This window comes from Nerophis ophidion, linkage group LG02 (genome assembly GCF_033978795.1).
Source record: "Nerophis ophidion isolate RoL-2023_Sa linkage group LG02, RoL_Noph_v1.0, whole genome shotgun sequence".
NCBI classification, from domain to species: Eukaryota; Metazoa; Chordata; class Actinopteri; order Syngnathiformes; family Syngnathidae; genus Nerophis; species Nerophis ophidion.
In genome coordinates this window covers 30,923,615-30,995,703 of record NC_084612.1, presented here as the reverse complement: position 1 = coordinate 30,995,703, position 72,089 = coordinate 30,923,615, and the positions used below count along the sequence as shown (strand labels likewise).

The window sequence follows — 72,089 nt, the reverse complement described above, 5'->3', positions numbered from 1 at the left end:
TGGACAAGCGACACATCTTCAGTAGTGTGCCCTTGCATCATTGGGTGTTTCGGCCCTCAAACACTATACACCCTCCACAAAGGTGGCCCGCCGAAGGATGATCAGTCCTCAGCTTGTGTCCCGTCCTCAACTTTTCCCGAAATTCACCCTGTTACAATGCTGTTTTTGGGGCCCAAACGGGGTCCTTCCGCTTGAGCCAAATCCACTGGCTGCTTCTTTCTGCTGCCTCTGAATTAAAACATATACTGTAAATTTATCTGGTTGGCTTATGCAACTTCCGGTCAATAAAGTTTGATTCAAAGTACACACTTCTCAAAGATATATTAACTGCCCTGACCACATGATGGCGACAAATACACATGTAACAATGTTAAATAAATGACAAGCCTGACACACTGTAACAACAGGAGTTTACATATTTTAGTTGTAACAGAACAGTGACTGTCAACAACTTGCAATCTGATTGGCTATCCCAATCGTCTCTCAACTCTGTGTTCTCAAATTCATCCGCTAACGGTCCCGATGAGCATCCAATCACTGGACACGTAACTGTCACGTTCAACGTGAGGCCAGCTCGAAAGCCTTACTGACAACAACTCATGATCTGATTGGCCATCGCAACTGTCTATCAACTGTATGTCCCTCTTCACTTACTGTGCACGGACGCCTGCATTGATGATTCTGAAGGCGTCTGGCAGATTTGGTAAGGCATAATAATAATGATAATAATAATGATGGATTAGATTTATATCGCGCTTTTCTATTAGATACTCAAAGAGCTCACAGAGAAGTGGGAACCCATCATTCATTCACACCTGGTGGTGGTAAGCTACATCTGTAGCCACACCTGCCCTGGGGTAGACTGACGGAAGCGTGGCTGCCAGTTTGCACCTACGGCCCCTCCGACCACCACCAATCATTCATTCACCAGTGTGAGCGGCACCGGGGGCAAGGGTGAAGTGTCCTGCCCAAGGACACAACGGCAGCGATTTGGATGTTAATAGGTGGGAAGCGAACCTGCAACCCTCAGGTTACTGACACGGCCGCTCTACCCACTACGCGATAGCAACATAAACGAGATGAATTCTGTTTGGATACAAACTAAAACTAGAAACAACAGCACTGGAAGAAGCAATATATATCACGAAGAGAATATGAATAATTCTAAATATTTTGGGAACGTAAATTTAAAAAAATTGTTATCTTTAATTATGATCATGATTTCTGGTTATGTAAGGCCAACAGAAAAGGCCTCGCTGGCCCTGACCACTGACACATTTAATACCTTTTTTTATGTTCTTAGCCCTTCCTTGAAAAGTACCTGAAGCTGCAGGACACATGTGGCGTCCACAACCTGCACGCTGTACCGGGGATGCTTGGCGGCTTCACTGGCGCCATCGTGGCAGCTGCCGCTACTGAAGCTGTGTACAGCGAAGAGGGGTGAGCACTAATGAGAATCCTCATTTCAATTTTGGAGTGATTGGACCGCTCCGGGGTCAAGTGATGTTGTGAGGCTAAAACATGTGTCTCAATGGTTTCCCCCTGCAGTCTGAGGGAAACGTTTGACTTTGAAGGAGAGTTTGAAAACAGATCTGTGGGCACGCAGGGAGGCTTTCAGGCTGCTGGTACTTGTGTGTCCATTGCCTTTGGACTCGTTGGAGGAGCAATTGTTGGTGAGTCTGGACTGTAGATGCATATTAAGGCCTGTTGGCATAATAAATAAATAAATGGGTTATAAATTGTAAATTGTGTCCATTTTTAAGACAGCAGCAATTTGGAGATACAACTTTTGCTCAATGTGGATTTCTGTGCTACACATTCTACAAAAATATCCATGAAAAAATAAATGCAAAAATAAAAACTTTTGAGAGGGAAGATGGAAAAGTAAATGGATGGTGTTCATATATTGGCATATATATTACCACATGTTTACACACTTTTAATTTTCCTGAGGGAACTCTCCTGAAGCAATCAATAAAGTACTATCTATCTACATTGTAAACATTTACCAGGATTTCACAACATTTAACTGTATTTTTTTTCACAGTGAAATACTGTAATTTTAATTTATTGTCCCAAATTGTTGTAAAAATTACACTATCCTTGTACTTCACAGCAATTAACTGTTATTTAACAGTAAAAAAAACCCTGTAATCATAGTGCTAATACTAATATATGTGTATTATATATATATATATATATATATATATATATATATATATATATATATATATATATATATATATATATATATATATATACATATATATGTATATATGTATATATATATATATGTATATATATATATATATATATATATATACATATATATGTATATATGTATATATATATATATATATATATATTTATATATATACTGTAATTCATTGCTCTACCAACATTCTTGTTATTCTGATTCAAACTACCAAATTATTTGGTTGATTTATTATCAGCTTCATAGCCTGCTTGGTGGAAATGTATTATTTATCTTCAATTTAGGTTTTACGTGATGGAAAAACATAATACATGGGCATTGAAACAAATGGAACCACTGCATGTTGAGATACATTGACAGAAATTGCATGAAATATAAATAAATATGAGGTAAATTGTGAGGAATGTTTTGTATTTTTCTAGGCCTGATTCTTCGGATCCCCATCTGGGGCGACCCCGCCGATGACAACTGCTTCGATGATGAAGTGTACTGGGAGGTGAGTGCGCTACATCGTCGCTAGATGTCGCTGTTTCTCCGTCAGACTTTCTGAGGTGTGCTTTTCGTGCTCCCTTGCAGGTTCCTGAGGAAGATGAAGAGGAAGGCATCCCTCCTGTGCTGGAGTACAACAATCACATGGTTAACAAGCATCAAGACCTGTAAAGTCACTTTTAACAATTGTCAGCTACTTTAAAACATTGTAATTCTACTCTCAAATTATTGTTTCAATTGTTTTGGCAGATCTGAGTCCAACTTCTCGGTGGAGCAGAACTAGTCACACAGAGGACCATGGACTTAACTGAGCAATGAACAAACAAAAATAACAGTCAAAAGGATTGAGGTGTATAACTGCTTCAAATTCTGATGAAGAAAACCAAACTAATGTGAGACATTTATTTTGGCCTTCAAATCATAACATGTCAGTTTTTTAACATGTGTGGAATGCAGGCTGGTTATGAACTGTTTAATGTGTTGCAAACACATCTTCTATCATTGAAGATGGCCTGAAAGAAGCTTAAAATATTTTGTGTTTGGTCTTTTTGATATTGAGTATTGTCCATACAATTATTTGTTAATAACATGATGTGCACTTTTGAGTTGTAGCTGTTATTCCTTTAAAATAAAGTGAAGGTGTTTGTATATATGAGTCATATTGTACATTGCTTAATATGCCTCACTTGTGACGATGACACATATCTGCTCTTTGTAATATTGTTGATGTTTTATGTGTCCAATCACATGTAAATACTGCTGTAATTAAAATATGTCATGTTACTTCAATGTGTGCTTTTTATGGATCATGAGTTATGTTATGTTATGCTCATGCATAACAAATTAACAAATAAACAGGAAATATATAATATTTTTATAATCTATACGTCTATACTATATGTCAACAACTAAAAGCACATTTACCATCACATCATGTAATTCCTCTAAACACCTTAAGCTCCATATAAAGTTTTATAAAAATAGTGTTTGTTATCAGCAGCAATTCCTCTTATGTATACAATAAAGTTTGAAGGTATTAACTGTTGGGTTCAATTGACATCTGATTTACATAAAATAAATTAAATTAAGATGAATTCCAACATATTTGACACTCATACTTTCATAGTACTTTAATAGCGTGGAGCATGCGTTTTATAAATTGTACAGCAAAGCTGTGTATTGAAGTGTGTTCTGAAATAATTTTGAAGAATTTGAATGTGGTGTTTTGTAATTTATGCATTGTATCTTTGGGGATGTTCTGAATTGTAGGCCTATTTGCACAAGCACTTTATATCCATACAGGGTTTTGAGAGGAGATGTGTTGATAAGTTAGGTCACACATGTGATGTCGTTTTTGTTGCTGTTGTTTTATAAGTCATCCTTTTATTGTTTTTCATACAGGAATTGGGTCTTTTTTCATGATAGATATTGTCCAATTATAGGGGAACTGTACTTTTGTTTGGATTATCTCTATTTTTCACAATCATTATGGATGACAAGGAGACAGAGGTATTTGTTTTAATGCATACCAACTCGTAAATAAAAGTCCACTTACAATGGAGTCACAAGGAGGTCCTCTAATAATGACAATACATTTTACTTATAAGGCGCTTTTCTGGGCACTCAAGGACACCGTACAAAATCAAAACAATAAAATCAATTGGATAAAAACAACAACAACAACAACAAAGATCGATAAGATTTACAATGAATAAGCAGTCAGGAATAGGTCCAGTGTTTTGAATCTTGATTTGAAGAAGGATATTGAGTCTTGGTAACGAAGGTCTGATGGTAATGAGTTCCAAAGATGAGGGGCAGAGTGGCTGAAAGCTCGGGCACCCATGGTCGACAGTTTAAATAAGGGGACAGTGAGTTGGATGGATGAAGAGGATCTTAGGGAACGTGAGGGCGTGGCGACATGGAGCAGGTCAGAGAGATATGACGGAGAGAGGTTATGGATGGCTTTGAAAGTGAGGAGAATTATTTTAAAGCGGATACGATGTTTGATGGGTAGCCAGTGGAGTTGCTGCAGAACAGGGGTGATGTGCTGAATTGAAGGGGTTCTGGTGATTATCCGGGCTGCAGAGTTCTGGAGAAGCTGAAGTTTGTTAAGTGACTTGTGAGGGAGACCAAACTGGAGAGAGTTGCAATAGTCCAGGTGAGAGGTGACAAGGCTATGGACTAGTATGGCAGCAGTATGTGGGGTAAGGGATGGGCGAAGACGATTAATGTTTCATAGATGAAAGTAAGAAGACCGGGTAATGTCGTTTATGTGGGTTTGAAAGGAGAGTGTGCTGTCGTGGATGACACCCAGACTCTTGACTTGGGAGGAGGGTGACGGACAAGCTGTTGGTTTTGGCGAGAATGGTTTTTGTACCTACAAGTAAGATTTAGGTTGTATTACTATTGAGTTGAATGAAATTGGATGAAAAGCACTGCCTGAGTTCACTGAGGAAGTCTGTAAGGGAGTAAGGAGGAAGAGAAGCAGTTGGTTTGGTTGAGATCCGCATAACATTAAAAATTTATTTTAAATTTACGGAAAATATGGCCAAGGGGAAGAATGTAAATGTTAAAAAGCAGGGGACCTCCTCCCATAAAACCCTCTAAATATCCATTCAAAAAGCGGCAACAATACTCCAATTACATTTCTTGACCTGATATTAACCAAGTATTGGTGATATTGTTATTATAAGCGTTAATGCAGACAAACCATTTTTAGCTGCGGCGTTATCACAGAGAGCTAACTAGCTATGTGGACATGGTGAGCTGCTTTCTTGCCTCGGAGCTCGGGAAAGTTTATTCGAGATCATAAATAATGTCTCTCACGCAGGAAGTAGAAGGATGAGGAACATGATCCGACAAGTTGGTACATTTTGGCTTCCAGTTTGAGTTAATGAGGAAACCAGTCATATGATCCGGGATGTGGTGTTAGGAACCACAGATCTCTTCCTTATCAACAACAATGCTAATCCAACAGGTTTTTTACTTTTACTTCAGTATTTTTGTGAAGAATAAACACTACTTTTACTGCGTTACATTGAGTTTCATTCGGATCGTTACATTTATTTATATCATAGTTATTTTTGTTGTTGGCTTGCAAAAACTAACTCATTTGTCAACAAGCCTTCTTCCGGCGGACACTGTCACATGACACTATTTCGCCAATCGTGTCCCAGTTGGGTCACATGTTTATGCATGGGTCGTTCTCTCAGGATGCAGACGGAAACTCCGGAGGCAACATGCAGGTAAGGGAAACGATTTATTCCTCATAAATCAAACAGGATGCGAAAATACAAGAGACAAAAAAAAGAGACAAGTGCCGATCGCACGGGGAGCTACGGCAAAAAATTAGCACGGGAATCATGAGCAAAGAAGAAGAAATTCATCAGACGTAACTTGTTGCATACAGCAAATAGGGAAGCCAGACTGAGTGTGGCGTACAACGGGAATATGTAGCTCTCTGATTAGTGCCCAGGAGCAGGTGAGCTCCCGAACACTAATCAGAGGCAGGTGAAAACAATTTGTAGTCATGGCAACTAAAACACAAACCCAGGGGTGCTCAAAAACAGGAACTGAGGGAGAGCAAAACTAAACAAAACATGATCCGGGCAACGGATCATGACAAATACAACGTAAGCTTTAGTGACGTTTGACTTCATTCTACCAATCAAACGGAGCCTGGCATTTTACCGCTCTCGAAAAACCACGACTGTGGTGTGATAAAATAGAGAACTACTCGGAATGCTAAAGACTTTTTAATTACATGACTCGACGCCAGCATATCCCAGCTGTTTGAAATAACTGGTAAGCAGAAACCTCCTAAAACAGTTGACTGAAAAAACAATCTTTTTGTATGTCTCTGATGATCCTAATAACAACAAGTGTCATTTAAATACAATAAAACATTACTGACAACACCAAATAGCAGTTGAAATGTGTACTTATCAGTTAGATCGAGCTTGAGTTACTAGCGCTAGCTTATTAGCATGTACTGTCACGGTACTCTTACTTGAGTACAGTTTTTGGGTACTCTACCCACCTCCGATGCCGACCGACGGGACATTAACATAAATCCGTTTACATGAAGATTCAATCATAATCTTCACAAAGGTTTAAAAAAAAAGTTGCTGCAGCTTATTCACTATCTCGAAGGTTGTGTCCATGGACAAATTTGCTTACAACCAGATGAGAGATGCTTGAATTTTAATAAATAATTTACCTTTAGCAAGTTTGAGACGACACAGAAGCAACCGCCAGCTCAGTGTTTCTACAACAACAGTGTAAACTAGCATTAGCTCACTGCTATCAATGCGCTACTAAATCAGGCCGTCTGAATCAGCACTTATTATAATAGCACACATATTTGGTTCATTTTGAGGTCACAACATTTAAATGAATATTGTTGGCGGTTTCTGGACGTTTTTTTAGAGGGTGTAATGTGCGCAATAAAGGACCCTCTTAGCTATTTATTTACAAACTGAAATGCATTGAAAAAAGCCACACGTGTGTTCTTGTTTTACATAAGAATTGTGAATGATAAACAACACATCTCTTTCCAATTTTTGCGTTTTTCCAGCATAACCGATCTGATAATACGGCCAGAGGGTGGAAGCGTTACTAAAGTGACGTAGAATCTACGGAAAATGCCAAAGATATTTTGAGTGGAAAATTAAAAATGGCTGACTGAATTGGTGAAATTATGTGATGTTCCGACAGCATTTTCACATACTTTGTAGATAGTAAATACACAATGGATATGGTTTATTCGATACAATGAAACACGATCAAGCATATAAAGTCAACTCATTTTTCCACTCTACTGGTAATTTAAGTACTAAAGGAAATTAACTAATCTGGTGCACCCATTGATTGGTGCATTGATTCCTTGTGAATAAACATGATAATTGATCATAAACATGATCAATCATTATCTTAATTCACTATATATATATATATATATATATATATATATATATATATATATATATATATATATATATATGCTGTATTAAGAATATCTGGCCTTAGATTTTCTTTACAAAGGAGGTAGCAAAAGTCGTATACATTTACATGACATTGAAATTCCTTGAATTTTTTCATTTCTATATTGCACAGTATATACTGTATAGGTAACATGATATCACTGCGATGAGGTGGCGACTTGTCCAGGGTGTACTCCGCCTTCCGCCCGATTGTAGCTGAGAAAGGCACCAGCGTCCCCCGCGACCTCAAAGAGAATAAGCGCTAGAAAATGGATGGATGGATGGATAACATGATATCATGTAACACAGGAGGCTTTTTCCAGAAGACTTAAAGTGAGGCGCAACACCTTGGTGAAAATAGCAAAAAACATTATTTTTCAATTCTGATACTAATCCTGCTACGATAACTATATCCATTTTAAGGCAAAATGAATACAATTTATGTTCTGACGTTAAGAAAGTGAACAGTATGGGTTAGCAGAAAACGCCACAAAATATGCCCGAGATTAGCATTTTTTGGTAACCTGACTCTCGCCAGATCCTTGTAGTTTGCTGAGCTACTTAACTTTTTGGGGCCATAAAAGAGGACCCAAACGTAAACTGCTAAACTGTTCATTGTATAATCGCAGCAAATTACCGGCTAATAATTGCATCACTTTTACAGTAACATCTACAATAATTTACTGGGAAATATCTTGACAGCAAATTACTGTAACTGAAGAGCTATGATTGTATGGTTAATTACAATAAAGTTACAACCAAATGCTGTAACTTCACAATTGTAATTTAATAGTTAATAACTCTCTTGATCTAACAGCATGCTGCCACCTACTGTACAAGAGTATGCCGCGTAGTCTACGGGACACCTTAAGAAACAAATCAGTTTGAATTTATAGTCATTTGTCGTGATAATTCAGACAACTATGATTACTGTGTTTCACCATGATATAACAGGTAATTGCTGTTAAATATGTGGATATTTATTTTTTACAGTCATATGTTGTAATGTACCAGAACAAATACTGTTAAATGCTATGAAATCCTGGTACAATTTTGCATTGTATTATATTCTCTAGTTCAGTGGTTCTCAACCTTTTTTCAGTGATGTACCCCCTGGGAACATGTTTTTAATTCAAGTACCCCCTAAAGCATTTTTGGTTGAAAAAAAGAGATAAATAAGTAAAATACAGCACTTTGTGATCAGTTTCTGATTTATTAAATTGTGTAACAGTCTAAAATATTGCTCATTTGTAGTGGTCTTTCTTGAACTATTTGGAAAAAGATATAAAAATAACTTAACACTTGTTGAATATTAAACAAGTGATTAAATTATAAATAAAGATTTCTACACATAGAAGTAATCATCAACTTAAAGTGCCCTCTTTGGGGATTGTAATAGAGATCCATCTGGATTCAGGAACTTTACATTTCTTCACAAAAAAATAAATCGTTAACACCAATATTTATGGAACATGTCCACAAATTTTTTTTAGCTTTCAACACTAAATATTGCATTGTTGTATTTCTTTTTCACAGTTTATGAACTTACATTCACATTTTGTTGAAGTATTATTCAATAAATATATTTATAAAGGATTTTTGAATTGTTGCTATTTTTCAAAAATCTCACATACCCTTTGGCATACCTTCAAGTACCCCCAGGGGTCCGCGTACCCCCATTTGAGAACCACTGCTCTAGTTCACGTACTGAACTTTTTAAAAACCTTGATTTGACATATAGTCTATTGAAAATAACGACAAAAAAACTTGAAAAGTTAAACACAGACTGAAATGAAAAAAATAAAACGTATTTTAAACTTCGAAATAGATTCATACATCTTAAGACAGCATTGTAAAAAAAAATGTTGAATGAACACAAACAGCCAATGTCCTATCTGCATGTTCGAACTGGCATGAAGAAAACACAAGCGTTCAATCAATCTATCAATGTTTATTTATATTGCCCCAAATCACAAATGTCTCAAAGGACTGCACAAAGCATTACGATTACGACATCTTCGGAAGAACCCACAAAAGGGCAAGGAAAACTCACACCCAGTGGGCAGGGAGAATTCACATCCAGTGGGACGCCAGTGACAATGCTGACTATGAGAAACCTTGGAGAGGACCTCAGATGTGGGCAACCCTCCCCCTCCCCCCCTCTAGGGGACCGAAAGCAATGGATGTCGAGCGGGTCCAACATGATACTGTGAAAGTTCAATCCATAGTGGCTCCAACACAGCCGCGAGAGTTCAGTTCAAAGCGGATCCAAGACAGCAGCGAGAGTCCCGTCCACAGGAAACCATCCCAAGCGGAGGCGGATCAGCAGCGTAGAGATGTCCCCAACCGATACACAGGCCAGCGGTCCATCCTGGGTCCCGACGAGCGGTCCATCCTGGGTCTCGACTCTGGACAGCCAGTACTTCATCCATGGTCATCGGACCGGACCCCCTCCACAAGGGAGGGGGGGACATAGGAGAAAAAAGAAAAGAAGCGGCAGATCAACTGGTCTAAAAAGGAGGTCTAGTCAAAGGCTAGAGTATACAGATGAGTTTTAAGGTGAGACATAAATGCTTCTACTGAGGTAGCATCTCAAACTGTTACTGGGAGGGCATTCCAGAGTACTGGAGCCCGAACGGAAAACGCTCTATAGCCCGCAGACTTTTTTTGGGCTCCAGGAATCACTAATAAGCCGGAGTCTTTTGAACGCAGATTTCTTGCCGGGACATATGGTACAATACAATCGGCAAGATAGGATGGAGCTAGGCCGTGTAGTATTTTATATGTAAGTAGTAAAACCTTAAAGTCACATCTTAAGTGCACAGGAAGCCAGTGCAGGTGAGCCAGTACAGGCGTAATATGATCAAACTTTCTTGTTCTTGTCAAAAGTCTAGCAGCCGCATTTTGTACCAACTGTAATCTTTTAATGCTAGACATGGGGAGACCCGAAAATAATACGTTACAGTAATCGAGACGAGACGTAACAAACGCATGGATAATGATCTCGGCGTCTTTAGTGGACAAAATGGAGCGAATTTTAGCGATATTACGGAGATGAAAGAAGGCTGTTTTAGTAACGCTTTTAATGTGTGACTCAAAGGAGAGAGTTGGGTCAAATACCCAGATTTTTTACCGAGTCACCTTGTTTTATTATTTGGTTGTCAAATGTTGAAGTTGTATTATTAAATAGAGGTCGGTGTCTAGCAGGACCGATAATCAGCATTTCCGTTTTTTTGGCGTTAAGTTGCAAAAAATTAGCGGACATCCATTGTTTAATTTCATTAAGACACGCTTCCAACTGACTACAGTCCGGCGTGTTGGTCAGCTTTAGGGGCATGTAGAGTTGGGTGTCATCAGCATAGCAGTGAAAGCTAATACCGTATTTGCGTATGATGTCACCCAGCGGCAGCATGTAGATGCTGAAGAGTACAGGGCCAAGGACCGAACCCTGGGGAACTCCACAAGTTACCTTAACATAGTCCGAGGTCATACTGTATTGGGAGACGCACTGCACCCTGTCAGTAAGATAAGAGTTAAACCAAGACAGGGCTAAATCTGACATACCAATTCGTGTTTTGATACGCTCTAATAAAATATCATGATCGACGGTATCGAAAGCAGCGCTAAGATCGAGGAGCAGCAACATAGATGACGCATCAGAATCCATCGTTAGCATTAGATCATTAGTCAATTTTGCGAGGGCTGTCTCAGTAGAGTGATTTGCCCTGAAACCGGATTGAAAGGTTTCACATAGATTGTTAAACGCTAAGTGTTCATTTAGCTGCTCTGCGACAATTTTTTCGAGGATTTTCGAAATAAAGGGAAGGTGAGACACCGGTCGGTAGTTTACCATGAGGTCAGGATCGAGGTTAGGTCTTTTAAGGAGAGGATGAATAACCGCTTTTTTGAATGCTAGGGGAACAGTGCCCGAGGAAAGTTATAAGTTTATCATATTTAGCACTGATGGACCTAATAATACAAAAAGCTCCTTGATAAGTTTCCCAGGAAGAGGGTCAAGTAAACATGTTGTTTGTTTTATTCCATTTACACGTTGTAACAATTCTTCTAATGTTATTTCATCAAAACGAGAGAAACTATTTTGGATATTTGCAGTATCCACCGTGTGTCCTATCTGCATGTTCGAACTGGCATGAAGAAAACACAAGCCTTGGGAGTCTAATCTCTAAAGTATATCTCAAAAGTCCAAAAAATAATGCAGGGTGTGACGTAATGATGGAATTGTGTGTGATAAGTAAATTCAAGAATAAAAGGACAGTCAGCACGAGACTGCAAAAACAGACAAACAAGCAACATAGAGCATCAATGTGACAAACATGAAACTGCTGACCAGCCAGGAACCATTAAGTTTCTAATGCGACACTAATCCGATCTATCAAACAAGAACGAACAGGTCCAGAAGTAATATGCTCCTACAGGTCATCTGGTCTCCTAATGCTGCCTCCATTGTGATGATAACGAGGTGTGGACGGGTCAGTCAGCGGGTTCATTGCCTGACCAATGGAGTGTGACTTAATGAACTCTTAACACGCATGGTGGACATATGCTGTGTGTCACATAAAGACCTAAGGAGGTCAAACAAGTTAACTCTCAGGATACTTGTTCAAAGGTCAGGGGTCAAACATTTTACGCTTGTTTACTTTATTTTGTGTCCGCAGTGCGGCCCTAGTTTGCATAATAGTTGCCTACATTAGATTGCTTTTAGCATATTTACTGCACAAAATGTATCAAATTCACACCCCAGTATTCTCCAGTTTTTGTCTATTTCTTTATTGGAAAAAGTTAATTTGCTGACGCATGATTATGTTTAAAATCTAATCTGCACCAAAAAAGCTGCCTTTAGAAACAATGATTCTGTAAAAATCAGGATGTCAAAATTAACAGGTTAACTCATATGATTAATCACACAAAATGAACGCATTAATCATGCACACACTTAGAATAATCATGCAATTTATTTCTAACTTACATTGTCTTTTATCCTACCCACTATACTCTGAGTGATCAGATCAATGCACATGTCAGTACAAAAATGAGTGAGGAGACTCAGTAACGTGCAGTGAACTAAACACCAGGTGAGGCATAAATACTTTTTTTATTCTTTTTTTTTTAACTTAAATTCATATGTGCAGCTCTAGGTTGCACATTAGAGTAACGGGAAAAAAAATGAATTATTTGCTTTCATAAAAACGTTATCATAATGATACTATTGTATGATAAATGGCTCCAAAAACTATTTGATAAAGATGTTATGAAATACTTTTTGGTCCCATTTGCTTTCAAAAAATAAATCAAGTATTGTGAGTGTATATTACCATTCTGTGTTTGTATCTGAAGCAGCAATAGCTATCCTCCATGAAAAAATACAATGTATGATCGCATTCATTTTGTCTTAAAGTCCAGTTTAGAGAAGTATTTAATCTTGGATACAGTATATGATCCTCCATATTGGCAGCAACATTCATTTAATTTAATTTAATTCCAAAAAATTCAACAGTATTTTTGCATCTGACAAAAAACACCAACAAAAGATGGCTTACTCTAATAAAAATGCCATTTTTTAAATAAATACAGTTAAAAAAAAACAAGAAAAGAAAAAAATGCTGGCTTCCGCTGGATAGACCTGTGTCTGCTAGCTTGAGCGCCCCCACTTCTCCCAGTGTGGCGAGCCAGAATACCGCTGAGGCATTGAACTGTAAATTGACAATATATTGCCCCCTACCTTGAGGCAGAGGTACATGCTGCCTCATGGCCTGCCTTTTCCACGTGGCAACAAGCATGCGCCCCCTCGCACGCACACGCCCAATACACACTGTGTGTAGCCAAGGAGGCACCACCTGTGTCTGCCTCATTTCTTGTCTGTTGCATTGTTTTTGATCAGGAAACATGGACTTTCCGCGATTTTGACCATTCAAATGATCAAAATATACAGGAACCACACCAAAATCACATAAAAAGCATAAACCAAAAGAGAAATATTAAAACTTATTTTATTTTATTACTTCGTTTTTGGAACATCTCATGGTTAAGCCACATGGTGGCAGGTGAGGCACTGCCTCACTTTCCTCCCCTGACAGCACGTCACTGCTCTGACTTGTGTCCTTGCTGGCAAATTTCATTCCAAAATACAGCCTGAAAGAAATGTCAATACAAACTCCTACCGAATTTTGCAAATAAATGACATGCATTCAAGTTAAATGTTTAAAAATGTTCCTGGATGACATTCTGACGATAAAATGCATCTGTGTACAAATATTGGGGTTTGACAATAAAATTGCATTCGTGTCCAAATGTTGGGGTCTTTTTCTAACTTAATTTAAATTATTCAAGTGAGTAAATTTATGTTATTATTATCTGTGATTGATCTGATTTTTAAAAAGGTTTGAAGATTTAAAAACACCTGTAAAAATAGGTTCATTACTGTGGGGAAAGTGGTGTAGAACTGTGACTAATTCTGATTTATTAACATAATAATTAATCAAAAGGGAGAATACATTTTGTAGTGGCTAAATAATAGGAACCAACATACTGGAAACATGTATGTCTACAGGTGTACAGTAATCCCTTGTTTACCACAGTTAATTGCGATAAAGGAATCCCCAGTATTGGAAATTATTGGAATCATTAATTATAAATCCAATATTTTCATATCGAGAACATAAAAAACGCGTTTCTTACATTCTAAATATGTTTTTCAACATTGAGACATGAAAAAAAAAAAACGAAATAACACTCTTTAGTCACCTTTACACTCTTTTGAACCAATCCATACCGGCCCGAGAGTTCAGTTCAAAACACTTGTGAGGCTAACATTTTTGCAGGTGATTCCTGAAAACATTACATTGCTGTCATATAAATGATCTTTGACTGTACATTTTTTGAGGTAGGTTCTTAAAAACAGCAGAGCCCTCCTGTTGGGTAAACTATAAAAAAAATGGCAGCTCAGGCGGCAGAATTTTACAGTTAAAACAACAGATCTTCAGATATTTTTACACCGAGGTTATCAGGATTTTACAAAGTAAGACTAAAAATAGAGGTCCCCCAGGTCCATATCTTTCTTGAAATGTGGCCCCCAAAACAATTTAGTTGAATAGCCCTGCAATATAATAATGCTGTCTGAAGCTGAGCCAATCAGTGACCAAGATACTGAACAGCATGGTCAGATTGGTGTGTTAATAACTACTGTAGCATTGATGTTTTTATTTCATTTTGATGCTTGACAATTCTTAAGTTATTAAAATGTTGTAGAATATGCAAACAAATTCATAAAAAAATCTGCAAAGTGGAAAAACTGCAATATTTAAAGGCCTACTGAAACCCACTATTACCGACCACGCAGTCTGATAGTTTGAATATTAACATTGCAACACATGCCAATACGGCCGGTTTAGTTTACTAAATTACAATTTTAAATTTCCCGCGGAGTTTCTTGTTGAAAACGTCGCGGAATGATGACCCGTGCGTGTGACGTCTCAGGTTGCAGGGGACATATTAGCACAGCACCGTTTGTGGCCAAAAGTCGTCTCTTTTCATCGTGCAATTAAACAGTATTCTGGACATCTGTGTTGCTGAATCTTTTGCAATTTGTTCAATTATATTGGAGAAGTCAAAGTAGAAATATGGAGTGGGAAGCTTTAGCCTTTAGCCACACAAACACACGGTGTTATTCCCGGAGGTGAAGCTTTACTATGGATCAGAGCGGTCAAGCGAACATGGTTCCCGACCACTTGTCAACCGGCAGGTTTGGGTGAGAAAATTGTGGTAAAACGTCGCCTCTTACCGGAGATCAGCTGAGCTTGCGCCGACCATGCAGCTGCCGTCGACTTCCCTCAGAGACTGGCGTCAAGACACCAGTGGACACACCCCTCCAACTATCAGGTACTATTTAATCTCACTAAAACACTAGCAACACAATAGAAAGATAAGGGATTTCCTAGAATTATCCTAGTAAATGTGTCTAAAAAAATCTGAATCCGTCTCAATGCAATCGCCTTTTTTTTTTTTTTTTTACTTTATTTTATTAAATTTTTTTTCTAGTCCTTCGCTATCAATATCCTCATCCACGAATCTTTCATCCTCGCTCAAATTAATGGGGAAATTGTCTTTTCTCGGTCCGAATAGCTCTTGCTGCTGGAGGCTCCCATTATAATGTGAGGATGTGAGGAGCCCTCACCCTTGTGACGTCATCATCTGTGACTTCCGGTAAAAGCAAGGCTTTTTTATTAGCGACCAAAAGTTGCGAACTTTATCGTCGATGTTCTCTACTAAATCCTTACAGCAAAAATATGGCAATATCGCGAAATGATCAAGTATGACACATAGAATGGACCTGCTATCCCCGTTTAAATAAGAAAATCTCATTTCAGTAGGCCTTTAAAACATGATGTGGCGAGGTATGACCGTACCTATTTGTGTGTACAGTTAGAGTACAATGGAGCTGGGAACGCTACTTTGACTAAAAAGTTATGCATCCTAGCATCTTTACAACTTTTTGAGTTTCATGGCGTTTGCTCTGTGCGAGTAAAGAAGCGAGAAACGTTCCTCCTCTGTGGTTTTTGGAGAGAGAGAGGACCTCTTGAGAATCATATGAGCCTGCCGAGAGTGTTTGTGAAACCACTTGGTTTGCTATTGTCCTCATGGGACCCGTCTGCTCTGAAAGGCTGCAGAAGCCCTGTAATCAGATTAAAGGCTGCTTGGGAGGGTAGGAGGGGGGACGTGGAGGAATAGCAAAGGAGGCCGTGGAAGTTCTCTGACCGGTACCTGCCATTGAAGTGCATAAGAGAAGCTAAATAACACAGCGGGTGGGGGGCTGGCGAAGAGGCGGGAGACAAGCTGGAGGGACAAATTGGCCTGTTGTTGCAGACGGATAATGGAACAATGAGGGAGGGGATGATAATCAGTGAGTATAGATTTGGGGAGAAAAGGTGCAGCGGGGAGAGGAGGAGAGTAGTGAACTCCAAAGGCTGTGGCTTCATCCCATCCTGCCCTGGCAATTATATCACCTTTGTGAGCTGATTGGAGCAGGATGCATTGTCCATTGGGGCTGACGTTAATACCAGGATGTCCTCAATGAAAACTCCGTCCAGATATTAGTGATTAGCAATATACTTCACGGACAACACTAAATATGTTCTTTGTAAATTCACAGACAATTTTTGGCTAATAATTGTATTAAATTCACAGTAACATTTACAGTACTGTATTATTTTGGACTATAAGAGCATCATAAGGCGCATTAAAAGGGTAATATTATGATTCTGTTTTCCTACATTTAAACCACTTCCTTGTGGTCTACATCAGTGGTCCCCAACCTTTTTGTATCCGCGGACCGGTCAACGCTTAATAATTTGTGTACATTGTGTTTATGTTTATTTAATAAAAAAAATAAAAATAAAGAATATATTTTATTTTAATTTTTTTGAATAAAAATTAATAAAAAAATTCTTCTGCGGCCCGGTGGTTGGGGACCAATGGTCTACATGACATGCAATGGTGGTTCTTTGGTCATAATGTTGCATAGATTATGTTTTATTTTAAGCCGCTTTCAGACAATCTTTTCAGGATGCGCTGTTTTGTGGGCGGTCTTATTCACGTGCCTCCACTTTGACTGCGTCTTCTCCCTGTCATTTATCTTGTACCGTTTTAGTGCTTCCATAGCGAGTCTACTGACAGATTAAGTCCTAACTCTTGGCTACTTTGTATTAGAAATGGCAACAGCGGAGGATAAATGCCCAACACCAAGTGGATAGAGAAAAATAAATAAGCTTATTGACTCCCACAATGGCGGATGCCCACAATTTTGAGACTTATACAGATCCCAAATACACAACAGCAGGAACCAACAGGTAAGAAACGTTGGTTTTGCATAATAATGCGAAACAAAACACCAGATAATATTTCTCCTAATACAAACCCCGTTTCCATATTAATTGGGAAATTGTGTCATATGTAAATATAAAAAGAATACAATGATTTGCAAATCCTTTTCAACCCATATTCAATTGAATGCACAACAAAGACCAGATATTTGATGTTCAAAATCATACACTTTTTTTTTTTTTTGCAAATAATAATTAATTTAGAATTTCATGGCTGCAACATGTACCAAAGTAGTTGGGAAAGGGCATGTTCACCACTGTGTTACATCACCTTTTCTTTTAACCGCACTCAATAAGCATTTGGGAACTGAGGAAACTAATTGTTGAAGTTTTTAAAAGTGGGATTCTTTCCCATTCTTGTTTTAGATAGAGCTTCAGTCGTTCAACACTCCGGGGTCTCCGCTGTCGTATTTTACGCACTCTTTTTTTATGAAGCCACGCTGTTGTAACACGTGCTGAATGTGGCTTGGCATTGTTTTGCTGAAATAAGCAGGGGCATCCATGAAAAAACAGCGCTTAGATGACAGCATATGTTGTTCCAAAACCTGTATGTACCTTTCAGCAGTAATGGTGCCTTCACAGATGTTTAAGTTACCCATGGCTTGGGCACTAATGCACCCCCATACCATCACAGATGCTGGTTTTTGAACTTTGCGTCGATAACAGTCTGGATGGTTCGCTTCCCCTTTGGTCCGGATGACACAATGTCAAATATTTCCAAAAACAATCTGAAATCTGGACTCGTCAGATCACAGAACACTTTTCCACCTTGCATCAGTCCATCTTAGATGGTCTTGGGCCCAGAAAAGCCGGCAGCGTTTCTGAATGTTGTTGATAAATTGCTTTCGCCTTGCATAGTAGAGATTTAACTTGCACTTACAGATGTAGCGACCAACTGTATTTAGTAACAGTGGTTTTCTAAAGTGTCCCTGAGCCCATGTGGTGATATCCTATAAAGATTGATGTCGGTTGTTGATACAGTGTCGTCTGAGGGATCGAAAGTCACGGTCATTCAATGTTGGTTTCCGGCCATGCCGCTTACGTGGAGTGTTTTTTTCAGATTCTCTGAACCTTTTGAAGATATTATGGACCAAAGATGTTGAAATCCCAAAATTTCTTCCAAATGCACTTTGAGAAACGTTGTTCTTAAACTGTTTGACTATTTGCTCACGCCGTTGTGGACAAAGGGGTGTACCTCGCCCCATCCTTTCTTGTGAAAGACTGAGCATTTTTTGGGAAGCTGTTTTTATACCCAATCATGGCACCCACCTGTTCCCAATTAGCCTGCACACCTGTGGGATGTTCCAAATAAGTGTTTGATGAGCTTTCCTTTAACTTTATCAGTATTTATTGCCACCTTTCCCAAAATCTTTGTCACGTGTTGCTGGCATCAAATTTAAAAGTTAATGATTATTTGCAAAATAAAAAAATGTTAATCAGTTTGAACATCAAATATGTTGTCTTTGTAGCATATTCAACTGAATATGGGTTGATAATGATTTGCAAATCATTGTATTCCGTTTATATTTACATCCAACACAATTTCCCAACTCATATAGAAACAGGGTTTGTAAGTACCATTGTGACGTCCTAATACGCACACAATAATAAGCACAGTACGTCTGACTACGGTAGCCATAATGCTCCAACAATTCATTAGCAGTGCGGCTTCATAGCTTACCAAAGTCGCACTAAAACATTTTGACATATTTTTGAGCACCATGTGTCACGACGTAGACTGTGGAGCGTTTTTTTTTCCCGTGTTGCAAAGCGACTGGACCGGACATGGCGTGGAGGTAATGACATCTTTTATTATTAACTTGAAAATATTAGAAAAACAAAGGGTATAAACAAAAGGCGCTCTCAGCGGAGGTACAAAACTTTGCTATGAAAACAAAAACTATTACTTTAATGTAAACTATAGACATAAAACAAAACTGGCAAACTATGGAATGAATAACGAAAACTTACTTGGAACGAGGAAAGAGCATGGATCATCAGCATGGATAACAAGGCTGTGTAGAGGGTGTTGTCGCTAGGCTAACTGCCTGACAACTACTGGCTTAAAAAGTGACGTGGTGATTGACAACAAGTGCATGAGTCCAAGTGAATCAGGTGCATGACATGAGGACAGGTGAAAACTAATGGATTGTCATGGAAACAAAACAATGGAGTAAAAAAACAGGGACTAATGGAGTCTTAAAGTAACAAAACACAACTAAACAAAACATGATCACAAAGACATGACACCGTGAGTAGTGTACTATCTCATCAATTAAACATCAAGGTTTTGGTTTTGCTTGCTTATTGGTACTTGGTAGCATTATTTATTGAACAGGCATAAACTGCAGTCCATTCACATCTCCTATATGTGACTGCCATCTATTGGTAACACTTATTATTACACCATGTTCCTTCAGGATTTTAAGTGTGTCTTATAATCCGAAAAATACATCAATTTACCGTAACTGCTAGGGATGTATATCGTTAAGATTTTATTGGTACGATACCCTTATCGATATTCCTTATCAGTATTATTTATTGGTACTTTTTTTGGTACAATATGTAATTTGTGGAAATAGAGACGTAAAACATTAATTTGAAGTAGCATTTATATTAACACAATTAAAACATAACCATAACCGTAACACTTACAACATGATGTATTGTAACATCTCAGAGATGTGAAGTCTTTTATCAACAGCTGTTTGTTAAAGTATTAAAGAAGTGAAGTATGCATAGTGCAAGGTGAAATGTAGTTATGTCATCTTCTTGTAAAGACCACACAGATCCATCACTGTGTTTCTGTTCATTACAATTACACTGAGCTGCAAATAATATTTATATATGGCAATCATGTGCACAGTATATACCTTTTACAATCATGATATATTCTATCACATATATCATATAAATCATAACAATCATTTAGCATTTTTTGTTGTTGGGCATTTTGTCACATAAGGAATAGTTTTTTGTGTTTATGTTGAGAAAGACTCCAACACGCCCCGCAAACACTAAAAGGGACAAGCGGTAGAACATGGATTGATGGATTTTGCACACAGATGGATTTAAGTGACGGGCGGGAAGCCATACTGAATGTTGCGCTACCAATGTATGTGTGCGTGTAGTGTGTATTTTAGAAGTAACATTTTTCACTTTTTTGAGTGGATTAATATTGGCCCGTAGATTAATATATCGCTTGGAAGACGGTTGATATAATGCAGTCGTGACTCGTGAGTAAAGTGCGTTCACTTCAAACTGACAGCGTGCGTGACTCTGAGGAATATTTGAGGGGGAAATATTGTTGTGTTAGAAACTTTTTTGTGCCGTTGCTTCCTTATTTGTCGGTCCACAACTGTGTAGCACTGGCAGCGGAACTGAATGTGACAGCGTGTAATTACGTCAGTCAGCTGGAACAAAAATACAGATGGCAATATCGTTAGTCCAGAATCTTCACGGCCCTCATGGACCGACTAAATTAGGAACCAGTACCCCAAAAAATACCGGTACTCGGTATACATCCCTTTTAATTTCCCCTCAGGGATTAATGGAGTATTTCTGATTATTTCAGTTATGTTACCGCAGAGCTATGAATTCACAGTGAATTTCAACAAAATTACTAACTTTTTTTTTTACAACATTTTGTAAATTATTTTTTACAACTCGTTTTACAACTTTACACCTTACACTTTACAATTGCAATTTTATGGTTTATTATTTTCTTGGTTAAACAGCATACCACCACTTGCAATACAAGCATGTTCAAAATAGTCTACGGAATAAGTTCAAATTTACAGTCATTTGTTGTGACATTACAGAGGACTATGATTACAATAGTTTAATGTGAAACAACAGTTAATTGCTGTAAAATATAAGGATAGTGTAATATTTACAGTAATGTGTTGTAATATTACAACACATTTTGATTACAGTATTTCACTGTGAAAATGTTTTATATACCGTCAAATCCTGCAAATGTTTTAAAGTGAAACATGTGTTATATGAGAGGATCAGATATCTAGATAGATATTGTCCAGGGTGTACCCCGCCTACTGCCCGTGTGCAGCTGAGATAGGCTCCGGCACACCCTCGCCCCGTAACCCCGAACGAGACAAGCGGTAGGAAATGGATGGATGGATACATAGATAGCTCTAATTATCTCGACAAAAATCCACTTCCAAGACAAGACCAAAGGCCGACACCAACTGGTTTTATACAGCTGACAAGCGTCCATTGGACGAAGTCAAAGGGGAAAGTCTGAGGGGGTGTGACCACTGTGAGAAGGAGCGCCAAAAGAAATCACTATAGACAGCAGGGGAGCACTTTGATCCGCCCATAAAGGCCTTTCGCTAGCAACGTGTGTGTATAATTTAAAAGGTGCCAGGCCGCATCAAACCTGTGCAATACAAACTGAATGGTTGAACTAATTGGGAGTTCCACCTGCCACTGAACACCAATTTATGAACGTATCATTTAATGTGGTAAACTTTTTTCTTAATATATTTGATTTTTTTCTCCCTGAGGTTATTTTTATTACTAAATAACGGTTGCTTTAGAATAACTAAAAGCCCATCCATACTTTTCAAGATGGTGCCGCTGTAGTGGCTGCTGTTGGCAGGAGCTCTGTGCTCTTGTCTCATCCTTTTGTGTTTCCCTCTTGTTTTCATGTATTATATTTACATTTTTTTGCCTTTTGATTGGGGACCCTTTTCGACTGTGTGAGAGGGGGTGACACGTTTGTGACTTCTGCTGTGGTTTTTTTGTGGACTTCTGGATCTGCCTCCCTGGAGCCTTTTGGCCATGGAGACCAGCTGTTGGGTCGCTGCCACGCCAGAGTCCTTTTGGAGAGACTGGGGGAGATGCAGATGAAGAGACAGGGCTGCAGAGCTTGTACTGAGTGCCGGGACGGACAAACTTCACAGTGTCTTGGCTGAATGAGCAGGTGTCGGACACCTCGGTCTCCTTAGACGCATCTTTGCTCGTCCATGCGGACTGGACACTGGCAGAGAGTTAGTGAGCGGCCGAGAGTGGAGTCGGCTCTCTTGGTTGCTTTGTTGGGTCTGCTCCTGTCTCTGGCCATGCTCCCTTCACCCCTGCAGACGATGGCTTGGAACACCACAGAGGCCACTACAGTGTATATGTTTCTTTTATTTTTTATTCATAGCTGTATGTAGAAGTGTCTGGTTGTATTAGCTCTGCTCTTTTAATGTCTTTAATGTCTTTTGATATATTTGATGTTTCCCTCTTACACACATCTAAGAGGGATTTGTGCTATGGCTATGAGTTGTTTTTTTTTCTTGGCGTCAGTCTAGACCCCCTCTCCAGGGGCCCAGGCTTATACCAATTTGTTTGGTGTCCCCCCCTTCCTCCCCACACACCGCTTCTTTTTTGCAAGGGTCGCCGGAAGTTGGCAGACCCATCAGCGATCCTGTTCTGTCTCCCTGTAATGTTTGTCTGATCTTGAATGGGATTGTACTGAAAATTGTAATTTCCCCTCTGGGATTAATAAAATATCTCTGATCTGATCTGATCTGATCCTCACTAGGGTAATAGTTGATCTTAAATCTGTCCTTCTTGACGTCAGATCAGAGGTGGGGTACATCCTGGACTGATAACCACAGGACTGTGAGGACACATACAGTATTTAATAACCATTCACACCCACACCTATGTGCAATTCAGGGCAGGTGTCTCAAACTCAATTTACCCGCTGGCCGAAGGAGGTAGGGTCTGGGTGAGGCTAAGCCGCATAAAGGGTCGGTTTATTAAAGGTGTGCGTGTATTAGAGCACGTGCAAACTTGATAGCACATGCAAAGCTGCTCCACTAAACTTGTGTGCAGAGGATTGCGTCTCAAAAGGGAAGTGCATTTTTTTGCATATCATTCAAAATCTTTATGTAAGACAAGAACAAATTATTTTTTAATGTATTCTAATTTTCAATATACAGCAAGTACAAGGTGGCTAACAATGCAGATAATATGAGTCATCTATTGTGCCCATACAGCCCTACATCCATCCATTTTCTACCGCTTGTCCCTTTTGGGGTTGCGGCGGGGCTGGAGCCTATCCTAGCTGCACTCAGGCAGTGTACACCCTGGACAAATTGCCAGCTCATCGCAGGGCCAACACAGATAGACAGACACAATTCACCCACTAAGGGTTATTTGTCAATCAGAAAAATATTACAAATTTACAGCTCAGTTCTAAAGTCACCCACAGGAAATTAAATACATTGCAAATTGTCATAAATATCGCAACACAGCCAGCATCGATACCCTAAAAAACCCCACCAACAATAATCCATTTACATGTCATGACCTGAATATTAAACAAGTATTAGCGATATTGTTATTATAAGTGCTAATGCCAAGGAACTAATTTTAGTGGCCCCGTGATTACAGACTGGTAACTAGTTTATGCAGCAATTTTACATACTGACCCAGTGAGCTGCTGCATCGCCTCGGAGTTGATGAAAGTTAATTCTGGATTATAAATTGTGCTTCTTACTTGTACAGTAGAAGGTTGTGGCCATAAACGAAGAAGTTGTTCAACTTTGACATTCACCTTAGACAGGAGATTGCAAGAAAGACGCAAAAAGACGCTTGTTTGCGTTCAATGCAAAAAAAGAAACAAGACATTTGTTTGCTTGTCTAAAATAAGGATCGTGAAATATAGACTTTTTGTAAGTTCTCCTTTAAGTGAGTGAAATAAAGGGCGAAATGCATTTAGATTATTTGTCCTCATGACATTGCAGAATATATGCTAATCATTAGAATGCACACAATAATGGGAGACATGCCAATTATTCAGCACACACAGTCTGCTTCATCAAGGCTGAAACTGTTGTACAGATGCTGTTTTGTATCTTTATTGATAGATCACACACAACAAGATCACTAATACTACACACAATTTTAGTTTCCACAGGCTGTTTAGCACTTGTTATTTGAATCTTTGTAAATCAAACCCAAATAATTTGCTCCAAAATAACTTTTCTGTGACGCTTAACTGGCATCGTGGCGTGGTTGCGTTCTCTCGTGGATGCAGTTGGAATGGAACACAGCGTGAAGGTAAGAATGATGATTTATTGAACTACAAAACAGACTAGGAACAGACAACTTGCACAAAAGGCACTAGAGACAAAAACCGACAGAACTAGCATGTGAGTTCGACAGAACTAAGGACGCTAGCATGTTAGCTAGGAAAATAAACATACAAATAGCGTGGAAGCTAACTAGTTCAAAAGTACTTTACCACAATGCGGGATAGCGACGTCACCTGTTGCATGGAAAACAATTTTACCCTGCGAGGCAGAATGGCAAACAAAGGCAGGCTTAAATAGGAAGGTAATCAAAAAGCAGGTGCGCTTGAGAAACACAAGGCAGGTGACACAAATACGTAATTAGGCAACGAAACAAAACAGGAAGTGCCACCAGGAACTAAGGAAGTCAAATAACAAACAGAATGTGATATACAAAACAGAACACAACCAGAATATGCCATGATCTGAGTAGCGGATAATGACATTTTCAACCACGTGACTAATTTGTTAACCACTACTTCCAGCAGCTACTTTGACTCCGTGCTACGGTAGGCCTTCAGTTATTATAAATGCAGTATAATCATTTTATATTTTGACACTGTTAAGTCCTCCATGAAAAACTTTGGCTTGTTTATAGAAGTTGCTCTTTATGTTGCCCAATGTGTTTGTTGTGTTGTAAGTTTTGTGTTTGCATATTTATGTAGTTAGGATCTAGTATCTAGTGGGATTTAAACGCGCTCAGTGGCCTAGTGGTTAGAGTGTCCACCCTGAGATCAGTAGGTTGTGAGTTCAAACCCCGGGTCGTAACGAAGACTATAAAAACGAGACCCATTATCTCCTTACTTGGCACTCAGCATCAATCACCCTTATATCACCCAAAAAATATTCCTGGGTGCGGCCACCGCTGCTGCTCACTGCTCCCCTCACCTCCCAGGGGCTGAGGGTGATGGGTCAAATGCAAAGGATAATCTCACCCCACCTAGTGTGTGTGTGTGACAATCATTGATACTTGGACTTTTTTTTAAACTTTAAATTGTAGAGTAGAGATATAGATTTGGGGACAACAATTGGGCGATGGTCCACAAGTTTTTGACCACTGCTGTAGAGTCTCCATTTGACCAAACATGTATGTTTTTTGGGTGTGTGCAAAAAGACAGATTATAATCATATCCATAATAATAATAATAGTAACATTGACAATTGTCTGATCAATTTAGTGTGTGACAAAGCCTCCACTAATCTACACATGTTCCTAATGTGTTAAAAGCAGTACATTTCCACCTCATTTGTATCAATAACTGCAATAATCGCTTTGATAAATATATTTACGGCTACAGCTATCATATTGACTCAATGATATATCCAATAAGTGTATGTAAAATGTGTCATGCATCCGAAATATCTTGAATATGTGTGGCAAAGCTTGTATTCATTCTGTTTATGATAGAAATAAAAAAAAGAAATACATAAATATGATAAAACAGTGTAGCGGTGTTGTGTACAATATGTCCATAATAAATTAGATGTACATTTTCTATGACAATAGATAAAGGGTAAATAATGCATATTAAATTTAAAAAAAAGAAAAAAAAATAGGTTTAATAAGTTTTCTGTTTTTTTGCTTTAATTTTTTGTATTACTTTTAAATTGTATTTACAAAAATTACAGAGAATGTTAATCATCCATCCATCCATTTTTCTACGGCTTGTCCCTTTTGGGGTCGAGGCGGTTGCTGGAGCCTATCAGGTGCATTTGGGCGGAAGGCGGGGTACACCCTGGACTAGTCGCCACCTCATCGCAGAGAATGTTAATCAATATAATAAAATAGTATAGAGAGACCCCAACTCTAAACAAATCCCAGTTTTACAATACTTTGGCAATACATTTATAAAGCGATTGAGAAAACATATAAATACAACACTTATTACCGGTAGATGCAAGGCTAAAAAAAGTATAATCAAAATATTATGTAATTATAGTTCATATTATCAATAAGAGCAACAGTATCAATAGAAATAATTGAGTAATATCAATAACAGAGATTAAAACATTGAACCACATCAAACAACATTAATTGTAACAACAGAAAAAATATGTTTCATTTTTATTATTATTACTTATCATTTCCATCAACCAATTGATAATATAAATAAGAACGTCACAGGAGCTTCCACTTGCAGTGCATCTCATAAACTTGACAACCACACTGTAGCCATTATTCACCACAAGGAAGGAGTCCTAGTTTATAAATGATACACCGTATTTCCTTGAATTGCCAACAGGCGCTAATTAATTTAAAACCTCTTCTCTGGACCCCAGGAAGAATAGTCTCCACTGCGGTGTAGACTAATGGGGATCCTTAATAAACTAAACTCACTCCTGCGCTTACCAAAGGCACGCGGTAAAAGTAAGCATGCGCTAATTATTTTAAAACCTCTTCTCACTCCGGCACTTACCAAAGGTGTGGAGTAACAATTTGAGTGTGATGTAAGCTTGGACCTTAAATCCTTATGAATAGCTCTTAATCTTCTTCCCATTATGCATTTTCAAATTACCGGTATTGAAATCAGCCTCCTCCATTTTGAAAATGATGACAGGGAAAGTGTCACTCTTGATGTCACAAATTGGACCAGGTGGTAATACTAAGCATGCGCTAATTATTTTGGGAAGCAAGTTCTACCTGGCAGTAATTCAAGGCAGGAATACTATATGCCCTGCGGCAATTCAAGGAAATACGGTAAATCAGTTTTCTGAATAGGACGAAAAAGCATAAATAAAATTCTCAGAATGTTGAATATGTGGAAGTAAATAGTCGTGAAAATCTCTTCATTAAAGGACATTGTGGTTGTGCTGCAGGTGACACTCTGGGTTTTCACCATGCAGAAAGAGAGCCAACGTTTCATTTAAATGCACATGAGGCGGAGAAACAGAGACATGGCAGTAAATTCTCACTCCACATTACAGCAACATAAAGATGTAGAGGGAAAATTTGAAAGAAAAAAAAAAGAGGCTATGGGGGTGCAATGATTCTCTTGGGGGTGGGGGTGTTTGGGTGAAAAGCAACAGCATATGTATTGTTGGAGGCCCTGACTCGCCACCCTGGAGAGCTCCCTGTTCCCACGGTTCGCTCAACAAACAAATGTACCCCCAGACCCACCACCCACCCCAAAACACACACACACACACACCCCACCACCACCACCATGCACCCGCACGCAGGGTGATGTCATTAATTACCATCAAAATGAGCATGACAGCTAGCAAGTGTGCGTGTGTCTGCCAGTGAGGCTTAGTGCATATGTGTATGTGGGAGCAAGCCAGAGAGACGAGAGAGAGAGAGAGAGAGAGAGAGAGAAAGAGAGAGAGAGAGAGAGAAAGCATCATAGGGAATAGGAAAGAAAGACACCATTGTCCTTTATGAAATAAAGAAATCTCCACTGAAGCAAAAATGGAGCAAATTTGTGCATCTCTGAGGTTGTTTGCCTGTCACGTCCTGTCAGGGCCTTACAAAACGTGACATGCACACGTTGTCCATTCATCATTTCTATCATCAAGTATTACCAACCTGTATGCTTAAAATTGATCAGGCTTATCATGATAATACTGATAGTTTTTGGGTTGCAGATTAATGTACCGTTTAGTTTTAGTTCATTTTATGGTCTAGCAGACGTGCATTCAAATATTTCATATCATTTCTCAAACTGTTGCTGGGTTGTTTCTTTCCAATGGTTCCTTTTCCGTTCTTTCGCTGTATTGGCCTGTTTCCTGGTATCTCCTCCATGCTCCTGAACAGGGCCGACTCCTGGCAGAAACAATCCATACTGTTGTTTACGTGGATACAGTGGATAATGCTTCACAGCATTCACACAACTAGATATGTCACACAACTTACAGCTGCGTGTCCATGGCGAGCCTAAGGTAGCAGAGGCAAAGAGCCGGATCGCTTTTTTAAAAATGTATTCTAATATTAAATTGATAAATAATTTTAAAAAATTTATTTAAAAAAATATATACAAATACAACTTCAGGCCCCCTCCGCACTGCGCAGATATACGTCATCAGCCGAGAGGAGATTTTGTAACCTGTAACCTGTTTAATAGGTTTTATTATCATTTCTGTACCAAATTAAATAGTTCGAGAATTAGTTTGAATTGGGAAACGAGTACAATTCAGAATCAATTTTGAAACGGATCGTCAACACAAGACTTGGGATCAAATTGTGAGTTGTTGCTAGATTCAAATTTAGTCAAATTTCAAAACTTAGTCGTTAATAAATGCACCACAAAAATCTGCAACAAAGCTGGCCATGCACAGCAAGGATAGTTTGGAAAACTTTCTTTTATCTATTGTTTGTGTTGTGTATAATACACAGTGTATACACTGTGGACCTAATCTTCTAAAGCAGTGGTCCCCAAACTTCGGCCCGTCAGCTACCAAAATCTTGCCCGCAGAAAGTCCCAAGTTAAAATTATTATTATTATTCTATTTTTTATTTTTTAATCTGTCCTTTTTCTCCCATTCATCAATCAATTTTTTACTGCCTGTTACTCTTAGGGTCTCCTAGCCGCTCAGGCAAATCATATTGTCTGAAAATGCATTTTCCCATTGATAAAGTGACATCAAGTGCGTGCTCTTTCAGTGGCGAAACCGCATTTACAATTACCATATATATATATATATATATATATATATATATATATATATATATATATATATATATATATATATATATATATATATATATATACATGTACAAATAGCCTATTTATATATATATATATATATTTATATAAATAGGCTATATACATGTATAGATAGCCTATGTATATATATATATATATATATATATATTTATATAAATAGGCTATTTATATATATTTATACATATATATATATATATATATATATATATATATATATATATATATATGTATATATGTATATATATATATATATATATATATATATATATATATATATATATATATATATATATGAGAGATGAAGTAGTCTTGTGATTTTTTCCCACACCTACATATATATATATATATATATATATATATATATATATATATATATATATATATATATATATATATATATATATGTATATATATATATAAATAACCCGGCCCCCAGCTACATTTTTTAACCCAATGCGGCTCCTGGGTCAAAAAGTTTGAGGCCCTCTGTTCTAAATGTTTGCGTGTTTTAAAGCATGTGCAAACTTGATAGCACACGCAAAGCTGATCTACTAAACGGCTGGTGCGCAGTGGATCAAAGAAAGAAAAGCAGTCTTTTCGGACCAGTGTCTTTTTTCATGAATATACAGAATATATGCTGATTATCAGAAAGCCCACAGTACTGGGAGTTGAGAATAAAAGTATATTTATTTAGCACATGCAGTGATTTATCAAGACTATAAATGTTGTGTGGCCGCTGTTCTGTGTTTTTATTTTGAATATCTAAATGACATTCAAATTGGCCTTTGCACAAAAATGGCAGTGAAAAAGGAGGTGATTGCAGTTGTCAACATATATGGACTGTCAAAAATGAACATATTAAAATTATTGTCTATTCAGCATTATCTTTTTATAATGGTTTAGTTGCTGAATGACTTGAAGGGCTGATGAAAATTAATTCAAAATGATTTTGTTAATGATGTTTGTTTTTTCGTGTAGGAGATATTGCACATATCTCCTCGATCGAAAAAAAGTCTTGCAATATTCATTTTCTTGTGCCTAGAACATACCAGCGCACACACATTTATTACCAACATATTTTATGAGCGTAACTTTAGCGCGCTAAAAAAGTGGGTTGTGTTGTAGATACAAGACAGGAATGCATCTAAAATGCCCAGAAAAAAATTCCACAGCATGATAACAGGAATTTGCAGTGAATGAGGCGTCCATAGTGAAAGCCATGTAGTACGTGCAAAAACCTCATTTAAATAAGGCGGTTATCACATGTGCAAGCAGTCTTAGTAGATCACACGCCCACTACATGCAGTTTCATAGTTTGCGCATGTTTAGGGTGTTGTATTTGGGTCTTAGTAGATCAGCCATTTTATGTACAATTTTTAGACAAGATATACAGCCATGTAAAAATTACAACAATAATAGGGTTTCCTTTTGTTATTTAAAGACACTGAACCTATGGGTTCATTTAAAATGCTTTGGAAAACATATAGCGCACACATAATACAGAAATCCTTAAAGGGGAACATTATCACAATTTCAAAAGGGTTAAAAACAATAAAAATCAGTTCCCAGTGGCTTGTTGTATTCTTTGAAGTTTTTTTCAAAATTTTACCGGTCCCAGAATATCCCTAAATAAAGCTTTAAAGTGCCTTATTTTCACTATCTTCAAAACCACTATCCATTTCCCTGTGACGTCATACAGGGCTGCCAAAACAAACAACATGGCGGTTACCACAGCAAGATATAGCGACATTAGCTCGGATTCAGACTCGGATTTCAGCGGCTTAAGCGATTCAACAGATTACGCATGTATTGAAACAGATGGTCGGAGTATGGAGGCAGATAGCGAAAACGAAATTGAAGAGTAAATTGAAGCTATTGAGCGAATAGCTATTGACGCTATTCGGCCATAGCGTGGGTGTACCTAATGAAGTGACCCATACATGGCTGCCTTATTAGCATCGCCGGTAAAATGTGCAGACCAAACGATCAGGACTTTCGCATCTTGTGACACTTTGAGCAACTTAAATCCGTCGATTGGTAAGTGTTTGTTTCGCATTAAATGTGGGTATCTAATTTCAAATGTACATACAGCTAGCGTAAATAGCATGTTAGCATCGATTAGCATAGCATGTTAGCATCGATTAGCTGGCAGTCATGCCGTGACCAAATATGTCTGATTAGCACATAAGTCAACAACATCAACAAAACTCACCTTTGTGATTTTGTTGACTTAATCGTTGCAAATGCATCTGCAAGTTATCCATACATCTCTGTACAATGTCTGTCCTAGCATCGCCGGTCAAATGTGAAGACACTTTGGTACATTCAATGGGGGTCTGGCGGCAGATTTCTTGCCGGTGGTGCAACTTGAATCCCTCCCTGTTAGTGTTGTTACACCCTCCGACAACACACCGACGAGGCATAATGTCTCCAAGGTTCCAAAAAATAGTCGAAAAAACTGAAAAATCACAGAGCTGAGACCCGGTGTTTGTAATGTGAAAATGAATATGGCGGGTGTGTTACCTCGGTGACGTCACGTTCTGACGTCATCGCTAAAAGACAGATAAACAGAAAGTCGTTTGATTTGCCAAAATTCACCCATTTAGAGTTGGGAAATCGGTTGAAAAAATACATGGTCTTTTTTCTGCAACATCAAGGTATATATTGACATTTGCATAGGTTTGGTGATAATGTTCCCCTTTAAAGTTTTACTCATCGGACAAATGTCCAATAACTTATGAACAATTAGTTATCCCACACATACCCCTGCAAAGACACTTTGCTTAATGGCTACCAGTCATTCTCAAATTGTATAGACATGTTTTTGTAAGTCCACATAAGATTTGCACCAAATGTCATGGTGATTCTGGAAATTTCAAATCAATCCACGTCCTGGTGTAACTTTCTGGAAAATAATGGCACAAACAAAACATAGGTGCATTAATGACAAATGTTCACACCTTTGTGTGCATCGATGGACTATTTTTGAGTTTTAGGCGACAGTATTACATCCATTTTGCATGTATTGTTATTTGCCTTCAGCCTGAATATTTATTAAAGAAAGGTGAAGTTTTGGCTTTCATAAAGTGTATTGCGTTCCTAAAGCCAATTAGAGTTCAAGTTCATACATTTAGATTTGGAAAATTTTCTTTAAAATGTGAACGTCCATTCTTTTTCAACTGGGGTATGCATACAGAAAAATTTAATTATTCTTAAGATGGACACACATTGAAGTTGGACACTTCAATCAAGTGTGCAATCATTACCACAACTTATAGGACATTTTAAATCATGCTTCGTAGCACATTACTTCAATAATTTTCATTGATAACGTTATTGTCATGAACCCACATGGCAGTTTGGACTTTGTTCGCCATTTTCCTGTGTTTTCTAAAATTTCCTGTCCTGGTGTTTCTTTTTTGTTTCTTATATCTGTTGGATTTCTGTTTTTGCTGCACCTTCATTTTCTGCCAGCACTCCTGTTTTCCATCAGTTAATCCATCCTTTTTAGTTTCATATCTTACACTGTTCCAGTACTGGATCATTATGCTTTGTACATGGACAGGTGTTTGTCTTCTGGTTATTTCTTGGCTGCACTAGATATGTTTTGCACTCCCTGAGTTTTCCCTAAACTGACTTCTGTCCTGTACATTGCTTTCCTTGCTCTGCGTGCTGGGATACAGACCAAAGAACATAACAGTTACTGTATGGTCTACTGTGAGTGTTTGGTTTTGTACAAAGACCAGCATGTGCAATACAAATTGTTATGCTTACTTTGGCTTTTATTTAGCACTTTCCGATGCACTTGACTTGGTCATTCTATTCCTGATTCGTCTTAAGATGAGGTAATGCACAAACCGGCTGTTATGTGTAACTCGTCATCGTTTTGTTTGGGAATTTATTATAATGTTTATGACGTCTAATGCTGGTGTTTTCTGATTTGTATGTACAGGTACATTTTTTTTTTCTAATATTCAAGGCACTACAGATGGAAATTAGCCTCTGGCTACAACCTGGCACATTGAAATGTTTATGTTCAATATAGTGCATTATCCCATGAAACAAAGATAAATGCATTTTATATGTTATACATGCTTCAAAGTACCCCAAAGCTGCCACAAATGATTGGAGGATGCGGGAAGAACTGTGGATTACATCGGACTGTCTACCCCACAGGTTTGAGGACCAGTCATTGACAATTTAGAGTGAAAAGCTAATTTTATTTTCACTCGCATACAAATCATTCTAACTTGGTGTGGAGGTTTCCTGCGTCTGGCCCGGCTTCTTCTGGTCACAGTATCACACAGCTAAGGATACAGGTTTGACACAGTATTTAATACATCTTTTACTTTACACAAATGTCCGTCAGTTCAGCTTCTCAGGTTTGACACAGTCTTTAGTACATCTTTTACTGTACACAATTGTCCGTCTGTCCAGCTTTTCAGCTGTCTCTTGTTCGTCTCTGTGCCTCTGTCCTGCGTCCTCCTGCGTCCTCATGTCCCTCCCCCTTCATGGTCTCCAGCACTGCTAATAAAGGGAACAGGTGATTAGATAACTCGTTCCAGCTGAGGTATCCACTCACCTGTTGGCTACTTCATGGCCGGCCCCTGCACATACCCCGGCCGCACGGGACGCGTGGAACACGCCCCTCTCCACACTTGGATTGTTTCCCTGGCTTTGAGACTCTCCCGGAGGCCACTGCAGCGAAGACACAACAAACTCCCTTCTTGTCTCTCATGGACACACACCTGTTGTTGTTGACCTTGGACTAGCGACTGCATAATACATCACTGTGGGCTTACACACACACACACACACACACATCCACAAAAAAATATACGCCACACATACACCCACGCCCCAACCCAACGCCCTCGATGCAAATCCCGTAGGGGTGATGAATGGATGGTCAGCGCCTGAAGAGCTGCGGCCTACCACCATGACCTTGAACTACCTTCCCTCTGTTGCTAGATATCTCAAGATGTATGTTGTAATATGTACATGTGCTTTGCTATGGAGTTTTTTTTCCCACTCCAGACTGGGCCCCCTTAGGTGCCCAGTCTAGATTGTATTTTTTGACTCATCCTTCCCTAGCGTTTACATTTTTCCCATCTTTTGCGGGGCGCCTTATGGCGACCCATCAGCGTTCTTGTTCTGTAGCCCTGTACACTGTTTGTTTGTTTAATCTTGAACAGGTTTGTGCTGAAAACAAAGTTTCATTGTACTTGTGCAATGACAATAAAGACCTATCCTATCCTATCCTATCCTAAAATCAATCTTAGGTCAATATATATAAAGCTAACTGAACAAAACATTACTATAGGATTGTGTAATATGCGACAGTGCAAATTAGAGAAATATCTAAGAGAGAGCCAATAAAATACATCAATGTTGCCAAAAAATATTGCGTATAATTGCACACACGGTATAGGTACAGCGTGTTGATGTCAAGTATTGGTGTGGCCCAAAACTAATGTTTATGCTTTTAAAGCATATTTTACTTTTAAATACATTGACGACACTGTTTCCTATGTCGCATTCAAAATCCCACACAATTAAATGAGTCAAAGAGTACACAGGAAACTCTGGTTTGTCTCCGGTTGGGCTGGGAGTCCATCAGCGACGTGCTTTGGTTGTTAAATTGAAGAGAAAAGCACAATTCTACACAGTGGGCCTCACTAAACTCTGCTTGGGCAGTGAACCTGCAGGACCACGACGGAGATTACTGTTCTGTGTATGAATGAATGGGATTCCACCTCATCAAAGTTTGCAACTATAATTGCGAGTATTTGAGCTCCAATAAGTGGAATGAAACTGTGTTAATTAGAAGCTTTGATTAGGAAGCAAAGCTCAGAAAAAAAACAAAACCACGCGCTTTGTTGTCTTGAACAAATATCTCTTGTCTGGGATTCTCTTATCCCCATAGCTGCAAAGTTTTTACTTCCCAAGCGTCTATTTTTGGGAAAGTATTCACACTTCATCACTGTGGCGGTCAAATCAATCTGTATATTTAAGTCTCACCTTAAAACTCATCCGTATACTCTAGCCTTTAAATAGACCTCCTTTTTAGACCAGTTGATCTGCCGCTTCTTTTCTTTCTCCTATGTCCCCCCCTCCCTTGTGGAGGGGGTCCGGTCCGATGACCATGGATGAAGTACTGGCTGTCCAGAGTCGAGACCCAGGATGGACCGCTCGTCGGGACCCAGGATGGACCGCTCGCCTGTATCGGTTGGGGACATCTCTGCGCTGCTGATCCGCCTCCGCTTGAGATGGTTTCCTGTGGACGGGACTCTTGCTGCTGTCTTGGATCCGCTTGAACTGAACTCTCGCGGCTGTGTTGGAGCCACTATGGATTGAACTTTCACAGTATCATGTTAGACCCGCTCGACATCCATTGCTTTCGGTCCCCTAGAGGGGGGGGGGGGGGGTTGCCCACATCTGAGGTCCTCTCCAAGGTTTCTCATAGTCAGCATTGTCACTGGCGTCCCACTGGATGTGAATTCTCCCTGCCCACTGGGTGTGAGTTTTCCTTGCCCTTTTGTGGGTTCTTCCGAGGATGTTGTAGTCGTAATGATTTGTGCAGTCCTTTGAGACATTTGTGATTTGGGGCTATATAAATAAACATTGATTGATTGATTGATATTGATATATATACGATCAATAGGGGGAATACTGGTGAGGCATGTGTGAGCTTTGATGCAAGATCCTACAAGTATAATCCTAAATATAATGTTCAATTAATACCTTTTTGACAGTGTCCAATAAAACTAGAGACTGATACCTTTCACATTTGAATCTGGGAATCGATACAAATACTCAACGGTAACAATTGTTGATACTTTTGTGTGTGTCCAAATGTGTTTTTTAAATGTTATTTGTTGTATGTTTTTTTTTATTTTATGTTTTTAAAATTTAACATTCACAATTGAGCTGTGCTGACGAGTTGTTATCTTGCATTATTTCACTTCCAGGTCTCATTTGCAAGTATCGTATACTGTAGCGCGGATAAGCGGAAGAAGATGGATGGATGGACGTATACTGTAGCAGACTTTGCATACAGTAGCAAATTCCAAGATGTTAGATGGCAGTAGTATATATACTTTGATGTGTTGCTTTAGTCTAAAAGTAGTATTTGCCATTGAGTTGAATGAGGCAGTCTTTTCTTTTGTTGAGCCCTACAAAGTGTTTGAACTGCAAGTATTGTACTTATTACACCAGTTGTTGACTGTAACGTGCATCTTAGTTGTATTTTTTATTGCCAAATTTGGATGTGTTGTAATTGCCACGTAAAATCACTAATGCTAATCTTTAGCATGTCGATGGTAAATCGAGCAAGCACATTTTTAAAAAAGTGGGGCCTTACTATAATTTACCTTTCTTGCTTTTTTGGCATTGAAAATTGTAAAATTACCTAGATGGAGTCTGTCTGAGTCCCCTATGAGTGCTTGACTGCTTGTTTCCTGACCAAGTGCTTGAGCCAGTGCGGAGTCTACAACAGGACGTGACATCACTTGCAGCAAAAGAATTACAATATAGCACCGTTTGGTTTTATGTGATCCAGTACATGGTGCTTCTGTCAGTACCTATAAAAGTACCAAATTCAGTACCCTTCTTTAATCAAACCAGAGTTATTACCTTTGTGGAGGCATACTTGTTTTTACAGTTCTTATATTGGTTCTCATTAGACTGCATAGGTGTACTTAATGTTGCAGTCTGTGTCTCATGTGTAGAATGAAAGTGAAGGCAAAAGAGTGAGGTGTGTCCTGACCAGTTATTTAGATCCCTACATTGATTCATGTAAAATGTTCTTTATCACATTGTTTACGTGTCTAATAAAGATTTGATTAGTTTATGATGGCTCAGGTGTGATTCACTACAATAGGGCCCCACCGCACACTAGATTCAAGTTAATTGAGATACCACAACACCGGATATTATTCAGATAAGTTAAATTTAAAAACTTACACACAAATCAACACTGGAGGTGACTATGACGTGCGCACTTTCAGCGCATGCGTACTCGGTCGCATTGCGGATTAAAATATATCTCCTTTGAACAATATCCAGTGTTGTGGTATTTCAATTAACTAGAATCCAGTGTGCTGTGGGGCCTATTGTAGTGAATCACACCTGAGCTATCATAAATTAATCAAATATTTAATTGACATGGGAAAGTAAACAATGCAGCAAAGAACATTTTACATATCCATTTTCTAGAGCTTTTCCCTTTTGGGGTCGCTGGCGCCAATCTCAGCTGCATTCGGGCGGAAGGCGCAGTACACCCTGGACAAGTCGCCACCTAATCGTAGGGCCAACACAGATAGAGAGACAACATTCACACTTATACATTATTTAGACACCAGGGCCAGTTTAATGTTGCCAATCAAGCTATCCCCAGGTGCATGTCTTTGGAGGTGGGAGGAAGCCGGAGTACCCGGAGGGAACCCACGCAGTCACGGGGAGGACATGCAAACATAGAAAGATCCCGAGCCCGGTATTGAACCCAGGACTGCTCAGGACCTTCGTATAGTGATGCTTATGCACTAACCCCTCTGCCACTGTGCTGCCACATATATATATGTGGAGAGGGGCGTGTTCCGTGTGCAGGGGCCGGCCATGAAGCAGCCAACAGGTGAGTGGATACCTCAGCTGGAACGAGTGATCTAATCACCTGTTCCCTTTATTAGCAGCGCTGGAGACCATGAAATGGAGGGGGGCATGAGGACGCAGGAGGACGCAGGACAGACGCACAGAGACGAACAAGGGACTGCTGAAAAGCTGGACGGACAATTGTGTAAAGTAAAAGATGTACTAAAGACTGTGTCAAACCTGTATCCTGAGCTGTGTGATACTGTGGTCAGAAGAAGCCGGGCGAGACGCAGGAAACCTCCACAATATATATATATATATATATATATATATATATATATATATATATATATATATATATATATATATATATATATATATATATATATATATATATATATACATATATATATATATATATATATACATATATATATATATATATATATATATATCGGCTTCACGGTGGCAGAGGGGTTAGTGCGTCTGCCTCACAATACGAAGGTCCTGCAATCCTGGGTTCAAATCCAGGCTCGGGATCTTTCTGTGTGGAGTTTGCATGTTCTCCCCGTGAATGCGTGGGTTCCCTCCGGGTACTCCGGCTTCCTCCCACTTCCAAAGACATGCACCTGGGGATAGGTTGATTGGCAACACTAAATTGGCCCTAGTGTGTGAATGTGAGTGTGAATGTTGTCTGTCTATCTGTGTTGGCCCTGCAATGAGGTGGCGACTTGTCCAGGGTGTACCCCGCCTTCCGCCCGATTGTAGCTGAGATAGGCGCCAGCGCCCCCCGTGACCCCAAAAGGGAATAAGCGGTGGAAAATGGATGGATGGATATATATATATATATATATATATGTGGGTTGACTCTGCCGTTGGGGTATTCTTTCGTGAAATATAGCATCAGGGGATAAGCTGGGTTACCCAAAAAAAAAAAAATTGGGATCGGATCTTCATCTTCCAGCAGTTGTTTGGGGCACGAGGGGATGGTTCCATCTTTCAGCTGCGCGCTGATGGCGGAGATAGCGAGGATGTGGGCCTCATGCACGCTGCCTGGCCATTTCACAGTCACATCCATAAAACAATATTGTTAGTCACACAATGCCTGTATCACATCCACGGGAGGAAGCGACAAAGTTTTTCGGTAAATAGAATTACAACTGCGAAACTTCTCTTGCCGTCTGAGAAGTGTTGTATCCGAAATCGCTGCAATCAGGTGTTTCCTTCACTCAAGGTATTCATGTGTCATTTCCACAAGTGTCTGTACATGTAGAAGAAGGAGAAACATGGACATGTCTGCATGACTAGCCTCCATCTTTTTAGCTGTGGTTATTATGAAGCTGACGATAGCACGTTCTTTCTGATGTCTCTCTTCCTGTGTGGGTGGGTTTTTTCTGGAGTCACTTCCTCTCCGAACTCAGGTTGTAAATGATCAGAGTCTATATAAAGCTAAGTGCCGGAGATTCAAGAAGTACACGGTTGACTTTCTTGTTTAAAAATTGATTATTGCACAATATCCAAATATTTTGAGTTAAATCTGTATGTATAGCAAAAACAACTTGCATAACGTTCTCTTGAAACAACGTGTCTTCCTCAAAACATGCAATCATTTTGGAGAAGAACCTTTTTATGACAGGACATGTGTTGTTGCCATTGAGCCACGCCATTTGTAAAAGACCACTGTTTTTTCCTCCCCTCCCCAAATAAAAAAAACGCACAAATAATAGGAAAATACTTTTTTCTAATTATATGGAATTGTGGCTTATTAAGCTGCTGAAAAGTTTTTTTGTCCTGCCACCACAGCCCCTTAAATTCACCAAATAAGGAGAAGCTCTGATAAGGTGGGAAGCGATGAATGGCTAAAACAAACTGTGGAGGGGTTCCAGCCAGGCAGCCGGGGGCTTAAGATATATTAAATTACCATGATTGGGACTTAAAGGCTGTTTGAGAGGCTGGGGAGCGTCAAAGCACGGCTATTCATGTCTGGGGAGCTGGGTCAATAGGTTGGGGAAGTTCACAGGACCTGATGCCATTCTTATGCAAATGAAGAATACAAGAGCTAAAGCTCAGTGAGTTGGAAGATATAAATGACCGCACAATCATCTGCAGCCTTGCACACACACGCTCACACACACACGGACACTCACTCACACACAAATCTGCTGCCCAGCTCCAGCCCATTCTCTCGCTCCCTGTACTGTATGCTCCACTGTCTCTCATACAGTTTTACTTTGCAACACATGACAAATTTTCCAACAAATGACATCAGCGAGGTTCCTGGCTCCCTGATGGTTCACTTCCACGTGATAGACGTTCTATTCTATGTTAATACAAGTTGCTCAGTAAGAGGATAACAAGGGAAAAAAGAGGACGATTCACCATATCATGTTTATTTTTCCCTGTATAACAGTCCCATGTATTTATTTTAAATAACTGAAATCCCTTTGTGTATCTTTAAACAGCAGAGGACAAAAATAAAAAATATATATACAGTATATACCATATTTTTTGGACGATAAGTCGCAGTTTTTTTCATAGTTTAGCAGGGGGTGCGACATATACTCCGGAACGACTTATGTGTGAAATTATTAACATTACCATAAAATATCAAATAATATTATTTATCTTATTCGCGGAAGAGCCGAAGAAAATGTCAGCAATCATCACACACACGTCAGCAATCGTCACATACACGTCAACCAATAAGAATTCGGCGGGGGAGAGTCATTGCAGAAGTGCATTGTGGGTCATGGAGTGCTAACGGCTGTATGCTACATGCCAGTGATTTTCAACCTATTTTGAGCCACGGCCCACTTTTTACATTTACAAAATCCTGTGGCACACCACCAAACAAAATGACACAAAATGACACTCTAACACAGTATATAAAACATATAGTTAATAATATAGTTTCTAAATGTATTTATACTAACCTAGTGTGAAACCTGGGCCTGTTTCCATGAACACAAAATGGATATCCTGGCAGAAATGGTAGAAAGACCCACACGATCAGCAAAGTTTAGCTTTAAACCCCGACCTTGTTTCAGTTCAATGAGTTCCTCTTGCTCCTTTACAGGGGAAGTGTTGTGATCCGGCTTCCGGATCACACATCTCTAGCATGTTTGTCTTTTTTTGTATTGTCCTACTATGTTTTGATCATGTTTTGGACTCTACCGATCCCGTTTGTTAGCGCACTTCCTTGTTTTGTATTGTCACCATGGCAACCTAAGTATGCCTCCTGCACGGACTCATTACGCACACCTGTTTTGAATTATTTGTGTTGTATTTAAGACCACCTGCTACCTTAGTTCCTCCTGGCTGTTTTGTTTGCTACTTGCAACACGCACGTTGGTTCTTATTTTTGTAATCACTATTGCTAAGTCTCGCCTTAGCTTTGCGTGCGCTCTGCACCTCTATTCCTGTACTCTGCTCTCGTTGCTAATTATTAGCATAGCTCTCCGTGCATTCGGCACGCCTTTTCTTTGCATTTTGTACCAGTATTATTTTTGTTTTTTGTATTAAATCTAATCTTACCTGCAACTCCTGCCTGTCCTGGTCCTCTTGCATCCCTGGGGTAGCAACACGCATCCATTATGCCTCGCCATCGTGTCAGAAAACAGCCAGCACAACGCCGCCTCGCAGTGGACCACCAAAAGTCTTCCCTTCGCCAAGCCGCGAAGACTTTTTCCCCGGACAGCAGCGCGCAGACAACAGCCCAGTACTCTTCCCTGAGGTTTGGAAGTTTTGTTTTTTCTCCATATTCCAACCACTCTTCCGACTGGGCTGTAAGGCCAGGGCATACCTCCGGCCCACCGGTCCATCACGGTGACGTCATTTCGTCAACGCCCCCTGGTGACTCAATACCACCCCCTGTCGATGATATTTTTTCTGAGGATTTTTATATTGTTGAGTCTTATTCTCAACCTGTTTCAAATATTGACTATGATTTTTTGGACTCTATAGACACAACTAAGTTCTATACAGATGTTATTTCTAGATGCAAACTAAGGCAACATGAGCTACCTACTTTTCTTCCTCCACCTCTTAAGCCCCGTTCCCCGCCCAAGTCTGGGTTTTTTTCTCCTTTTTCAAAAGGACATGTTGGTCAACTTAAAGGGGAGGAGTCTGCCCACCTCCAAACCTCACACCACCCTCCCTTAAGGTCAGTCCCTGACCATAGGGAACGGGTCTGGGATCCCCGTCTGGAGGGAGGGGCTAAGGCCTATAGCTTTGGTGGGGAAGTAGCTCAGATGCTAACTGTCAAACCGCAGCCTCCTATGAGGCCACCTCCACCGATATTCCGCTTAGCTCCTCCTAGTAGACCTCCTCCACCTGTGTTTCCCCCGGTCAAGCCACTAAGGCCACCTAGACCTCCTCCACCGACTTTTCGACTCGCTAGTCCACTACCTCCAGTGCGCCCTCCACCACCGGTGTTCAAGCCTAGTCCCAGTCCTGGTCCGACTTCTGGCCAACATTGTAGATCAACTCGTAGACTGAGTCGTAGTCCGGGTCCTTGCCCAAGTCCTTATAAAAGCACTAGTTTGATTGTAAGTACTGGTCCTCACACAAGTCCTTGCCCAAGTCCTAGTGTTAGTCTAAATCCTCATAGTAGTCCTAGTCCTCCTCTCTGCCAGTCTCTTAGTGCTCCTCGGCTGACGCCGACACCTGCTCCTCGGCTGACGCCGACTCCTGCTCCTCGGCTGACGCCGACTCCTGCTCCTCGGCTGACGCCGACACCTGCTCCTCGGCTGACGCCGACTCCTGCTCCTCGGCTGACGCCGACTCCTGCTCCTCGGCTGAAGCCGACACCTGCTCCTCGGCTGAAGCCGACACCTGCTCCTCGGCTGAAGCCGACACCTGCTCCTCGGCTGAAGCCGACACCTGCTCCTCGGCTGAAGCCGACACCTGCTCCTCGGCTGAAGCCGACACCTGCTCCCAGTCTGGTTCTCACACCAGCTCCCAGTCTGGTTCTCACACCAGCTCCCAGTCTGGTTCTCACACCAGCTCCCAGTCTGGTTCTCACACCAGCTCCCAGTCTGGTTCTCACACCAGCTCCCAGTCTGGTTCTCACACCAGCTCCCAGTCTGGTTCTCACACCAGCACAAACTCCCAGTCTGGTTCTCACACCAGCACAAACTCCCAGTCTGGTTCTCACACCAGCACAAACTCCAAGGCTGGAGCCCACTCCGGTACCAGCACCACGACAGGTACCGGTGCCAGCTCCGTGCCGCCAAGCACCGGTGCCAGCTCCGTGCCGCCAAGCACCGCCGACGACGGGGCTGGAGCCCACACCAGCGCCGACGACGGGGCTGGAGCCCACACCAGCGCCGACGACGGGGCTGGAGCCCACACCAGCGCCGACGACGGGGCTGGAGCCCACACCAGCGTCGACGACGGGGCTGGAGCCCACACCAGCGTCGACGACGGGGCTGGAGCCCACACCAGCGTCGACGACGGGCTGGAGCCCACACCAGCACCACCGACGACTCCTGCGGCTCCCAGGCCGCCTCCGACGACTCCTGCGGCTCCCAGGCCGCCTCCGACGACTCCTGCGGCTCCCAGGCCGCCTCCGACGACTCCTGCGGCTCCCAGGCCGCCTCCGACGACTCCTGCGGCTCCCAGGCCGCCTCCGACGACTCCTGCGGCTCCCAGGCCGCCTCCGACGACTCCTGCGGCTCCCAGGCCGCCTCCGACGACTCCTGCGGCTGCAGCACCCGCATCATCCTCGCCAGCTGCACTCGGGCCTGCTTTGGCTGCAGTCCCCGCACCCTCGTCTGCTGCTTCCAAGCCTGCTGGGATTTCGGTGCTGAGGCGTCGTCCACCACGTCGACCACGGGCGTGGCCTCTGCGAGGTCATCCTCCTCGCCAGATACTCCCTCCTCCATGTCGGCCACGGATGTGGCCGTGCCCGGGTCGTCCGCCTCGCCGGGCACCTCATCCTGCGAGGCGGCCACTAATGTGGCCTTTTCGAGGTCGCCCGCCAAAACTTTTTCGGCAGCAGCGTTCCACCCGCCGCCGCCACATGATGTGTCCTCGGTGGATTCGGGGACATGCGATCTGGCGACCCTCCACCGTGGACTCCTTCCGCCCTCCCTTCGTTTGTGAACTTTCTGGTTTTGGGAGGGGGTTCTCTTTATTGCAGTTTTTTGGGGGCATCTGGGATCTGCCCCTTAAGGGGGGGGTAATGTTGTGATCCGGCTTCCGGATCACACATCTCTAGCATGTTTGTCTTTTTTTGTATTGTCCTACTATGTTTTGATCATGTTTTGGACTCTACCGATCCCGTTTGTTAGCGCACTTCCTTGTTTTGTATTGTCACCATGGCAACCTAAGTATGCCTCCTGCACGGACTCATTACGCACACCTGTTTTGAATTATTTGTGTTGTATTTAAGACCACCTGCTACCTTAGTTCCTCCTGGCTGTTTTGTTTGCTACTTGCAACACGCACGTTGGTTCTTATTTTTGTAATCACTATTGCTAAGTCTCGCCTTAGCTTTGCGTGCGCTCTGCACCTCTATTCCTGTACTCTGCTCTCGTTGCTAATTATTAGCATAGCTCTCCGTGCATTCGGCACGCCTTTTCTTTGCATTTTGTACCAGTATTATTTTTGTTTTTTGTATTAAATCTAATCTTACCTGCAACTCCTGCCTGTCCTGGTCCTCTTGCATCCCTGGGGTAGCAACACGCATCCATTATGCCTCGCCATCGTGTCAGGAAGATTATCACAATTTCTGAAGAGTTAAAAAAAATAATAATCAGTTCCCAGTGGCTTATTTTATTTTTCAAAGTTTTTCTCAAAATTTTACACATCACGTATATCCCGAAAAACGGCTTCAAAGTGCCTGATTTTTAACCGTTGTTATATCCACCCGTCCATTATCCTGTGACGTCACAGCGTGATCACACAGAAACAAACATGACGGATAGCACAAAAAGGTATAGCGATATTAGCTCGGATTCAGACTCGGATTTCAGCACCGTAAGCAATTCAACAGATTACGCATGTATTGAAACGGATGTTTGGAGTGTGCTTTGAGGGCTCTCTCGTTTACCTTTGTGGTTTTTCTCAGAAAAGTTGCCTGTTTCTCATTGTTTGTACGTAAGCGTACAAAATAATCCATCGGCTTGTTTTGATTGGAAGGGTGTTTCGTTTGGAGATGGCATTCAAGCTTGCTTGACACCATGGTGCTATTGATGAGTGGGTGGAGCTACTGGAAGGAGTCCCTTGTTGGGTTAGCAATGCTACCGTAGACCAGTTGATCTGCCGTTTCTTTTCTTTTTCTCCTATGTCCCACTCTCCCTTGTGGAGGGGGTCCGGTCCGATCCGGTGGCCATGTACTGCTCGCCTGTGTATCGGCTGGGGACATCTCTGCGCTGCTGATCTGCCTCTGCTTGGGATGTTTTCCTGCTGGCTCCGCTGTGAACGGGACTCTCGCTGCTGTGTTGGATCCGCTTTGGACTGGACTCTTGCGACTGTGTTGGATCCATTATGGATTGAACTTTCACAGTATCATGTTAGAGCCGCTCGACATCCATTGCTTTCCTCCTCTCCAAGGTTCTCATAGTCATCATTGTCACCGACGTCCCACTGGGTGTGAGTTTTCCTTGCCCTTATGTGGGCCTACCGAGGATGTCGTATTGGTTTGTGCAGCCCTTTGAGACACTAGTGATTTAGGGCTATATAAGTAAACATTGATTGATTGATTGATTGATAGCATCTCACCATACACCAAGCACTGCGGAGTCGGTGATGTCACATCCCCGGTGAAAGTAAATCCAAATGAAAGATAGCTTTCGCTGTATTGCCTCGAGCTCACCGTCTTGTCTTTTTTTACTTTGTCGACCACTCATACTGCGGCCTTCATCTGGGTCAGAATTTTGTCCAGGACCCTGTCCAGCATTTACATTTTCCCTTCTCAAAAACTTCTCCATCACTGTCACCTGCTCGCCTCCTATTCCTGCGATCCCACACTGTCACTGTCACTGACACGTGTCACGCAGCGCTAACTCGATTGTTTTTACAGGTATTTATCGCCCTATGCTGCCACCTACTGAAATAGAAGAGTATTACATTATCTGACGCACTTTATTACAGCAGGCACCCGACAATGGTTGATTAGGAGATATTACATAATTTCCCACGGCACACCTGACAATCTCTCACGGCACACAGGTTGAAAAAATCACAGCTATATGCTACTGCTGTGGCTCTTAAAATGGGTAATTTCATCGTTGGCGGTAACTTATAAAAACTGAGAAGGGCTGAACAAAATTGGACCGAAAAGGAAATCATATACTGCAGATTACAATATGCAGCAGAAAACGAGAAGAGGAAGCGGTGCATACCTTTGGAGTTGGCAGAGTTGTTTCGAAGCGACATCTAGAAGAAGATTTCATCGGATTTATCAATTAGGAGTGACAGATTGTTTGGTAAGCGTATAGCATGTTCTATATCTTATAGTTATTTGAATGACTCTTACCATAATATGTTATGTTAACATACCAGGCACGTTCTCAGTTGGTTATTTATGGGTCATAAAAGGTACACTTATTCAGCCTGTTGTTCACTATTCTTTATTTATTTTAAATTGCCTTTCAAATGTCGATTCTTGGTGTTGGATTGTATCAAATAAATTTCCCCCAAAAATGTGACTTATACTCCAATGCGACCTACAGTATATATGTTTTTTTCCTTCTTTATTATGCATTTTCGTCTGGTGCGATTTATACTCCGGAGTGACTTATAATCCGAAAAATACGGTATGTTGCAATTGTCTAGCTGGCTCTCCCTGACAGATGGATAGGCATTCAGTGACGTGGGAGCTCTGCTGTAGAAATAAGACTTACACCACATTTGTCAAACTCAAGGCCCAATGAGGCCCATCACGTCCAAATACGTGGGCGCCACATCATTATTTGTGGCCTGCCACATCATTTAATGTGGTCTACAGCGTCCTTCAATGTGATCTTCCACTTCATGTAAAGTGGTTTGTTATGTTATTTAACGTGGTCTTTCATGTAAAAACCCCGGTTCCATATGAGTTGGGAAATTGTGTTAGATGTAAATATAAACGGAATACAATGATTTGCAAATCATTTTCAACCCATATTCACTTGAATATGCTACAAAGACAACATATTTGATGTTCAAACTGCCAAACATTTTTTTTTGCAAATAACCATTAACTTTAGAATTTGATGCCAGCAACACGTGACAAAGAAGTTGGGAAAGGTGGCAATAAATACTGATAATGTTGAGGAATGCTCATCAAACACTTATATGGAACATACCACAGGTGTACAGGCTAATTGGGAACAGTTGTGTGCCATGATTGGGTATGAAAGCAGCTACCATAAAATGCTAAGTATTTCGCAAACAAGGATGGGGCGAGGGTCACCACTTTGTAAGCAAATTGTCGAACAGTTTTAGAACAACATTTCTAAACGAGCTATTGGAAGGAATTTAGGGATTTTACCATTTAGAGTCAGTAAAATCATCAAAAGGTTCAGATAATCTGGAGAAATCACTGCACGTAAGCGATGATATTACGGACCTTTGATGCCTTTAGGCGGTAATGCATCAAAAACCTATCTCAGTGTGTAAAGCATATCACCACATGGGCTCAGGAACATTTCATAAAACCACTGTCATAAACTACAGTTGGTCGATACATCTGTAAGTGCACATTAAAACTCTACTATGCAAAGCCAAACCCATTTATCAACAACACCCTGAAATGCCGCCGGCTTGGCTGGGCCTGAGCTCACGTAGAATGGACTGATGCAATGTGGAAAAGTGTTTGATGTCTGACGAGTCCACATTTCCAATTATATTTGGATACAGAGTACATGGTGTCCTAAGGAACAACGAGGAAAATAACCATTCGGATTGTTGTGGGCTCAAAGTTCAAAAGCCAGCATCTGTGATGCTATGGGGGTTCATTAGTGCCCAAGGATTTGGTAAGTTAGACATCTGCGAAGGCACCATTAATGCTGAATGGTCCATACAGGTTTTGGAGCAACATATGTTGTCATCCAAGCAACGTTATCATGGTTGCCCCTGCTTATTTCAGCAAGACAATGCCAAGCCATGTGTTACAACAGCGTGGCTTTGTAGTAAAAGAGTGCGGGTACATTCCTGGCCCGCCTGCAGTCCAGACCTGTCTCCCATGGAAAATGTGTGGCGCATTATGAAGCATAAAATATGACCCCGGTCTATTGAACGACTTAAGCTCTACATAAAACAAGAAGGGGAAAGCATTCTACTTGCAAAGCTTCAACAATTAGTTTCCTCAGTTCCCAAACGTTTATTGAGTGGTGTTAAAAGAAAAGGTGATGTAACACAGTGGTGAACATGCCCTTTCCCAACTACTTTGGCAAGTGTTGTAGCCATGAAATTCTAAGTTAATTATTATTTACAAAAAAATAAAGTTTATGTGTTTAATCATCAAATATCTTGTCTTTGTAGTGAATTCAATTGAATATGGGTTGAAAAGGATTTGCAAATAATTGAATTCCGTTTATATTTACATCTAACACAATTTCCCAACTCATATGGAAACAGGGTTTGTATCTTATTGTGGTCCGACACACTGCATCATTTAATATGGCCTACCACGTCATTCAATGTGGCCCTCAGAGGGCAGCCATCATTGCCACATGGCCCTCAATAAAATACATTTTGGCAACCCTGACCTATGTGATGGAAGTGCGACAGTTTATTGTTCGACGGGCAGAAAGAATAGCATCACACTTACATTAAAGACATTACACAGGCTGTATAAAATAATTGTGTATGATGAATATTTCTTCAAAAATGTTATTAGTGACGTCTTGCTAAACCCAGTTCATGAATTAAACAATCAGAAAGTAGTCTCGGATCAAACTGCCTTTTCTCAGATGTCTACACTCGATTTGATCAGGAAACGTGCGCAAAGGGTTAGACTCCTGTAACACCACAGCTACATACAAGCTTCACATATGATTTATAACCTACAACCTGTATCCCAGTGTATATCCATAATTAAGGTCAGACTTTCACCAAAGCAGATTATTCCTAATTTGGATCAACATTAAATTGTACTCCCTGGTAGGCACATACCTCCTGAATATGACCAATGTTGTATTTGGAGTTTATGCATTATTCACTGAGAAATGGTGGTACCTCTACCTAAGAGTGTTTTGACATCATAGGTGTCTTAAGTTAGGCCTTAAGTTGCAAGCAAAACTTTTAAGTTACAAGCCTCCCCACTATTAGTTCATCTATCAACTGTCACAGTGAACCCAGTAAGATTGGCCAAAAAACATTTGATTTTACTTGCTAACATTAGCTTATAGCTAGAGATAGACATGAGCACCTTTTTCCAACAAGGGAAAAAAATGAGTGTTAAGAACAGTGCTGAAAAGAACTCAAGAATTCAATATTTTTTTGATTATACAAAACAAATCAACAAAAGCATGAGTGTGTACCCAACATGGGTAAGCAAATTGAGCATATCACTGCTAGTCTGCACCATACTAAAGCATAATGAGCCTAAAACCAGCCAAGAATGTTTGAATTACATTTACCTGCCTAACGTGCATCCATGAAAATATGAAAAAGCTGCTGATGGTGTGTTTTACGGAGAAGCAGCTGGAAAGAGATAATATAGCAGTTCACCCTCCAAGGTCAATGCTGTACATTATTATTACATTACTTCATTTAACTATTGTAGTATTTTTGTTTTACATTCATATATATATATATATATATATATATATATATATATATATATATATATATATATATATATATATATATATATATATATATATATATATATATATATATATATATATATATATGTGTATATATATATATATATATACAGTATATATATATATATACAGTATATATATATATACATATATATATCATTGTTTTTATACAAAATTTCTGGTCTTAAAGATGTTAGAGACTGACTTTTCTTTGTAAAAGGCATGTTATTTGTTAAAATTTTACTGTTTTGGGAGACAAAGCACTAAATTAATTGATTTCAGTTCATTTCAACAGGAGACGTTGATTTGCGATATATGTGTTTTAAATTAAGAGTTCAGTTACATAATCAAATAAGCGCGTAAGTTTAAGTGCAACATATTTTTAATGATTTGCAAAAAGACCCTCATTCTTAGGAGAATAACAACAATTCTACAAGTGTATTTGGATTTGCACTCAAATGTGATTGGTTGTTTCATTCGCCCTCCAAAAGGTCTTGTTGGTGTTTTTGCAGAAACTAACACTCAAACAATTACGACAATTTGGTGCAATTATTGAAAACACACATAATGTATTTTTGGAGCTTGGAAAAATACCCCTGGTATGCTTCATTCAAAACTAACATTTCAGTCAGTAATTGGATCATTAATTTTACTTTCTCGATGTAAGAAAAAAAAAATGTTACTGGAATACATTATGACAATAGATAAGGATAAGGACAAAAGAAAACAATTCAAAGAGTTTACGTGAAACATTATATTTATTGTAACTAGAAGCAAATAGAGACGTATCTTTCCATCCATTCCAGTTTATATGCCATTTATTCATTGTTCTTCTCCAACAGACCAGACACATACATTGTGTAGTATTTACGATAAAAAATATTTGATTATACCATAATTGATACATAACATGGTCATTTCTTCTATCTTTTAGCAATCTTTGACATATTTCAAGGGGGCGATGAACCAAAGTAATGAAAATGAAGCGAATCGTCTACGGAACAGCAATGTACGATATGTTAAACACTTCCTATACACTGTAAGTGTAGGAAAAAGTATAATTCCATTATTTTGTATACAAGAGAAAACAAACAATAAATAGTCTTTAATTATCATCGATGTCAATGATCTCTTGACATTTAACCAAGAAGCACTTCTTTAAGCGTGCCTGTTACTATTTGACGAGACAGCTTTGAATGTAAAGATAATGCAGACTCTTTAAATAAATACAATATTAGTAATTAGATGAGAATATGTGTGTTTAACAATGATATGAAGAATATGGGGCATTAGGACATTCTCTTGGGAGGAGCACGTGTGTGGCGGCTTGTGTCGGGTCAGGCTGCATCCCTGGAGAGAGATGAGGTCACGACCCCTTATGTTTGACTTGCTCCGGACATCATTGGTAGATGTGTTGTCCTGCTTATCACGCTCATTGTTGGAAACAGACAAGAATCAAATGAATGAAAAACAGCAGAACATTTGGTCGCTCAACTTTTTCGGAACTTTCAGTATACTTTAAAATAGAGACTTAAGTTTGTCCATGATACCTAGTCTGGCACACTGATGTATCCTCACAAACATTAAGTAATCATATAAAAAGTGGTGTATTTTGCATACTTGTCAACTCTCTCATTTTTTGTTGGAATTTTTTTTATTTTGTCTTTTTTTCTTGCTTTAATAGTTTCTGGTATTATTCCTGTATTTTATCTTTCTTAGGTTACCTCAATGATCTTTGATACTGCTGCACATCACAGCGTCCTGTCTGGGTCTTTCAAATAAAATCACACCAGGTGTTGACAGTAGGCTTCAGGAGGGTTGCACATGACGTCACATCCATTTTTCTTCTTCGCGGCTTAATTCACATGATGGTCAAGCAGCTTGAGTGTGGCATTAAAAAAAGTGAGAATGAGTATAGAGTTTGAGCAGAAAATGCCGTATTGCTGTTCTGTCCTTGGGTGTTCAAGTCGTTCAAATAGAGAGCTAGAAAAGAGCTTTTCATAGAGTCCCGAAAGAAGTGGCTCATAAAGATAATAAAGTCAGGAAAAAATTGAGAGTGTGTCGATGGAAATGTCTCTCAAAAATATTACTTTCATCATCTTGTGGAATAAAATCAGACCATGCTTCTGTCTGCAGCAATCACTTTGTAAAATGCTTGTTTGAACATTTATATTGTTTGAGAAACTTTCTATGATGAAATCAAGTTTATTCTCTACTATTTTAGTAGTGTTTGAACGTACATACAGGACAATAGATAACATTAGTGTGTGTTTTTTAGTGGTTGCTATGCCTAAATATAACTATGAAGACCTGGTTGTGCAAATTAACTGAGATCATGTTAAGATCTAATAATAAATATAGTAAATGTTGGTCCAATTCATCGTATTTTCATTGTCCATTTTTATAACAGAGACAAAAAGCTTTGTTGTTGTCGCGCAGGAAAGCCATGTGCTTTATTTGAAACGGATGACCACATTATAGCATCCATGGTGATATTTGTTAGCATCAAGACAATATCCTTAATAGTATTAATACACTAAATAAATACATCTCTAATAGGCTCAACTGCATATCGTGATAGCGCTAGCAAACATTGCTGAACAATGGGGACATCTATAGCTAAATAATGATACAAAATATGAACAACTGCAGACATGACTTAAATGAGACTAACATTTGTAGCAGGAAATCAACTGCTACCAAACTTATCTTTTTTTCTCAGCGTCACGATCACAGCAGCACGGCACTCGTTATGTAAATCAAATATGCTACTTAGCGATGCACGAATTAATACAACTTTTTTTTTCATGGATTAATACTTAATGTGAAGACCCCACCAGATGTAAAGACACGATATGCCTCCGATCTTTTCCTCTCTAAATACTGTTAGTCTCAACTCAAGTAAAGTTGTGGCAAGCAGTAACTTCTTGGTGATAATAATAAATGGTTTAAATCAGGGGTCTCCAAACTTTTTGACTTAGGGGGCGCATTGGGTCAAAACAATTTGGCCGGGGGCCCGGCTGTGTATATATATATATATATATATATATATATATATATATATATATATATATATATATATATATATATATATATATATATATATACACACCCCGTTTCCTTATGAGTTGGGAAATTGTGTTAGATGTAAATATAAACGGAATACAATGGTTTGCAAATCCTTTTCAACCCATATTCAGTTGAATATGCTACAAAGACAACATATTTGATGTTCAAACTCATAAACTTTATTTTTTCTTTTGCAAATAATAATTAACTTACAATTTCATGGCTGCAACATGTACCAAAGTAGTTAGGAAAGGGCATGTTCACCACAATGTTACATCAACTTTTCTTTTAACACTCAATAAACGTTTGGGAACTGAGGAAACTAATTGTTGAAGCTTGGAAAATTGAATTCTTTCCCATTCTTGTTTCATGTAGAACTTCCGTTGTTCAACAGTCCCGGGTCTCCGCTGTCGTATTTTCGATGGGAGACAGGTCTGGACTGCAGGCAGGCCAGTAAAGTACCCGCACTCTTTCTTTACAAAGCCACACTGTTGTAACACGTGCTGAATGTGGCTTGGAATTGTCTTGCTGAAATAAGCAGGGGCATCCATGAAAAAGACGGCGCTTAGATGGCAGCATATATGTTGTTCCAAAACCTGTATGTAACTTTCAGCATTAATGGTGCCTTCACAGATGTGTAAGTTACCCATGCCTTGGGCACTAATTAACCCCCATACCATCATAGATGCTGGCTTTTGAACTTTGTGTCGATAACAGTCTGGATAGTTCGCTTACCCCTTGGTCCGGAAGACACGATGTCGAATATTTCCAAAAACAATTTGAAATGTGGACTCGTCAGGCCACAGAACACTTTTCCGGTTTGCACCAGTCCATCTTAGATGATCTCGGCCCCAGAGAAGCCGGTGGCGTTTCTGGATGTTGTTGATAAATGGCTTTCGCTTTGCATAGTAGAGCTTTAACTTGCACTTACAGATGTGGCGATGAACTGTATTTAGTGACAGTGGTTTTCTGATGTGTTCCTGAGCCCATGTAGTGATATCCTTTAGAGATTGATGTCGTTTTTTTGATTCTGAGAGATCGAAGGTCACGGTCATTCAATGTTGGTTTCCGGCCATGCCGCTTACGTGGAGTGATTTCACCAGATTCTCTGAAACTTTTGACGATAATATGGACCATAGATGTTGAAATCCCTAAATTTCTTGCAATTGCACTTTGAGAAACGTTGTTCTTAAACTGTTTGAGTATTTGCTCACGCAGTTGTGGACAAAGGGGTGTCCTTCACCCCATCCTTTCTTGTGAAAGACTGAGCATGTTTTGGGAAGCTGTTTTTATACCCAATCATGGCACCCACCTGTTCCCAATTAGCCTGCACACCTGTGGGATGTTCCAAATAAGTGTTTGATGAGTATTCCTCAACTTTATTAGTAATTATTGCCACCTTTCCCAACTTCTTTGTCACTTGTTGCTGGCATCAAATTCAAAAGTTAATGATTATTTGCAAAAAAAAACCAATTGTTTATCAGTCTGAACGTTAAACATGTTGTCTTTGTGGCATATTCAACTGAATATGGGTTGAAAATGATTTTAAAATCATTGTATTCCGTTTATATTTACATCTAACACAATTTCCTAATTCATATGGAAACGGGGTTTGTATATATATATATATATATATATATATATATATATATATATATATATATATATATATATATATATATACATATATATATATATATATATATATATGTATATATATATATATATATATATATATATATATATATATATATATATATATATATATTCCTAACGCACTAAATGACGGAAAGAGTGCGCACTTGCCACGCACTCGCCCGTCACTGCGGCGCGAGCGTGATGATGTCACATTATCGATGGGAAAATGCATTTTTAGACAATATGACTTGCCTGACCGGCTAGGAGACACAAAGAGTAACAAGCGGTAGAACATTGATTACAAAGAACATATTTAAAAAAATAATAATTAAAAAATAATAATAATAATAAAAAATACAATTTATACATTTTTTTTTCTTTATCTTGGGACTTCCCACGGGCGTGGTTTTGGACGCTGGCGGGCTGTTTCCGGCCCACAAGTTGTAGTTTGGGGACCCCTGTTTTCCATCTATCCATCTATTTTCTTCCGCTTAAAAAAAAAAAAAAAAATCTTACGAATGTATAGATTCTCTCCATTTGCAGGTAAATAAATAGTAGCCCAATGGGACCCTATAGACTTTTGCCTGAAACCAGAAGTGTCCGAATGGGCCTCAAGGTCATGTCATTGCAACCCAGCTATTTTCAACTGCAATCACCACCAGCAACAACACGCCTATTTCTGACGGAACAACCACCATTTTCCTTATTTTTCCAACTTATTTTCAAGGAATGTCTCTTATTTTCAAATGCAAATATTGACAAATATATTTGTATGGAAAAAAACATATTTAGGGTCACTTGATATTTGTGTTTTATTTGTAAATTATAGTCTTTAAATGTGAATTATGCAAATTATTACATTATGTTTCCAGCTTGTCCACAATTGTGGTACAACTCATGTTGTGAAATAAAATATATTTATAAAGGAAAAAACAAGAATTAATTTAAAAAATACATTAACTTTAACTAGTTAATTGCTTTGTTTTAAAACTCTTCTCTGTCTTTTTTTTACACATTTTTCCATGAGTTCTATTGACATCAATACTTAATTATTCATGTTCTGCAGTTACTTTACTGCTATTTGTTTATTGTATTTGCCTTTATTGACACCAAGAAAATATGTGCATCATTTTTTTAATTATCATATTATTCTTGTGTGCTGCTGGTATTTATTAGCTAATATAAATCTTTAAATATCCCCACTGGAGGACAACAACACTCTTATGCAATATACTCTAGATGTCGCTCTCCAAGGTGCTGACGACTAGTCCAATGAAACTCACAGTCATAATTAGTCTTTTCACAGTTTTATTCCCAGAAACAGACTTTTTCAAGGCATTGCACTGTATAAACACATTTTCAGAAATTCATATGACATTCATATACTACAAAAATAATAATTAATGTGTGTGTAGGACAGACCTCGGATAAGCGGAAGATGATGGATGGATGAATGGATGGATGTGTAGAACCAAATATGAACCTGGTACTTATGCTTGTGTGTATGTGTCCTTTTTCCCAAAGTCAGCTGGGATTTGTTCCTGTGACCGTAATGAGGACACGCTGTTTAGAACATGGATGGATGTTTCTGGGACAGATAGTTGCCGCAATAAAACGCTGAGTTGATGATCTGGAGTGTCGTGACATCCATTGCTTGTTTTCCTGAAAAGACAAAAACAAGCGGTTAAGACTTAAGTGTACATAACTTAAACTTAAGACTTACAGTTATGCAAATAAATATAGATACTGTTCTCTCATAGTGTCAAACTGTAGAAAGTTCAGATGGAAGTCAGAGCAATGCGCAGAACAGAAACGTGCACTGTAAATACACACAATCTGAACACTTCAGTAAAAAAAACAAAAACAAAACTGGCAGCTCAGTCGGCAACATTTTACAGTAAAATGTATGATGATTTTTGCACTGAACTACTTTAAAAGATAAACTGGTACCACTATTATTTTTACTATACAATTATGGTGCCTGAGCTGCTATTTTTCACCATGAAATCTACTATCGATTTAATAGTGCATTACTGTCAATGGAAAAACAGAACCACTTTAATTTTTACAGAAAATGATGGCAATTGAACTGCCAGTTGTATTTTTACAATAAATTGTAGGGTTTTTATTTGACGGTACATCATTGTAAATGGCTACAATCGGGATGTAAAAGCGCTACCCCTTCAATTTTTTACAATAAAATTAGTGCAACTGAACTGGTAGTTTTTTTGTGGTAAATTCAATGATCGTTTTTGCAGTGCATAAACTTCCATCCATCCATACATCCATTTTTCTACTGCTTATTCCCTTTTGGGGTCGCGGGGGGCGCTGGCGCCTATCTCAGCTACAATCGGGCGGAAAGCGGGGTACAAACTTTAAATTGAAAAACAGAACCAATCTTATTTTTACAGTAAAATTCTGACGACTCAATTGCCACTTTTATTTCTACTGTAAATGTAATAGTCACTTTTACAGGGCATTACCTTAAATGGAAAAACTGTATCACTTTTATTTTAACCATAACATTCTGGTGAATGAGCTGCCAATTTTTAAGGGTAAAATCTACGACCATTGTTTTTACAGTGCATTTTCAAGGTATATTTATACTGACTGAGCTGCCAGTCTTTTTCTTTTTTTTTTACCTTGATTTCAACAGTTGTTTTAAGAATGCATTAATGTAAATTGAAAAACACTAAAACTGTTATTTTCTGCAATCAAATTTTGGCAACTGACCTGCTAGTTTTTTCCCAGCTCCAATCAATTTTCATTGTTTTTACAGTGCATTACTGTAAATGGAAATATGGTACCAATTTTATTTTAATATTAACATTCTGGCGATTTAGCTGAGAGCGGTTTCCCGTAAAATCTCCAGTCGTTGTTTTACAGTGAAAAACTGTAAATTAAAATATGATATCACTGTTATTTTTACAGAAAAACTCACGCAAATGAGCTGCTGTTTTTTCAACCGTAAAATCTACTGACTTTTTGTTTTGTTTTTAGATTTCCACTGTCTGTTAATAAAACATCAACTTTCCTATCCACTACTCTTCAATGCAAGAATGAGGATCCTTCTTCACCATGGCTGCAACCCCACAATCCCCCAGCCCCTGAAACAGCATACAGTTAGTGCAAATGAGCTGCTTTTCATGCACCCCCTGAATGAGACCTCAACAACAACAAAACCCTCACACACACAGACTTGTCATTTCAGGTTTTGTTTGTCAATGTGAACCCCTTGTAACTTACACAAAGTAGTCGTCATGGCATGAGGTGCTGAGAAGGTGTGTGTGTGTGTGTGTGTGTGTGTGTGTGTGTGTGTGTGTGTGTGTGTGTGTGTGTGTGTGTGTGTGTGCTGTAGTGTTTGGGGATGGAGGGATGCAAGGAGGGGTGAGAAAGGGACGTGCGAGGATGATGAATGTGACATTCCCGGTGTTCCCAGGATCCCGGTTCTGTTTGAAAGGGGGCAGGAAGGGGTGGGCGGGTGTTTTTTGGGGTGCCACACTGGAGTTGTGAGAGTGAGAGGGGACATTTGTGCCCAGCTGTTGGGGGGACCCTATGTCTCCCCTTTTACTCTCTCTGTGACAGGCTGTCCTTTTCACCAGCACATAGCCCGGCCGTGCAGCCTGCTGCCATAACAACGCCACGGCCTCTCTGTCATCTTAACGCCAGGAGAGGAGAGGGTGGGCGTTTTAGGGGGAGCTTGCGGGTGAAAGGGGGAGGAGCAATAGTGAATGAAGAATGCAGACATTTTCATCCTGTGAACTTGAACTTGACTGGCAGTCTGAGACACTGGCGGGAGGGAATGTAAATGTATCTCTTTCGGATTTTATTTCAGACTAACTCATTTGCATTCACTTACACAATATTTATAATATCACGACTAGGAGTGTATTAAATATATACAAAATTATTACTCTATCCATCCATCCATCTTTATTGATTACAGCCATTTATGTGCTGTTAGTAGTGACAAGTTGCAGTTCAAACAAAATGAATGGTGACTGCACGTCCACACTGGGGTTCCTAACAGCTCGGACCCACTCAACCATGTGGAAAAGAAGACATGTGAAAGGTCCCCCGTCAGTGTTACAAAGCCATGAACAAGCCGCCGCAGGATAATCAGGTTTATCCCGCGGATTAAGACAAGATTGGCAGCTGTGGCGGCGGGTGGATTTAAACAGAGTGGGCCCGAGTTCGGGTGGAGGACCCCATATTTGTAGACGTGCAGCAAAGATGCCTTAAATGTGTGGGGACATCAAAGACACACACAGAAGCTTAGTTTGAAAACTTTTATTTAATTGTATGTTTTCAAGACCTTAATTTCTACTATGCATTAAAATAAACTACTGTATTCTATTTCATACATTGAACTTGAATAGTATGTTTGTGTATTCATGGCTGTACAGTACTTGAGATGCCAAACATGGGGCCAAAAAGTGCATTGTACAGTAAGAGTTAAAAGAAAAAACAGGATTTCACAGCATTTACAGTATTTTTCCAATGTAAAATATTGTAATCAAAATGTGCTGTAACATTAAAACTAATTGATTACAATACACTTATATTACAGGAACTACAAATACGGTCATGGGAATCGAAACCCAGTTCTTGGTTAGAACCCTTTCCCAATGTATCAATTCCTTGGAATCGCTTACAATTTTTTCAAACGATTCTCTTACAGGGGAGGATGATGTCATTAAACAACGTGCGTAGTGACGTCAGACAGCAACTGAGGTTTGGCGACATTTTACAAGCAAATATTGCAACAGGGCTACTTGTAATAATTCCATGGTAGCTATTTCATCAAGAGGAGGACATACGAGCAATGTGCTGAAACATTTGAACATACAGCATGCAGTGAATGTCGCATTTTTGAACCGTGCCAATCTCATGCCTGGCAGCAGTAGTCATCAGACATAAATACAACCGGTACTAATCCCGTCGGTAATGTTAGCGCTATTAGCTGTCAAATTGAAATCAATGCCTTCTCATTTAGATGAGCATGAGGAAATGTATTCTGACTGGTTTGGAAGTAGGCAGTAACGTCTACCACAAGTTTTCACCGCGGCAGTGAAGAGTACCACTCTGCCAGGAAGGACAAATGTTACTGAGCAGTGACTAAGTTTGTGGTCAAAAGCTTACAACTATTTGGTAAATAAATGCTCCTTCGTTAGGGGAGTGTTCAATTGTAGTCAGAGAAAAGTTGCAGATTTTCCTCCAACCACATTTTTGCTCAGTCATCATATCATACAGGTGGAACTCATACAACTAGAATATCGTGTAAATGTTAATTTATGTCAGCAATTCGACTTCAAATGTGAAACTCGTAAGTTTTATCAACTCATTACATGCAATGTGACATACTGTATGTTAATCCTCTATTTAATACAACCTGATGATCATTTGGCTTACAGTTTAAACACATTTTCTAAGCTGTAAGCAATAATATTATATCAAATAAAGGCTTGAAATATTTTGTGAGGCATGAGCCTAAGTCATTATATTAGTTTCACCTTGTAAATCTACACAAACATTTACATGGTATATTTTCTAGTTGGATGACAAAGATTCTTAAAAGTTTTAAAAATGTTATGAAATGTTACATTCTTGTGTAATTGTCACATATATTTTATTTTGGTAAATTCTACAGATTTAAAAAAATTGTATTTTTAAAATAGTGGTTCTATGCTATGTGCCTTTTAAGACCTCACTGTTGGTTTTGTAGGGTCATGTTAGCTCTGAACTAAACAACATTGATGCTAAACCACATTTTTGTTATCTTTTCTTCCAATAACGATTAGAGAATCGATAAAGAAACAAATCATTACGCAGAATCAAAAGTGGAATAGGAACGGCAAAAATTCCCATCCTTAGTCATTATCATAGTCCTCTGAAATATCATAACAATTTACTGTAAATTCCTCCTGATTTGTCTCTTAAGGGGTATGCTGGTAAACCAAGAGAGTAATTAAAAATGAAATTGCAATTGTGAAGTTACTGCAAATACAGCAAAAGTATTTCCCAAAGCTCTTGAACTTTTCCATATTTTGTCACCGCCACAAACATAAATATAATTTATTGAATTTTTATGGGAACGACCAACACTAAGTGGTATGCAATTGTGAAGTTGAAAGAAAATGATATATAATTTAATTTTTCTTCTACAAATACAAAAGTGAGAAGGGCATTGTCCAAAAGTATGCAGCACCTTGAGTCAATACTTTGTGGATTCACCTTTTGCTGCAATGACAGCTGCAAGTCTTTTAGAGTCTTTACCAGCTCTTGCACATCTAGTGACTGAAATGTCTGCCCATTCTTCTTTGCAAAACGGCTCAAAATCAGTCAGATTAGATGGAGAGTGTTTGTGAACAGCAGTTTTCAGATCTTTCCACACATTTTTAATTGGGTTTAGATATGTACTTTGACTTGAACATTCTAACCCATGAATATCTTTTGTTTTAAGCTTTTCAATTGTAGCCCTGGCTTTATTATCAGGGTCGTTGTCCTGCCGGAAGGTAAACCTCTGACAGGTTTTCTTCCAACACTGTCCTGTATTTGTCCCTCTCCGTCTTCCCATCAACTCTGACCATCTTCCTAGTCCCTGCTGAAGAGAAGCACCCCCAGATCATGATGCTGCCACCACCATATTTGACTGTGGTTATAGTGTGTGCAGACTGATGTGTAATGTTAGTTCCCTGCCACACATACTGTTTTGCATTTTGGGTAAAAAGTTCAATTTTGGTCTGGTCTGACCAAAGAAAATTTATCCACATGTTTGCAGTGTCCCTAACATGGCGTCTGGCAAACTCGTCTGGTTTTCTTTAAATAATAGCTTTCTTCTTGCAACTCTCTAAAGACCACATCTGTGTTAAAGTTAAAGAACAAATGATTGTCACACACAAACTAGGTGTAGCGAAATTATTCTCTGCATTTGACCCATCACCCTGGGAGGTGAGGGGAGCAGTGAGCAGCAGCAGTGGCCACGCCCGGTTATTATTTTTTGTGATTTAACCCCCGATTCCAACTCTTGATGCTGAGTGCCAAGCAGGGAGGTAATGGGTCCCATTTTTATAGTCTTTGATATGACTCGGCCAGGGTTTGAACTAACGACCTACCGACCTCAGGGCGGACACTCTAACCACTGACGAGGTTCACTGTGCAATGAACGACTAACGGTTGTCCTATTGACAGATTCTCCCACCTGACTGGTGGGGGAATCTTGGCTGCATCTCTGAGCAGTACTCTCCTTGTTTGGCCTATAAGTTTAGATGGACAGCTTTGTCTTGGTAGGTTCAAAGTTGTTCCATACTCTTTCAATTTCCAAATGATGAATTGAACTGTGCTGCGGGACAAGCTCAACGCTTGGGAAATAATTTAAAGCCGTTTAACGCTTTATACGTCTCCACAACTTAAACCCTGACCTGTCTGGTGTGTTCCTTAGACTTCATGATGCTGTTTGCTCACCAATATTACACACAGGTGGACACTATTTAGTCAGTAGCAATCATCAGGCAACTTCTGAAGGCAATAGGTTACACTGAGAGAAAAAGGGGGCTGCATATATTTGTACACAGCACTTTTCAGTTTTGTATTTGTAAAAACAGTTTTTGAATCATTTATAATTTTCTTTCAACATCACAGTTGTATGGCACGTGTTGGTCTTCCACAAACATACAGTTTGTGGTTGTAATGTGACAAAATATGTAAAAGGGCGGTGTAAACTTTTCCAAAGTGCTGTATATTGTAATTTTATTGGAAATGACTGTAAAATCACAGCTCTGGGTTACAGTAAATAGCCAAATCTCAGCAAATTGCTGTAAATGTTACTGTCCAAGTAATATAATTATTAGCCAGTAATTTGTAGTGTGTATTAAATCACAAAGATTTCACATCATTTAATCGTATTATTTTATTCCACAGTAAAATAGTGTAATCAAAATGTGCTGTAACTTTACATCAAATGACTGTAAAATTACAGCACCCTTTTATTTCACAGCATTTAACTTCACAGTAAATTACTGTTAATGATACTGTGAAAGGAATACAATTATTAGCCAGTAATTTTCTTTGAATTTACAATGAAAATGTTTACAGTTTGACATGACTGGAATGGTGGCAACTTGTCCAGGGTGTACACCGCCTTCCGCCTGATTGTAGCTGAGATAGGCACCAGCGTCCCCCGCGACCCCAAAAGAAATAAGCGGTAGGAAAATGGATGGATGGATGGATGGAAGTGGAACCACACTCAATCTATTTGAATAAATGTGAGAAGAGTAAGATCTATATTTATTGTTATTATTATTTTTGTGCAATGTGTGATGCGCAAGAAGCCATAAAAACACAGTTTGGATATAGTGATGTGTTATTTCTTCTACAGTCTACCTGCTTTGGGGCCATTGTGTCAGACAGACATTTTTAGAATGATGCTGTCTTCTGAATGTTGGAGCCATTTCTTATGAAAGTCAAAATGAACACTACTTGATGCTCATATGTTTATATTCCATCATGATTTGCACATAAACAGTACATTTACTTGATTTAACGCCGCTTGTACGGATCCAGCTCAGACGGTGATGTGACATAGTAGATGCACACAGAGCATCACACATGGTGAGAAAGCCTCACACAAACATAAAGAGGCGGTAAGACAAAAGGGTCACTTTTTCAGTAGACAGTGACACAGACGTCTGCTGCTGTCTGGATCCTGGTTCCCACCTCCTTGCAGACTTCCTTGCAGAGTTCTCTCACACACACACACACACACACACACACACACACACACACACACACGCGCGCGCGCGCGTACAACGCTGGCTGACCTTGGTCAAGTGGCCAATGCACAAAGCCGCCATTGTGGGGCAGAGTCTCATTCAGAATGATAATATGCACAATGTGGCAAGTGTATACCAACAGGTCTCTCCCTCTTTGTCTCTCTCTCTCTCTCTCTCTCTCTCTCTCTCTCTCTCTCTCTCTCTCTTTCTCCCGGTCTACACACAAACACATACTATGAAACAATAAAGGCATTTGATAATAACCCAATGTACGGTAAGTGATGTATTTTCTTGTGTAAATCACTAACAGTAACCATAACTAGCAGGTACTGTAAAGTCAATAAGTATCGTCTAATTAGAACGTGACACCACACTGAGCGTGGAAATTGATTCAAAATGATTAAGTAATATACTGTGTGTGTGTATTGTCAGGATCAAAATCACTCATTTTTTTTTTTCTTGATTGGAAATAACACAGGGATCCATACAAGAGACATCATTGTGGATATATATTTTTGAACAAAAACTTAAAAAGGGACCTATGATAATTTTTATGAGTCTGATGTATTTTCTGACTTATAAAAGCTGTTACAATGTTGGATAATCATGTTAAACAAAGCCAAAGCGTCAAAGAATACAATTAATGTGTTTGTTTTGGATGCCTCTGAACAGTGGGCACAGTGGGACATCGCGGTGTGGCAGACATACAGCATGGATGTGTGCATTTCTAGTGTACAGGCATTCAGAAAGTGTACAAAGCACTTAATTTTTTCCACATTTCGTTATGTTAATGTCATATTCCAAAATTGAATTATTACAGTTTTGTCCTCAGAATTCTACAGACAATACCCCATAATGGCAATGTGAAAATGTTTTAGTTCATGGTATATTATTTCAAACTAAAAAAGCTTAAAACAAATCACATAAGTGTTTACAACATTTGCTCAATACTTTGTTGATGCAGCATTAACAGCACCTACAGCCTCGAGTATTTTTGAATACGATGCCATAAGCTTGGTACACCTATATTTGGACAGTTTTGCCCATTCCTCTGTGCAGCACCTCTCAAGATCCATCCGGTTGGATGGTTAGCGAACAACAAAATATTGAGCAGAGGCTGTGGATATGTATGTCTTTGCGATTTTGTTTTTTTATAAAACACATTTGAAAACAAAAAAAATTAAATAAAAATGTTTACATTGTCATTATTGTTTGTAGAATTTTGAGGACAAAAATTAATATATTTCATTTTGGAAAATAGTTGTAACATAAAGTGTAAAGCGCTCTGAATACTTTCCAGCCAGTCTCCTCCCTGTCTGCTAAGCTGGGACTTTTGCCTGCAGCTTCCTGTGTCATTCCTTCTCATCTCATGCTATCCCCCCTGCTCTGATGTCTATAAAATAAATATTTCCATGTTCATTTGTCCGCTACTTTTTACAGGGGACTGTTTTGTCACCAGTAAGTAAAAATTTGGATTAGCTGCTAAACTCCAATAAAAAAAAGACGATTGAAGGTAGGACAAAGTAGATGCCGGCAAATGCAATTTTTTAATGAATCATAAGTTGTACCTAATGTTGTGACCGGAGAATCCATATACTGTTGAAGAAGTTTATTTTCGACCGTGTCTGAAAAATAACAGTAATTTTTATCCATCCATCCATCCATCCAACTTCTTCCACTTATCCGAGGTCGGGTCGCGGGGGCAGGAGCCTAAGCAGGGAAGCCCACACTCTCCTCTCCCGAGTCACTTCGTCCAGCTCTTCCCAGGGGATCCCGAGGTGTTCCCAGGCCAGCCGGTAGACATAGTCTTCCCAAAGTGTCCTGGGTCTTCCCCGTGGCCTCCTACTGGTCGGACGTGCCCTAAACACCTCCCTAGGGAGGCGTTCGGGTAGCATCCTGACCAGATGCCCAAACCACCTCATCTGGCTTTTCTCGATGTGGAAGAGCAGCGGCTTTACTTTGCGCTCCTCCCGGGTGGCAGAGCTTCTAACCCTATCTCTAAGGGAGAGCCCAGCCACGCGGCGGAGAAAACTCATTTTGGCCGCTTGTACCCGTGATCTTATCCTTTCGGTCATAACCCAAAGCTTATGACCATAGGTGAGGATGGGAACGTAGATCCACCAGTTAATCGAGAGCTTTGCCTTCCGGCTTAGCTCCTTCTTCACCACAACTGATCAATACAGTGTCTGCATTACTGAAGACGCCGCCTATCGATCCAATCTTCCCTCACTTGTGAACAACACTCCGAGGTATTGAACTCCTCCACTTGGGGCAGGGTCTCCTCCCCAACCCGGAGATGGCACTCCACCCTTTTCTGGGCGAGAACCATGGAATCGGACTAGGAGGTACCTATTCTCATCCCAGTAGTTTCACACTCGGTTGAGAACCAATCCAGTGAGAGCTGAAAATCCTGGCCAGATGAAGCCATCAGAACCCCATCATCTGCAAAAAGCAGAGACCTAATCCTGCAGCCACCAAATAGGATCCCCTGAATGCCTTGACTGTCCATAAAAGTTATGAACAGAATCGGTGACAAAGGGCAACCTTGGCGGAGTCCAACCCTCACTGGAAACGTGTCCGACTTACTGCCAGAAATGTGGACCAAGCTCTGACATTCATTGTACAGGGAACGGACCGCCACAATCAAACAGTCCGTTACCCCGTACACTCTGAGCACTCCCCACATGACTTCCCGAAGGACACAGTCGAATGCCTTCTCCAAGTCCACAAAGCACACGTAGACTCGTTGGGCAAACTTCCATGCACCCTCAAGGACCCTGCCAAGAGTATCGAGCTGGTCCACAGTTCCACGACCAGAACGAAAACCAGACTGTTCCTCCTAAATCCGAGGTTCGACTATCCGGCGTAGCCTCCTCTCCAGTACACCTGAATAGACCTTACTGGGAAAGCTGAGGAGTGTGATCCCACGATTGTTGGAACATACCCTCCGATTTCCCTTCTTAAAGAGAGGAACCACCACCCCAGTCTGCCAATCCAGAGGTACCGCCCCCAATGTCCATGCGATGCTGCAGAGTCTTGTCAACCAAGACAGCCACACAGCATCCAGAGCGCTAAGGAACTTCGGGCGGGTCTCATCCATCCCGGGGGCCTTGCCACCAAGGAGCTTTTTAACTACCTCAGCAACCTCAGCCCCAGAAATAGGAGAGCCCACCACAGATTCTCCAGGCACTGCTTCCTCATAGGAAGAAGTGTTGGTGGGATTGAGGAAGTCTTCTAAGTATTCTCTCCACTGATCCCCAACATCCGCAGTCGAGGTCAGCAGAACACCATCCGCACCATACACGGTGTTGACAGTGCTCTGCTTCCCCTTCCCGAGGCGGCGGCTGGTGGTCCGGAATCGCTTCGAAGCCGTCCCTAAGTTGTTTTCCATGGCTTCCCTGAACTCCTCCTATGTCCGAGTTTTTGCCTCCGCAACCGCTGAAGCCGCACACCGCTTGGCCTGTCGGTACCTGTCCACTGCCTCCGGAGTCGTATGAGCCAAAAGAACCCAATAGGACTCTTTCTTCAGGTTGACGGCGTCCCTCACCGCTGGTGGTACAGCGAGTTCTAGTATTATCGCCACAACAGTGGCATGTTCAAAGTTCTTCATGAGGTGGGAATTGAAACTTTCTCTGAAAGGAGACTCTGCCAGACGTTCCCAGTTGACCCTCACAATGCGTTTGGGCCTGCCAGGTCTGTCCGGCATCCTCCCCCACCATCACAGCCAACTCACCACCAGGTGGTGATCGGTAGAAAGCGCCGCCCCTATATTCACCCGAGTGTCCAAAACATGAGGCTGCAAATCCGATAACACAACTACAAAGTCGATTATATAACTGTGGCCTAGGGTGTCCTGGTACCAAGTGCACATATGTACACCCTGATGTTTGAACATGGTGTTTGTTATGGACAATCTGTATGTTTTGTCTTAAATATATATATTTAACAGTGTAAAATATTAAATTATGATACTTTTTGAGAAATGACATGGACGGTCATTTACAATCTAAAACAGGTGTGATAAACTCATTTTAGCTAATGGGCTGATGGAGGGAAATCTATTTCCGCGTGGGCAGGATGGGTAAAATCATTGCATTATAACTTAAAAATAAAGACAACTTCAGGTTGTTTTCTTCGTTTTACTTTTGGCCCAACATTTGAAAAAGCACATTCTGAAAATGTACATATCTCAAATAATCCTCTTGACAAAACACTTCAAGTTAGTTGAAAATTCTGAGGAAAATATTGGTGCAGTTTCATAAACACCATGAAGAACACAATTAATTTAGCCTTAATCCCAGTGTATCTGCAAAGCAGTTAAACTTGAAGTCACAGCCCATCTTGGATTGAACAAAAAAAAATACATAAAGCATTAAAAACTAGTTTATACATCAAAAACCTGATTTGTCAATTTCACTGTTCACTTTCTTTAAATTTGCACAAAAGACAATAATTTTCAGAACTCTATATCAGTGTGCAGTGTGTCATGCATCATTTTAAGTGGGTTTACCAATTGTTTATGTTATCCCTGTTTGTTGAGTCGAGGGGGAGGAGTCGCAGCCCCGCTTTACCGTGTACCTCTAGCTTGGTATACTTGTACACCTGGTTTGCTATTTACTTGCCCAACAGAATTGCTATTGCGACATCCAGTGGACACATTTAGAACAGCCGTTTCGTTATTTTAAAAATGCGGCTCAATGTTATACTTAGAAAACTCATGAGGCCCGCAAACAGGTTGAGTCCCGCATGAATGACATCCCTGATCTGAAGGGAACGCTTAAACTCCTGGTTTATCGAGTAGCTATTTTTATCGGAACTTACACTAAAACCGTAGTAGGTGTGTGTGTGTGTGTGTGCGTGCGTGCGTGTGTGTGTGTGTGTGTGTGTGTGTGTGTGTGTGTGTGTGTGTGTGTGTGTGTGTGTGTGTGTGTGTGTGTGTGTGTGTGTGTGAAAGACAAAGAGACTCTACAACGGCATGTATTAAAAAAAATGCACATTGTACTGCTATTTATGACAGTATGACAGCGCTACTGTTTGCGTATGCGAAGCTAAACCATATAAAAACATCTATAACTTACCGAAATATTGTTCTTTAGTTTGAAGTAGGATTCTGGTATAGGCTGAAATGTGAACCTTTCTACTGACGGATGACATGACATTATAAATGTTTTCTTCTTTATAATTTGTAAGTAAACATGTCCCTTTATACAGTGTTTAGTTTGAGTGCAGTCATGTGACTGCCAGGCTCCATTTGATTGGTGCTTACATTAAATTGGTGAAACAGAGTCATGTGACAGTACCTGCAGAAATAAGTCTCTCTAATGAGATACATATGTATTTGAAAGCAGTAATTAAAAGATCATAAACAAACATAAGTATGACATGAATAAATGTAACGATCGTATACATGTAAGTATGTTGCATTGTACTCTCACTTAAGTACAATTTATCCAAAAAGCCATTTAAGTAAATGTAACAAAGTAAATGTTGAGCGTGCCATTCTACTCACCTCTGCACATGACTCTGATGAGGACTAATTATGGAAACTGGATGGATGAAATATTAGTCCTGATATTAAAGGAGTGTGCAGGCCTTTTTAGGAAAGAACACCTCTTTGGTCTGTGACTTAAACCAAATATATTAGTCAATATATGGTAGAAGCATATTTTTGTGTGTGTAACCAATGAGAAACTTAATGACATGTAAATAAATGTAAAAAAATACACTTGCATTTTATTTTTCAAATACATTTAGTAATTATTATTATTATTTTGTGGAAAAGGGATTTATCTAAGTAAGATTGTTTTTATTTTGTTATAATTAAAGTATTTTAATAAGTGCCCTGTAGGCTTAAATGTGAATGAAGAGCACATTAATGATCATATATTACAATTATTATTATTATTATTATCATTATTATTATTATTATTATTATTATTATTATTATTATTAATTAGCATTACCCTTTAAAACAAAGTGTATATTATTGCAAGGGTATAAAATTGTATACTTAGCTAAATGAAACTATTTCAAACATCTTTCAGTAAAGCCTAATGCATTTTGGTAGAACACCAATGCAAACTACAATCATAAACGTTTGTTAAATGAATATACCTTCTAACTAAGCACAATTATTTTTAGATTTGATGATAAATGACGTCCATGCAGCTTCTTGTGAGCGCTAATTAAACAATGTCACTGTACCTTTAAATCGTCAGTTTCCTTCGTTTCCATGCAGTTATGTGATTGAGTTGCATTATTTTTATTTTATTTTTGCAAAGTCAAAATGTTGTGTTCCTTTTTCTCACCTTTTCTTTGCTTTTAAAATGAATGTTAACTCGGATGCAACATAGCAAAAAACATTTCGTTGTATTAACCTATCTTTATTTACTTTCCGTGTGTTCGTCTGAAACGTCGTTTCCACGATTTTATTTTACACACAAACGCACCATCAAACGAAATCTGACTCAAATAAAGACCATTATATTAGAAAAATATTCTAATTTACAGGTTTCTCGAAACTTCTGCACTGAAACAAAGGGCCTGCTTCTTGCTTTAGTCCCGATTTGAAATAAAACAATTACTTACTTGTTTGGATACACAAAAGTGCATCACTTTGCATTTAATGCATGCAACAAAAAATAATTTGAATTCATTAAACCTCTGTTCGTATCTTGAGATTAAAAATGTACTTTTAACATTATCTCCTATAATGAGACTGGGGGTTAACGGTTCTCTATTAAACAAAATAAAGTGTAATATGGAGAAAAGTATCAAGACGTGAATTTGCATGATGAAATATAAATATAAAATACATTATAAATACAAATATAGACATATATAATAAAATAAAATCAGCAAAAGTGCAAAAGTTACCTTAATGGAGTTTATTAGTGAGACAGTATCATTATCGAAAATAAACCATTCTTAGTAAATTAATTAATAAATGCACACAAAGTAGTAATAAACATATACACTTTTATTTATAGATAATAGAGTAATGATTAAATAGTTTTGAATATCAATTCTAAGATGTATTAAAGGATGTCATAATTACTCATGTTGACCCTGAAATAAAACATTCATGTGAAAAAAAACTAAATAACACGTCAGTCCATGCAACAAAAAAATAGTCAAACAAAATGTGTTTGTATTAATTAATATTACCATTTATTAGTATAATATATGCATTTTTATTAGATTGGCACTGATTGGTTAGGAATAAAATCAGACTCTTATCTGGTGACCACTTTTTAGCAATTCTGCCTTAAAAGGGTTGCATGATAAAATATATACAGTAATACATATTAAACACATATATTGTATTATAAAAAACCTGTCAGAGGCCTTAAGGGGATGTCATCATGAATTTTTCCCTTGAGTGAGATCAAACTACGCACACACAGACACACAGGCACACTTACACACAGCAGGCCTTACATGCAGAGTGTGTCATCAGTGACCAAATAAGTGCTTTGCACCTCCCCAACCATTTTAAGATGCAGAGAGAATATCAAGATGGCTCCCACAAAGTGATGGTCTGCAACATCAAGCAGGCCGTGAGGCCTTCATTTATGTGCACCAGTTCATTGTATTTAAAATAATACAAATAACTGAGATAAATTAGGACTGAAATTGTGCATGTTTTATCAGGGGGTAAAAACTACAATGTATTCACTTTATGGGGTGTGATTTTATGTGCACACCCTGCTGTTTTTTATTAGAACTCTGTATAGTCATGTTAAAAATGCATGAGGGCTTTTATTGGACTGAAATAATTTTATAAAGTATTATGAGCCCTCACCTCTAGCAGTTTAAATTGGTGCAGGCAGCAGAAAAACCGAGCAGTTTGAGTAATTTGCAGCCATTAAACTTGCATGGAAGTCATATATATTTGACATAATCAGACCGAAACACACTTCTCTGTCCAAGACAAGTACACTTTTGGATTTTGGTTATTGCACTGATTATACAACAGTATTTGCATGGAGCATCCGTCACCTGATTTGATGTATCCCATTTTTACACTATTTAGACTTGAAGCAAACCTACCTGCACACACAGCACGCTCACTTGTCTTTCTCGGTGTCCTTCTTTATTCATCTTGCGTATTCACTCATGCAGGGAAGGGAAGGTTTGAAGGTCATTCCTACTTTCGGTTATCTAGCTTTATGACGGATGGTTAACACTCATACAGCTAGATAACCAAAGACAGGAACAGGCTCTATTCTTTGCAGAAGGAGCACATTGTACCAGGGAACGTGCAGGTGTCTTTTTCTGCATGGGCACAGAGAACATCAACATATTTAAAGTACAGACAGCATATATATATATATATGTATGTATGTATGTATGTATAAATGAATACATAACTCACACTAATAATTGCATTTTGATTACTTCACACAGTTGTAGCAAATGTATACTCACTTATAAAAAAAAAGGTGTAGACGTCTTTGTACTCTTGTGATTCATTACAATTATTAGGTCTGCACATATGAAAATAGATTGAACCTTTTATGCACATGCTTTAAAATCAAGAGAAACATACCCAAATATATGTATGACATGTGTCAGCACATTTCATTCATATTCACCTACAGCTATAATGTCTTCTGATTAGGTTGCAAAAATGCAAATAATTGAACATTTTTTTGCAATAACTCACAATATTCACGCATGAGTGGTGTATTGCAGGCCACATGCATGACCAGGACGAACACCCATTATTACAATAACAAGACGTTTTCTGGGCCTAGTTTATGCAAGCCAACCTGAATTTATTTTGCATGCATTGATTGAAAAAGCACCAGCAAAAAAAAAATTAAAAAAATTAAAAAAATAGGAGAGTGTTATTGTAATGTCAGGGGCAACATCAAAATGACAAACAACGATGCATGCGTGGAACTTACTCCAATCCAGTAGGTTCTTC

The 72,089-nt window shown here is 39.4% G+C and overlaps 1 protein-coding gene and 1 long non-coding RNA gene across 2 annotated transcripts in view; one reads left to right on the top strand and one right to left on the bottom strand.

Annotated features, from left to right (window-relative positions):
* The window catches only part of LOC133539262 (ammonium transporter Rh type C), a 6,386-nt gene extending 2,899 nt beyond the window's left edge, over nucleotides 1–3,487 (top strand). Inside the window, exons 7-11 of the mRNA XM_061881425.1 lie at nucleotides 1,304–1,440; nucleotides 1,549–1,673; nucleotides 2,638–2,711; nucleotides 2,792–2,871; nucleotides 2,954–3,487. Of these exons, the coding sequence (XP_061737409.1) occupies nucleotides 1,304–1,440; nucleotides 1,549–1,673; nucleotides 2,638–2,711; nucleotides 2,792–2,871; nucleotides 2,954–2,987 (450 nt within the window). The 3' untranslated portion in view covers nucleotides 2,988–3,487. The remainder of the gene's footprint in view (nucleotides 1–1,303; nucleotides 1,441–1,548; nucleotides 1,674–2,637; nucleotides 2,712–2,791; nucleotides 2,872–2,953) is intronic.
* A 52,190-nt stretch (nucleotides 3,488–55,677) lies between these two features.
* LOC133539252 (uncharacterized) lies at nucleotides 55,678–71,327 on the bottom strand. The gene is made up of 2 exons (XR_009803224.1): nucleotides 71,210–71,327; nucleotides 55,678–56,048 (listed from the first exon to the last, which is right to left on the bottom strand). It is a non-coding gene; the product is annotated as an uncharacterized LOC133539252 (long non-coding RNA).
* Nucleotides 71,328–72,089: the final 762 nt, after the last annotated feature.